General features: G+C 42.5%; 1 protein-coding gene and 1 long non-coding RNA gene across 2 annotated transcripts; both read left to right on the top strand.

Moving 5' to 3' along the window:
* The first annotated feature begins 3036 nt into the window (after window positions 1-3036).
* LOC121195357 (zinc finger BED domain-containing protein 4-like) lies at window positions 3037-5202 on the top strand. Its single transcript, XM_041058784.1, has 4 exons — window positions 3037-3065; window positions 3280-3419; window positions 3507-4572; window positions 4653-5202. Exons 2-4 carry the CDS (start codon window positions 3318-3320, stop codon window positions 4976-4978), a joined length of 1494 nt encoding a protein of 497 aa, XP_040914718.1. The 5' UTR covers window positions 3037-3065; window positions 3280-3317; the 3' UTR covers window positions 4979-5202.
* An 18579-nt stretch (window positions 5203-23781) lies between these two features.
* On the top strand, window positions 23782-24463 carry LOC121195374. Its single transcript, XR_005895469.1, has 3 exons — window positions 23782-23813; window positions 23926-24066; window positions 24401-24463. It is a non-coding gene; the product is annotated as an uncharacterized LOC121195374 (long non-coding RNA).
* Window positions 24464-72089: the final 47626 nt, after the last annotated feature.

Consider the following 72089-nt stretch of genomic DNA (forward strand, 5'->3'; position numbering starts at 1 on the left):
CTTCCCCAGGCAAAATTCCATCTCTAACCATGGACAAGCAACATGCCTCTAAATCTAACCTCGCTTTTTCAGACTGTTGGCGGATCCTTTCAACTTCGATCTGCTTTTTAATTTCCAACTCATGCTTAATTTTCTCCTGCTCCATCTGCAAAAGTAAAATCTCTCTCTGTTGCTCAAACGTTAATCCTTGCATAGGAAAAGACAAAGTCGCAGGACCGGAAGAATAATCCGGTTTTTCATCAGACATTTTACCAAGCTACATCAATTTTGACTTTATGGATGCTTTAATATTCTCCTTAACACGTTTATCACTCACAACCACTACTGAGTACTGCTCAGCAATAATGAGCAACTGCTGTTTTGTAAATGCATCCAAGGCCACCTGTGACAGTGCGGCCATAAACGCCTCAATCTCAGACATCTCAAATATTTACAAGAAGAACCAAAGCAAATAAAATCTTTATTCATACAGCACACGGCCAGACAGACACTGGATCTTTAGCCCTCCTCAGCGAGAAACAGAGCGTTTTCCGTAACGCCAGTGGCGGTTTTTGGCACAAGCTACTACTCACTGGCCTTGCTGTCATCAGTATCAATCATTCAATAGGGGAGCAGATTTCGTATAATGACATTATTGATGATTTTGCATCAAGGAAGGCCAGAAAGCTCGGGTTTTAGTTTTAGTTTTTTGTTTTTTGCTCTTAGTGCAATAGTGTTAGAATTAGATTTCCTGTAGTGTGTTTTCATTTCTGTGATGAAGGATTTGTGCGATTCAGAATGTTTATTCTATATTTTATTTGTATATTTTTCTTTTATTTTTTTTAATTATTCTAAAATAATGAAATTATATTGTTTTTATCTTATATCATTATTATCTGCTGTTGTTATGTATGATTGTGTATATTTTTGCCACTTTTATGTATATAGAGTATGTTTATTTAATTTCTGATAACTTTAATTTCGAGTAATTCAATGTGGAACCGCCACTGCGTAATGCTAACCCTCTTTCTCCACCGAAAGAGAAAGAGAGAGAAGAACTCTCTCTTTTTCTGCTTCTTTCTTTCTCAGCTTCTCTCTATCTCAGCTTCTCTCTTTCTCTTCCCTCCGCAGACAGTTATGCTCTCCTTCTCTTTCGCCACGAAAGAGGAGAGAAGAACTTTCTTTCTCTGCTTGTCTTTCTCTGCTTCTCTGCTCTTCTCTCTTCTCTCTTTCTCTTCCCTCCACAGAGAGAAATAACTCTCTCTACAGTCTTACTACAATATAAGGAATTCTGTAGAAGAGAACGTAGAACAGAATATTGTAGAATAGAATGTAGAACAGACTGCTGTAGAACAGAACATAGAACGGAATGCTGCAGAATAGAACGTAGAACGGAATGCTGTAGAATAGAACGTAGAACAGAATGCTGTAGAAGACAACACAGATCAGAATGCTATAGAATAGAACGCAGAATACTGTAAAATAGAACTTAGAAGAGAATACTGTATAATAGAACATAGAATACCGTAGAAGAGAACACAGAACAGAATACTGTAGAATAGAACGTAGAACGGAATGCTGTAGAAGAGAACGCAGAACGGAATGCTGTAGAAGAGAACGCAGAACGGAATGCTGTAGAAGAGAACACAGAACGGAATGCTGTAGAACAGAACGTAGAACGGAATGCTGTAGAAATGAACGCAGAACGGAATGCTGTAGAATAGAACGTAGAACGGAATGCTGTGGAATAGAACGTAAAACGGAATGCTGTGGAATAGAACGTAGAACGGAATACTGTAGAATAGAACGGAATACTGCGGAATAGAACGTAAAACGGAATGCTGTAGAATAGAACGTAGAACGGAATGCTGTAGAATAGAACGTAGAACGGAATACTGCAGAACAGAACGCAGAACAGAATGCTGCAGAGTAGAACGTAGAACGGAATACTGCAGAACAGAACGCAGAACAGAATGCTGCAGAGTAGAACGTAGAACAGAATACTGTAGAATAGAATGTAGAACGGAATCCTGCAGAACAGAACGCAGAACAGAATGCTGGAGAATAGAACGTAGAACAGAATTCTGTAGAATAGAACGTAGAACGGAATGCTGTAGAATACAGAACAGAATGCTGCAGAATAGAACGTAGAACAGAATACTGTAGAATAGAACAGAATACTGTAGAACCAAACGTAGAACAGAATAGTGATGGGACGAGCGACACTGGTGCATCAGCACTGTGCCGAGAGCTCAAGAGGGAAACCTCGTATCGGTGCGTGTATTGCTTTAAGAAAGAATCACGTGACCGATACAGGAACTGTATCGTTTGGATGTGCCGCGCCAAAGTGTGTTTATCAGGAAACAAACTGTATCAACATGTCGTGGGTTTGTCGGATAGAACAGAATACTGTAGAACCAAACGTAGAACAGAATAGTGATGGGACGAGCGACACTGGTGCATCAGCACTGTGCCGAGAGCTCAAGAGGGAAACCTCGTATCGGTGCGTGTATTGCTTTAAGAAAGAATCACGTGACCGATACAGGAACTGTATCGTTTGGATGTGCCGCGCCAAAGTGTGTTTATCAGGAAACAAACTGTATCAACATGTCGTGGGTTTGTCGGATGGAGTTTTGCTTGATCATGGATCGTTCTAGGAAGTTTTCCCCGGTGTGGAATAATTTTGATCTCGTGACGCCAAACAAGGTAAATCTTTTTCTCCTTTATATACTATTTTTTACGGTGGCGCATTGCACTCACTTTATCAGTTTATCAAGTGAATGACCTGTGATACATATGATAGTCAGTTAAAGAGCCTTAGAGTTGCTTTATTCATGTTATCATGTAATTATGAGATCCTGATCTCGTAATCATGAGAGGGTGTCTATTTTTTTAACAAGTGAATGCAATGTTCTGGTAAGAGGTTTGAATTGTTTTCAGATAAATTAACTTTTTATGTTATTGTAGGTGAAGTGTCGGCTCTGCTCTACAGAGCTATCTTATATCAATAAGAGCACTTCATCAATGCTGAGGCATTATAGAGCTCGGCAATGAAGAATTGGCAGATACTCGTGAGAGTACCCCAGGTATGTTGAAAGTCTCTCTAAAAATTGTGCTAAAAAAAACATGCATGCAAACAGACAGGCTCCAGGCCTGGTATCAAACCTCCAACCCTCTTGCTGTGAGGCGACAGTGCTAACCACTACACCACCACATCGTCTTATGTCTATTTGATATTGTTTGTAAAAATTACAGTCCTTTTATTAAGCTTTTGACAAAATAGTTCCTTTTGGCTTGCAGTTCCTAACAAGCAAGCAGTGGATGAGGCAGTGGTCAATATGATCATCAAAGACTGTCAGCCACTCAGCTTTGTTGAAAATGAGGGATTCAGGGAGCTCCTGAAGCTTATTCTACCCTCGTATGCTCTACCAAGCAGGAAGGTATGTTTAAGAATTTTTATTATATGTTTGTACTAACTATATAACTATATTTTATTGGTGTAACAGTATTTGTATGGTTATTTTCAGACCATCAAGGACTTGGTGAGCCAGAGATATGAGGAGGAAAAGGAAAAAACCAAAAAGGACCTCCAGAGTGCCGTTGCTGTTACTTTAACAGCTGATATGTGGACGTCTATGAATATGGAGGCATATCTAGCTGTTACTGGCCACTATGTGGACAAAGAAAGCCATGAACTCCATTCATCAGTCTTGGCAGTGCAGCATTTTCCTCAGAAACACACTGCAGAAAACATTGCCACGGTTAAAAGGAGCCTCATGGAGGAGTGGGGCATAGCAGGAAAGGTCAGGTGTCTTGTCACTGATGCAGCAGCAAACATGACTGCATGTGCTCGAATGCTGCAAATACGGCATACCATTTGTATAGCCCATTCCCTGAATTTAATTGTGAGAAAATCATGTGATCAAATCCCAACAATAACTGAAATACGCAACAAAACACGACACATTGTGACATACTTTCGATCGAGCGTGACTGCTAAAGAGAAGCTCACTCAAATACAGCAACAGCTGGGAACACCGGGCCATAAATTAATAAACGAGGTGCCAACACGATGGAACAGTACCTACCAAATGTTTGAAAGAATGACTGAGCAGAAGGAGGCAGTCTGGGTGTCACTGGCCTCATTAAAACCTGACATCACTCCACTGACTCCAGAAGAATGTCAGATCATTGAAGAGATGCTCAGGGTTCTTGCTCCTTTTGACCAAGCTACAAGAGAACTGTCTGAGGAAAAAAGGGTCTCTGGGTCTAAGGTCATTCCCATGATGAGAATGCTCCACATTGAGCTTCAACGTCAGGCCACAACAGTGACAAAAACAGCTGCTCAGCAACTGGCTGAAAACCTGAGGAAGCGGCTAACTGACGCTATTTGCGGCATGGAATCTCTCAGTGTGATGACTCTGGCAACTCTGTTAGATCCCAGATTTAAAAAGAATGGATTTGTTAGTCAGCAAAAGGCAAGTGAAGCGGTGAAGAGACTGCAGTCAGAATGTGCAGAAGAAATGAGGAGCCAAGAGCCTGACCCAAGAGAAGAAGAGCCTAGCTCTTCACATGGGTCAGAACCCAGTTCAGGTATGAAAATACATTTCTGTGGCACTTATATGATATGATATATCATGTGATAATAAAGTAATGAATAACTATTTTTTTAGGGCACAATCTCTGGAAAACTTTAGATATGGAGGTTGCAGAGACCCAGAAGACGAGGAACGCAACAGCTGACTCCATTATTGAAGTCCAACGCTACCTGGCAGAAACAAACACACCCAGAAACCAAGATCCTTTGCAATATTGGAAATGGAACCAGAAAATATACCCACATCTTCATCAACTTGCACTTAAAACTCTCTGCTCACCATCATCGTCTGTACCATGCGAAAGAGTATTTTCCAAGGCTGGGGAGCTGGTGTGTAAGAGGAGAAATCGCCTTGGAGCAAAGACACTCCAAAAACTTTTGTTTCTCAATAAAAATTCATGAACTAATCACTTTTTTGTCTTTTATTTCATATGATTTAACAGTTAAGTTGACAAATGTGCACATAAGTTAAAAAATTGTAACTCTGAATTTTTACTCTAATTTGCTATATTTTACATACCAACTCAGTTTTAGCATTTACACGAACAAGGAATTTCTTTACCTGCAATGATTTTATAACTACTGCAGGGGTCACTATTGGGTGACCAACACAGTATCAATACAGTGCCGACACAGTTTGTTTAGTGTGTCAATACACTCCTTGAGGTATCATCGTCCCATCACTAGAACAGAATACTGTAGAATAGAACACAGAACAGAATACTGTAGAACGTAGAACGAAATACTGCAGAACAGAACGCAGAACAGAATGCTGCAGAATAGAACGTAAAACAGAATTCTGTAGAATACAGAACAGAATGCTGCAGAATAGAACGTAGAACAGAATTCTGTAGAATAGAACGTAGAACAGAATACTGTAGAATAGAACAGAATACTGTAGAACCAAACGTAGAACAGAATACTGTAGAATAGAACACAGAACAGAATACTGTAGAACGTAGAACGAAATACTGCAGAACAGAACGCAGAACAGAATGCTGTAGAAGAGAACACAGAACAGAATGTTGTAGAACAGAACGTAGAACAGAATGCTGGAGAAAATTTACAACAACCCTTCAGAATATATCAGAGATATTAAAACCACTGTAGATCAACTGTTAATAAAGAACGCGTGTCAAATGTGACTCACTGAAAATTAGGAGCTAAGGCCTCTGGGGACGTGAGGAGCATTCAAGCTTCAACCTCAGCGTCCCTCATTTTATTGCTGACGTTCACTGTCCACACCTGAATCAAGGCATTCGATATGAAGAGCAGTTTTTACATGTTTAGACATTAAAATCAACCTAATGTAACAATTCACTCCAAACTATTTGAAGTGTTATTGGAATTTTAGTCTCACCAGCATCAGAAGAGGTTTGGAAACCTCCTCATCAAAATCTTCCAGTTCAAACTCCCAAAGTGGTCAAACAGAAACACAACAGAAGCTTTATCTTTACTCTTGCACTTTATTTCACTACAGACAGATCGGTGTGACATGAGCAGAGTTAAAGGTGTAGTGGTGGACTGTCTGAGTCTCAGTAACTCAGCGCTCTCTCAGCCAACATTTGCTCTCCTCCAAAATGAGCTTGATCATTTCTTCAGCAGTGACCTCAGCTGGGATCTGGTTCTTCTGCTGAAGGTTTAGGAGCTGCATCTGTAATGGTCATAAGAATGGTATGAAAGCAATGGCTAGAAATCTGTTATGAATGCAATGATGATAAAAACGCTTTAATTCATCTCCATCTGTGATAGAAAATATGTCAATTCATGATGATAACAAACCTATTTCATTTTAATTTCCTGTTAAAATTTTGTTAATTCATTGTTATTAAAAATAGGCTTGTAAAGAGTTAAAAATATACTTTGATTTGCAGATCGGGATTATTGTAATCCATTGCTCTGTGTTCGATTGTTAGAGTCTCGCTCGGCCAGTAGAGGGGGGCGCGCAGCTCGCGCTCATTACAATACGGAACTCGATAGAAGCTACATCTCTTCTGTGTCATTCCTATTATTCTCCCCTTTTACAGGTAAGAGTGTAGCTTTTAGCATGTATAAGGATGTACATACGCTATGAGGAATAGGTAGGCAGTAATGTGTACGACTGTGTAACGTTTTATGTATATTTTATCGGCTAAATGTAAATTATTGTTGTATTAGCCTGTTTGCTAGCAGTGTTAGCGCGGACCATGACACAATCGCGGCAGCACCTGATGCCCGCATTATATGTTGGTGTTTTTCTGTTTGAAATTAAGTGTGGTTGTTAAGGGGTTACACTTCTGTAAACATGTTAAAAAGATGTTTGTGGAAAATTCATTACAATACGATAGAAACTACATCGCTTCTGTGTCGTTCCTCTTATTCCCCCTTTTACAGGGGCGCAGCATATATAAATGGTTTATTCATGATTAGTTCAATATCTACTAATAGCTTATAAATGTCTTATAAATGATAGTTATTTTAAAGTGTTACCATTCTCTGTTTTGGAAGATGTCGGTTTCAAAGAGTTTGTGGCAAAGCAGGACCCCACATACACTCTACCAACAAGGAAGGCTCTGAAGGACATGGTAGTTGCCAAGTATGAGGAGGAAAAGGAGGAGGCCAAAGCTGAGATCCAGGGTGTTGAGACTGTGAGCCTCACATCAGATATGTGGACCTCCATCAACATGGACGCATATCTAGCTGTCACCTGCCATTTTATCAATCAAAATGACCAGCTGTCCACTCTTCTTATGGGGGCCAAGCCATTTCCGAAAACCCACACAGCAGCCCACACTGCTGCTGAAATTACATCACTGATGGCAGAGCGGGGCCTAGCAAACAGGGTTCGATGCACTGTGACTGATTCTGCAAGCAATTTGAATGCTGCAGCCAGCACTTTGAACTTGAGGCAACACAAATGCATTGCACACTGCCTAAATCTAGTCATCAAGAATTCCATTGAAGCAGCTGCTGGCCTTGATGAAGTGACTTATTTTAGGACAAGCAGAACTGCAAAAGAGAGACTGAGCCAAATGCAGCAGCAACTGCGGCCGCAAAGCAAAGGCACTTAAACTGGAGGTGGACACACGCTGGAACAGCACCCTGGACATGTTTCGACGCCTCTATGAGGAAAGAGATTCAGTGGCAGCAACTTTAGCATCACTCAACACAGACCTGACTCCTCTGAGCAACCAGCAATTTGAAAACACAGGAGAATGCATCAGGGTATGCATTAGAAAACCGGAGAAAAAAAAAAAAAAAACTCATCACTGAATGCAGACTGTCTATGTAGTTTATTGCACAGTCGTTGCAACTGAAACTGAACATTGAGATCAAGGTTGTGCATTTAGGCAATATCTACATTCCTGTTGTTTCAGCTGCTGGCTGCATTCCAGGTGGCGACTGTGGAGCTGTCAGAAGAGAAGTGAGTATCCGCATCAAAGGTCATCCCCCTCTACTGTGTGTTGCGACATACAACAGAACAACTCCATCCACAACTCACCACCCCCGTGGCACAACACCTGGCACATAACCTTATCAGATGCTTGGGAGGGAGATTGCATGATAAGGAAAAAGAGAGTTCACTGGCAGTCGCTACACTGTTGGATCCACGCTTCAAAACATTTGGATTCACCAGTCCAAGAGTGGCAGCTGGTGTCAAAGAGCGTCTGATATCAGAATGCACAAAAGTTATAAACATACACAACGCCCAGCAGCAGCCTCCACAGGTATTTCTTCTTTTTTTGATTATGAATAAGAAATGACTAATGACATTTCTGGTGATGATGATCTTCAATATTTTTTAGGAGTTGACTTGTGGAGACTCTTGGATCAGGATGCTAACAGAACCAGGCAAATGCAAAGTGCCACAGCTAACGCAATGGTGAAAGTGAACCGGTACCTAGCTGATCCTCTCCTGGAAAGAACTGAGGATCCCTTCACATACTGGGCCACCCACAAAACTGTGTACCCAAATCTTTATCAAGTAGCTAAGCATTTTCTGTGCACCCCAGCCTCATCTGTGCTGTGAGAACGGGTTTTTTCCAAGGCTGGGGAAATGGTTTGTAAAAGAAGAAACTGATTGAGTCTAAAAACTGTAATTTCTTAATAAAAACTCATAAACAGTTACACAAGCAAACCCACTGACCTGTTCTTCAAGCACACCCTCTTTACCCACGTACACATACAGTAAACCTCTCTACCAACGAAGCCCAAAACATACCATGATATAATCTGTATTTGCACCAGTACCATGTGAAAATTCCATCAGTCTGTATTTGTAGAGCACATCTCATGAATGTACCAGCACCGTTTCAATGTTTCTCAATGCAAAATATAAGTGAAGATTATGTAGGGTTACAATCAGCCATGCCAAATAACAAACATGGTCTTCTATTATTATTATTAGGAGGTTGTTAAAAGAACGAGACAGAGAGAGAAAAACCAAAGCTAATATCAGAGTGTGAAAGTACAAACATGGTGTGAAACTGTTTGGAGCTGCTCGTGTTTTCTTCTCTGACATGTCAGTTTTTTAGAACAGCCTGCTCCAGACAGACATCATTCACCATGTCAAACTCCTTCCATTTCATAGTGATTGGGTTAACTGTTCTTCAAGGGAAGTTCAGTGACTTGGAAATTCTCTTGTATCCAGCCACTGATTTCTGCTTTTCAATCCCATTTTCTCAGAGACACTCAGTGTTGTTCTGTCTTCATGGTGGAGAGTTTCTCTGCTCACTCACCAAAAGCTGGATCCTCCAGATGCAGGTGTATTTATACTACAATCACCTGAAAGCCCTTGGCTGCACACAGGTGATCTCCATTTATCTAATTATGTGACTTTTCAAACCAACTGGCTTCACCACTGATGATTTAGATGTGTCCTGAGAGTTTTCTGTTTTACATTATTAATGAATTCAGATCACATTATTGAGATCTGTTTAACTTTGTCATTAAAGGGACTTTTTTCTGTTTGCGAGTGTCAAAAGAAAATAAATTCCCTTTCATTCAATGTTATGTTGTACAACATTGAATCAAAGGGAATTTAATTTAATTTCCAAGCAGATGAAACACCTGCACTTTAAATCAACAGCTACACAATGACATAAACCTTTAACAGAAAAAAAGAAGAAGAAAAGTATTAATCCATTTAAATAAGAAACTGTAGATTTTAGTGACACTTTCCAAAGTAAGCGAGTTGTTCTCTCTCACACACTCCTTCTCTCTCTGTTCTGGCCTCTTAAATAAAGCTTGATAAGCAGTGGCAGTTATTTCTATGGTAATTCATCAAAGAAACACATCACACATACTTAGAAATTTGTTCTGTGACTCAAAATGTGTGTGTGTGTGTGTGTGTGTGTGTTTGTGTGTGCTTCACCTAAATTCACATTATACTGATATCTCATGGACTCAGTGGGGGATTATAAGACTTGTGATATCTCTAGGTGACACAGATTTGTCATGAAGCTGGAAATCAGATTTCTGGCCATGAACAGGACTCAGTAAACTAGACTTTATGTCTGGTTCAGTGTAGCTGCCTGACAAACTCTCCACTTGTTAAATGAAGTGATTCAGTTACACTGACATTAAACAGCTGTGAGCTTCAGCCAGTGGGATGTGAAGAGGAAGCAGCAGATGAAACACTGCTCTTAGGGCGAGTGACATACAGTGGCTACAGGAAGTATTCAGACCCCTTCAGTTTTTTCAGACTTCACTGTTGTAGATTTAATTTTAAATAGATAAAATCAGCATTTTGTTAATCAGTCAGTATAGAGTGAAAATGGGCCTGATTCACATTTGGTTAATTATCTATGACATTTATTTGCTTTTGTAATTTAACAATAGGATGAAAAAATACAGCACAGAAACTTCTCTCTTCTCCATCTTTTAGTGGAGAGCGTGGTACAAAGTCATGTTAGGAAACGACAGTCTCTCCCTCCTTCCTCGTGTTTCTGGGAGAACCTCCCTAGTGTTTCTTGTTTGTCCCCTGTTTGTCTGTGTTCTTGTCTGTGTGTGTATAGGTCTGGGTGTGGTTGACTTACTTTGGGTTTCCCTCCAGAGCTCCTGCTCACCTGTCTGCAATCACCTCATCAGCCACACCCTCAGCCTGCAGTGTATTAACACCACTTCTTCTCTCCACACCATGTTGTCAGTTCACAGTAGTGTTAATACTCCTGTTAATGATAATGTTTGATGTGTGCAGGTGGATAAAGCTCAGTGTTGATTAAACTGAAGAATGATAAACTGGCTATAAAACTAAGTGACTGACTAATAACCAGAGATTACAACATCCTGAAGAAATATTTCAGTGTGACAATGAAAACAAGAGCCATAGACATCGATATCTGCCTTTTTCCAAAGAACTCAGTCTTTACTACAACAGTGTGTCACAGAAACACACTCTGCTGCACAGCACAGTCTAATCCACTGCACTGCTTTCTCCAGCAGACAAACAGAGACTCTTCCAGCTGAGAGGTGACAGAAAGGAGGGAGCTGTTAAACCTGCTGAACTGTGACAGAGAACTGAACTGACCCTCCTCTTTGTCCACTACAATAAATCCATTCTGTTGGAGGAAAACCTTCATTCCACACATCAAATGTGTGTTTTCATCAAGAGACACAAACAAGTTCCTGTCCACACCTCCAATCTCTCAGCTGAGGAAAAACATTGCTGAAAGGATTTTGTCAAACACAGATTTGCCATCAAACAACTGAAGGCAAAAAGTGACTTTTAAATGTAGAATATTCATCAGGATTAATGTTGTGAGTGTTTTAATCCACTTTACAGTGTGAGCTTGATAAGAGACTTCTTTCACAGCTTCTGCTGTTAAACATTTTCTGATAATATCTTCAGTTAAAACACAATCACATGAGCTGCAGCCAAACCACAGGCTCCTATAACTGCACTTATCATCTCTCTGAATTTCTTCTTCCAACAGACGTTAAACTACATGATCAGGAAGTCAGTTTGGACGGAGTGGACAAAACACACACTTGGTGTTTGTTGAACTGACTTCAGGTTTCATGCTGTTCAAGTAGAAACATTGTGACTCTACAATATCCACATGCTGAGCAACACACTGCACTAACAACATGATACAACACTGTGTTTGTGGAAAACAGCATCATTGTCATTGAGCTGATGAGTGTCTGTCTCATTTATTTTCCTCTTATCTGTTTTGTCTTTGTCTCCATCTATCTGTCCTCTGTCTCTAACAACTCTTCATGTGTCTGTATGTGCATGTTCATTTTAAAGGCTCAAGATCGTTTCCGTGTGAACAGGCCTTTCTCTGGAGGAAATATTTGCCTACAGTGGTGGTCCTGCTGCTGTCTCCCTCCACTGCTCTGTGATCTGACTGGACTCCAGTCCAACTCATTCTTCTGTATTTACAGGTTTACAGTTACAGAGCAGCTGCTGCTGTATTTGATTGCTTCTTATCAGTCTCACCTCCTGCAGCAGGAGCCACATCCCATCTCTCAAATCTGATGCTGCTTGTCCACAGAAAGTCAACAAAGGGAAGTGATGACGCTCCGTGCTGAGACTGATATCTGTCTCTAAGGCTGAATGGGTTGACATTCAGCAGGAAAGTGTTTGAAAAGAAGTTACAGCCAAGAGTCTCAGGTTACTGTAATCCTTTAAATGACAGCAGTGTGTTCACATCCTGCCCGATGAATGAGACATTATCTCACCTTGTGAGAGACTGAAGAAATGATATTAGTAGAGTGTTTTAGAGGCTGTGTCTGTGTAGGAGACAAGTGAAGCACGCAGCACAAACTATACCATACTGACTAAACTATAAAAAAAGCTAATTAACAAAAGCAAATGAAGTTGTTGATCTGTGCTTCTACTAAAGCACTGCCAACTCACTGATAACTACAATCAATATTCCTACAACTTTTTCCCAGTTAAGCAGGAAAAGTTTGGTTTGCATTATCAGTAACATAACACAGCTCTGATATGGCTGTAATTGATCAGTAAACAGTGACATAAGGCTGATATCCCAAAATACAAACAAGAGCACAGGAGTGAGACTAAACTCCAAACTGTAGAGACTGAGGTAGAAGCTGCAAAAGTCCTGAGAGCTGAAAACAGAGAGACGTTTTAGAACAGAGCTTTCTCTCTAATCTTCAGCATAGATACACAAGTTTAGCTACTGAAGACACAGCTAAGGAGAGGAGAATGTTAAGAGTTGGCAATGGCCGGCTGTGTTACCAAGCCGGGTCACAGCAGCAGTGCAGCCATCCCCTACTACCCTGGAACATTGTGTTCCCAGAATGCAGGTTTACTTGTGGTACCTAAAGTCTCCAATAGAGAGAATGGGAGGCAGAGCCCTCAGATAAAACTTTCCCTTTTGATGAACCTTATAGTCAGAGCTGAGTAAGGCTTTCCTGAATGAGCCACTAGTTATGCTGCTATAGGTCTACACTGCTGGAAGACTTCACATGATGCACTGATTTCCTCTCTCCTCCTCTCCCTCTCCATCTGTACACATTCATATCCCATTAATGTATGTTACTAACTTGGCTTCTTCTCTCTCCCATGGTGTTGTGCTTTCTCGTCTCTGCAGTTACTTCCACCTCCAGAGCTGCAGAGTCTGGATCTGTGGCTGCAGGCAAACTACTGTTCCACATGCAAAGCACTGGTGGTTGATCTTCAACATAAATGATAAAAAAGACTTGGAGGACGCCTGTTTCAACTATATAAGTCAGACTGTTGAAGCCTCATGTTTGCTTCTTTTGAACTTTGAAGTTCCTTTTACACAGGACATGGACTGTGGATTTTATGCTCCATCATTTAGGAGGATCCAAAGCAACAACACAATTTACATTAAAGCGTGTGAATGTTTTTGAACATTTGAAGTTTAAAAGACAAACTTGAAAAAAAATAGGCACCTTTCCTTTAACACAAACCATAATGCTTTGAAGCAAAAAAAATGGAAACCTAAGTTGACAATAGGAAAATCTCACAGATACAATCAGCATAAATAAACTGAACATGTACTGAAACCTTTGGGCTGAAGTTCTTGTGTGATTAGACATCATGCTAATTTAACAAACATCCCACTGAACTGAAACACTGACATCAACTAAAAAAGGTTTTGACTTACTGAAAACCTTGGAGCTGATCTGGACTTTCCTGTGGTTTCCTCTTGTCCTTGTAACAGCAGTAGCTCCTCCCTTCCTTGTCAATAATTGTGCAGAAATATCTGAGGGCTTCTTTCTTCCTAAATCATGAGCAAGTCCTGTCCAGTCCAACTGTTTCTGCTCCTGTTTGACTTCTGAACTTGTCTCTGGCTGTGTGTCCACTTACTGCAGCCTGTGACATCAGGCTGTAGAATGTTGATACATCAAAGGCATCAAAGGACAAACACACACACACACACACACACACACACACACACACTCTCTCTCTATTTTCTTACTATAGTTGTGAGGACACATGTTGCCATAATGCATTCCCTTGCCCCTTAACCTAACCTAACCTTAACCATCATAACTGAAAGCCTAACATTAACCAAAACATAACCCATACTAATGATATTGAACTTTCTCAAAAATACCAAATGAATTACAACAATAAGCACTCAGGACCATTCAGCTGGGTTGGTGAATTCAGCACCAAGGACAGCAGCAGCTGAACTGTACACAACTACATGTACTAACACACAGCAAATTCACAAAGTACTAAAATCTGGAGTCGGGCAAAAAAAAAAAAAGTGTGAAAGAGTTACATTTCTGGAGTTTATTTTATAACTCTGACTACAGTTTGTGTTAACGTGTACACCCAGGCCGAGTTGAATTTTGGACTTTATTCCCTGGTGTTCAGGATCTGGTTTTAACTCTGTCCCTGGAGTTCACGATGCATTTTATCGCGGCATGAGCAGCACAAGGAACGTCGTCACAAGGCTGGTAAGAGCATGATTTTTATCAGAAAGTACTTTAAATGTGTGATATTTTGTCATTGTTCTCACTTTATCTACTTACATAGTACCGCTAATGACTGCGAACTTGATGTTGAACGTAACCCCATTGCTTTTACTCCATTATTTAGAGCAAGTAGCTCCCGCAGCATTAGTTAGCTAACTGTCCTTAGCTGCCATTGTGGAGCTGTTAGCTTTCACTCAAACGTTAATGTCGGCCATACTGTCTGTGGCGTGTGATGTGTCTGTATGACGGTAATGACAAACTGTTTGATAAGCTTCACAAATTAATGACGACGCGCATCTTGAAGGTAATTAATACTGTTTTGGAAATAACCATCCAACAATGCAACCGCATGTCGGTGTTTTAAGAGAATAATTTCCGGCTCAACGACGCGGACGCAGCTGAAAAGTCAGTTTTGGCTAGCATGCTAACAGTTGAGCTTATAAACTGTAGTCTTGCTGTTTTGAACAGCGGTGAGAAACGTGTATTTTAACAGTGTGTAGTTGGGATAAACTTTAACTTGAACATGTTATTCTCAGACATATGACATTTTCTTCCTTTATGTCAAACCAACATGTTGATCAAAGTACAACATGGAGGGAAGAAGAAGTACATTAAACTGGAAGAGGCTTGCTTCTCAGATTTTCTCAGTGCAGGCCAGTCAGATGTTTAGTATTAAATTAATAAAGATGTAAACATTTTGTAACGTGGAGTTGTTATGGTATAGTCCAGCAGAAGTTTCTTATCCCAGAGACTACAACACTGAAAGTCACAGATCAACAGGGAGCAGAGGTGGATGAGGATGTTTCAAAGATCTGTGTTTTTTCATCTACAGTGATGATGGTAGGACATTTAAAAATTCATATTTTGCTGCACTTATATTTTGAGAGATTTGTATCTTGACACAGACAAAAATATGTGATTGTGAGAAGTGGATGATAAGAATTCCAAAGTACAGTATTTAATCAGTTCATATTAAGCTGTATGTGTTGTCTGCATTTCAGACCTCCCATCTACTGAAGCATCTATGAACCTGGCTGATCGTTCAGACCTGACAGAATATGTGACCCTCACTACTTGTGGTAAGCAGAGTTATAGGTAATGGTAATGTTTTGTCTTGAGACAGGTAATATCCAGCCAGGTCTGTGATATAGTTTTAATGTGCTGGACTTTAGATTTTATTTGCCTTATACTTGTGTGTGTGTGTGTGGTCTTCAGATCTAAGTGTCCTGCAGCAAGGGTGTGAAGGCTCCTCCTCTCCAAGTCTGACAGATACACTGTCAGTCTCAAGCACTTTAAGCAGTGACACAAGTGATTCTGGATGCCAGCCTTTGATGGACAGTGTGCTTGCAGAATATGTAATTGTTTTCCAACTTATATACAACTAGATTTTAATCATTATTTATTAGACATAATTCTAGTAATATGTACAGGTATTAGATAAATGTATTTGCTTACAACATAGATCTAAGTGTAGTTGTAAATATGTTTATAATGTTTTCTTTTTTAGAATGTGGAGCAGATTCTTACTTCAAAACCAGCAGAGATGACTGTGATTAAAGAGTATGAAATATTCCACCACACGGTTACTGGTTAATATTATTGTTGCTCACATGCATGGAAAAGAAGGGTAAGAGGCTTCAACTTAATCCTATATCCTTTTATAAAAAAAAATATGTACATAAAAAAAATCCTGCTTGCAGGAGAGCTGTTAGTAAAGCAACAATAGAGTTCCATGCCCTTGGGATTGTTTCACTTTTCCCATCTTTGAAAGACCCATACTCCAAAAATGATATGTAAGTTTAACTCCCTCTTTTGCATATAAGCAACATACAGTATTTGTTCCTTCCTTCTATGATATTCAAAGCAACAAAGGCTTTTTTGAGTGGCGCATGAAGTTATGTGCCGTAATGTTTATATGTAATGTTTACAGTAAAGTCACAGATACTATTACACTCTGAATGAAATGGAAAAAGGGGCAAGGCCAGACATGCCCCTTGGTCTGAAACAGACCTACAATTTACAATATAATAAGTGATGCACAGATGGTAAACATCAGTTTTTTCTGCAGGAGAAACTCACTCTTCTGAACTCTGTTTTTGAGGAATAAAGCTTTCTGGATTCAGCTTCTCTGATCTCCTGTATTTGATTGACTTTGTGAATTTCTTCTCAGCAGAAGACTTGAATACTTGGAAGAAAAAGACTTAGAGAATGAAGAGTAAAAGAGTAAGGTGTGGTGCATCAATCCCCCTCTTCAGGTCAGCTCTAGCAGCGCTGTACCATGCCCTATCACCTGACCTGAAGGCGGAGTCAGGGACTCTGAGGAGTGACCGGATGTGGCTGTTCATCCAGGCTTTCTGATTGGAGAAGTCCCGGATGAGTCTTTTTGTTGTCACATGTTCCACAGAGAACCTGATGTAGTTCAGTACAGCTTCTGTGTGTTCAGCCAGGTCCTCGTGTTTGAAGAGCTCCCACTCTGTCTGTGAGAAGCAGTCTGAGAGCTGAGCGAGTGCTTCCTCAGGCCAACTCCAACACTGCTTCTCACAGACAGCGTGGGAGCTGCATGAACTCATCTTCAGGGGATTCCTCACCTGTTCAAGATACAAAAGAAGAAAATGGGACCTTTCTGTACCTGGAAATGAAAACAAATACCTGAAGGTAACTTAATCTTCCTCTCACCTTCTTTAAAGACTGATTAACACCAAAAAGTCAATCAAAGATCAAGAGAAGCTCAGTGGAATGAGGTTCATCAGGGTTTCTGACCAGTTGCAGCATCAGGAAATGTGACCTTACTGTACCTGGAAACCAAAACAGTACATGACACTGCAGCCAGCTGACGTCTATCTATCTATAAATCTAAATATAATAATATGGACAGACGCAGCAGAGCACTGGTTCAGCTATCCCATGTTCTGACATGAAGTCTCTCTACTCTTTCATCTGTTGAAGCTTTCCTACCAGCAGCCAGTAGGAACGTGGTTAATATACTGAGCATCCCCCACATCCATGTGATGCTGAATCAGGCTGGTGTGTGATGGTGTATCTGAGAAGAGAGACAAGAGAGAATTAAACAGCTTCACTGGATCTTTCCTCTGAGTGTGTGATAGATAATCTGACCGACCGTCTACGAGGTTCAGATGCTCAGAATAGTTGAGTCTCCCTGTTTAGGTGAAGATAAGACTCCAACGAGCTGAACAGGTTCAACTGTCTGTGGAAACTTCAGAGAAAAAGTGAGCACAGTGATGGATGAAAAAACAGAAGTGAATATTTCCACTAGACTCTGCTGAAGCTCTTTATTTAGATAATACTTTTCACATCTTCTGAAGTCAGTGATGTGTGTACTACAGCAGAAAAAGGATTTCAATGGAACAGTGTCTACAGAGCTTCTTACAGCTCTTTGCTTCTTCTACACAGTCATTATGACAAGTTCACCACAAAAAGAGATAAAAATATGGACTCAATGTGGAAAAAGAAGCCAAAAAATGCCACCTCTGTAAAACTGTTAATATATTTTACATTTTAGAAAAAAAATGTCATTATTTTGGCTGATAAAAGGATTTAGTCAAATGAAATTAACTAAACACATAAAGTCCAACTACTTCTCCGCCTATGAGGTGTAATAATTTGATCACATCTGACACAGCAGCTGCTACTGTTAAAAATCCAAACTCTTTATAACTGTTGCAGGTTTATAAGGTATTTAATATATGATTTATTTAGATTATTAATATGTTTTGTAGATCCTGTTTAATATTTAGCACTGCTGTTTCTGACACAACTACCAAAGTATTATTAAAGCTACTACTACTCCTACTGATGAATGAATGAATTGAGTTGTGTTGTAACATGTTCACCTCTGAACACTTTATAATATAACAGGTCTTTAGGAGGGTCTACCCCACCCTAACCCAAACCCTCTGACAATGTTCCATCCAAACTTATTCTTCCTACTCTTCATATTGAAATGTTCATTGTAATATTCATACATGTCATGTCATCACTTATCTGGGTCCAGGCCCAGGACACAGGGGCAGCCCGCCCAATTCACAATGCACCAAAGGCCTATGGCACCTCCACGGGTGGTGAGCCCATGGTGCCACCCGGAGTGGGATTCAAACCCACGACCCTGAGAAGTTGAGTCTCATGCTCTACCAACTGAACTAACCAGGCGGCTATTCATACATGTTGCATAGTTTATTCATCTGACAGCTAAATGAATGTGTGTTCCACTGGTTTCAGGCTCCAGAGCTCAGGAGATGTGAAAGTTTGGGTTGTAAATTACTCACATTAATTCAGACTGTGAGACTCAGAAACTGACATAATCAGAGCACTTTAAAACTGTGCACTCCTGACCTCTAGTGGCTGGAGTCAGTGTGACATGCTCTCACATAACCAAGGATCAAGGGATCAAGGAACTTTACTGTCATACCAGGACATTTGCATGTTATGGTACGAAATTGGTACTCAGGTCCCAGTTTTAAGCCATCAACAACACACCTCCTAATGCACGTTTGAACTTATTCATCAGTTAATAAATGTACGTTATAATTTTAAACATTAATTTAAAGGAAAATGGGAAATTTATCAAACAAAAAATTCTTTAGATAAACTAAAAATTAGGTCAGAAAAAACTAAAAAAATCATCCAAAAAAATAACATTTTACTTTTGATTGGTATTTTCTGTCATTATACTGACATATGAACTGTGAGAAGAACATGTTGGGATGGAATATTGTCTGTAGACCCTCCTAAAGCCTTTTACCTCTGTCATGGAAGTTATGCCAATTTGGTCTCAATCGACAGAATTATTCAATTTAGAAATGTTTTCAATGGTTGAAATACTTTGCTAAACACTTTGGGATTTATGTACTAAGATGCACTAAACCTATATACATAGTAAGGCTAACTTGTTTTTTCCTTTTTTTTTTTGACTGTAGAAGAAAAAGGTTGAAGGAAGGAGTTGGAAAAAGAGTCAGGGTGAAAACTTCCCATGACTTTTTTTATTAAGCATTAATAAATACAATTAAGAGTTAAAATGTATCTTACAAACAAAACAGACTAGAAACTTATCTAAATAGTAAAAAGAGTAAAAAGTCAAAACTTACTACTACATCTATGTACTAACATGCAATAAACATATATACTTTTTTTTAGGAAAGTGTAGAAGAAAATGAAAGTTTGAAGGAAGGAGTTGGGAAAAAGACTTAGCAATACTTTTTTCTCTTTTAAAAGGTTTTAAAGAAAGTGCTATTAAATACTATTGAGAGTTCAAACTTATCTAAATACTACAAAAAGTTAAACTTATCTTACACACTAAAGAGAGTAGAAGCGTATCTAAATACTAAAAAGAGTTGAAACTTTCTACATCTCTTTACTAAGATGCAATTTAGAGGGAAGGTCAGACTGGATCAGCTACACCCTTTAGACTGCTGCAGCAGAGTGGGACAGTGTGTGGTGACCACTGAGCTAGGATAAAATGCTTCTGACCAACACAAAGACAGGAGGCAGGTGAAAGCCAACACTCGTCTATACATTTAGAGCACTGACCTCCTGCTGGACACTGTCCAGTATGGCCTCAACAAAATAAATTTCATCTCCAGCCTTCAACCATCAGCAGCACTGACTAAGTGTAACTCTAATGCTGTCATTTTATTGGCTAAATTACAAATACACTGTATGAAACAATCCAGTGAATCTTCTAAGGTTGGTGGTAAAGTAATGTAGTGTTTGGAACACACACTGACTGAGTAACAAAAATATAAACACCACACAAGGGTTAATTGAAGGAACTATGACAATGTGTCTCCTCTGTCTGACACTGAAGCAGTCCTCATCTACTTTGACATCAGCAGACAAGAGACATGAGACAGCACTCTCAAGAAGGTGAATGTTAGGAAGCAGTGATGTGTTGGTCGAATGAAACGGCTCTTAGAGCAGAATCTGTGAAGTGAACGATCTGAGCCGACTCCTGCCTGAGAGCCAGAGATGCCAGGAGATGGGGATTTGTTTTTGTACTTAAAAATTATTTTTTGTAGCGCTCTGTTCCATGTTGAGTATAATAAGCCATATAAATTATAAAGTTTTGATATAATGTATGTTTTGTACATTAGTAATTCATTTTACACATAATTTTACATTATTATAGTAAAAATTTATTTAAGCAGCAAAAAAAAAAAAAAAAAAGAGTCGGCTCAGCTGCAGCTCCAGCTCTCTTAAAAGGGTCCCAGTCGTGCCACAGCTGGACACATCCCCCACACGTTTGAAAAGCTCGTTACGCCCCTGCGGTATTCCCATCACAGCATCCCACAGTTGCTGAAAATACTTTCACTTTCACTGACGTTTGTGGCGCAGATGATTTTCACTGTCTGAAGGTAAATGTCACTTTTAATGCTTTACTCGTCAACACTTCCTGTTGTTAACTGAATTATCTGATGGTCGAGTTTTTAGTGTTTTATTGTGTGTGTTTTTTAATACCGCGTTGTGGTGTTTAGTTGTGCAGACTCTTTGTCACTGTAAAGTCGGGATGATGCAGGAGGAGGACCGTTATTATCCTCCATGTTGTGTGGATATCTGCAGTAGAAGCGGTGGAGTCAGAGTAGAAGCAGAGTGAGCTGATGGTCAGTAGCTGAACACGGAGCCTTTGTTAGTCTGTGGCTCCACTTACTGCTGACTGAAGGCAGCTTTTCCTGCCTGAATCAGCCTGTGGAGGAGGCGGACCTGAGCCGCTGCTCTCCCGCAGTCTGAGCCGCTAAATGCGGTCTGAGCTCGGCCGGACAGCGGCTGGAGAACAGCTCTGACTTCCTCTGTCATTAGATGAACTCTACGGGACTGAGCTCAGAGGGACTGACAGGGTTTTTCAGACTCTATGTGATTTTCAGAGAGACAGTTAACACTCCATCCACAGAGTCAGAGGCGTCCTGGTTCTATCAGGACAAACTCTACCTGATGAATTAGATGATAAAGACCCAAATCCATAAATACTCTCACAATAAAGCATCTCAGCAGCTCTGATAGGTGATTATATCTCTGTGGCTGGTCACAGTACAAACAGAAAAACTGTCTGTCAGGACATATTTGCTGTTTTTATTGATGTCTATCTGTGTCTCTGCTGTTTGGTTTGGTTTTGGTTTGTTGTTGCTGCTTCATATAGTTCAGACTTTACTATTAGAAAAGGCAGGAAAGTGCCAGGGGCCCCAACTAAAAGGCCCCCTGGAATAATATTGAGGGGAAATGAACTGAGTCTCAGTTGTTTTGTGTGGAATAATCACCTGCAGCTTGTTTCATCAAGTCATTTTCTACAGAAACACTGCAGACAAACAGATTGTCAGATAAAATCAGTGGATCTCAGTCCATCTGTGTGTCAGTGAATGGAAATGGTCGTCTCTGAATCATTTGTGAAAGATATAAAAGGATTTTAACCACGTGACTCTGAATAAGACACTTCAAAACATTTACCAGTGTGTCTCCTGTCCAACCAGGTGGGAAAAGACACTGGACCTGTGCTATGGGTCGATACAGGGGGCCTATAAATCTCTTCCTCTCCCTCCTTTGGGCTCCTCTGATCATAGCTGTGTGCATTTGCTGCCCACATATAAAACTGTTGTAAAGAGGGAGAAATAACATGCTCATACATGGTCTTTTGCAGGGACATGATCATTTCCTGTAAGGGTGTTAAAGTATTTCCCAACAACAAACCATGATTTACCAAATCAGTCAAAGCAGGATTACAAATCAGAACTGGAAAACAAGATGGCAGCAAACAAACTTGGTTCAGCCTGGGCAAGTATGAAAACTACTGCAGGCCTTCAGAGCACAGAGCTCAGTACTCGTGTCTTTTTAGATGGTTGGAACTCGGACACAGAGCTGGCTAATGTTCTGAATTGTTAACATGTCCATAACCTCTGGAAAGATGCTGTGGTGTCCCGGTTCCAAAATCCAGCTGTCCCAAAACACTGAATGATTTTAGAGCAGTCGCCCTGATTTAAATTTGAATGAAAACTTTAGAGAAACTGGTCAGATCTGAGGTCCTGAAGCAAACTGAACATGCACTGGATCCTCTGCAGTTTGCATACAGGCCTCACAGAGGAGTGGAGGATGCTACAGTGACTCTGCTCAACATGCTTTTTAAACATCTGGATTTTAATGGGACACACACCAGGCTTTTATTTGTGGACTTCTCTTCTGCTTTTAATACAATCCAACCTCACATTTGAATTGAAAGGCTCCTACAACAGTTTGATTTAAATAATAATCTGGTGGGTTGGATTCTGGATGTTTTAACCAACAGGACACAGAGAGTGAGGGTCAACAGTACATTGTCTGACCAAAGGTGTTCTTCCACTGTTTCTCCTCAAGGGTGTGTCAGAGCAGACATGACAGCAGAAGCATCATAAAGTGCTGATGACTCAGTTATTGTTAGTCTCCTCCAGGACGGTGAGAGCAGGAGGAAACCCCACAGGCACCAAGTCACTGTAATTAAAGGTCAGACCACCTAGTATGGAACCACTGTTTAAGGAAACTTGTACATTTTCACATTGACTGAACCATAATGAGCATGTTCTCTCTCTTTTATAGAATCCATTTGATCATTTTCTTTAGTGTCATGGTTCAGTCAGACAACTTTAAAACAGAGGAAGTCCTCAGACCAAGTAGTTAAGTGGTCTAATCGTCTGCTTGGTGAGTCCCAGCCAAGCCCAGCGTCCCTGTACAGCAGACAGGTACAGAGGACAGCTACCTCCATTTTAAATGATGACTCCACCCTTTGCACTGCCACTTTCAGCTTCTTCCCTCAGGGCGGAGGTTTATTGTCCCAAGATGTAAAACCCAGTGATATAAAAACAGCTTTGTTCCTGCTGCTGTCACAGAGTTGAACAAGCTGCAGCGATACATTGCACATGCTTACTTATTTATGGATTTTTATTATTTTACCTTTTACCAGAGTTATTCTTTATTGACCCTTCTTTCTCTTTGATTTCCTGATTGGTGGAGCCTTTTCCACTTTTAGCACTTCCACAGTCAGCTGTGTTGGTTTTTTGTTAAATTTCTTTGTGTTCTGTGTATATGTGTCAAAAGGACATCATCATCTGATCATCTGACTGCAAAACAAATCCACCTACAGGTACAAATAAAGTAACATGAACCTTAACCTGAGGATGATTTTTGTTGATGTGCAGATGAATGATTTGTGTTTTCTCTCCAGATGAAGGTAGAAAGTGTGTGTGAGCTGATGTGGATGTGAATTCAGCATCATGAATCAGTGTGAGGACAGAGAGGAGGGAGCCCCTCCCCCTAAAAGCAGTCTGTGTGGGGACCATGAGATCCAGACCAAAGCTCAGAGGTGAGATGAGGATCTCTAACTGTCCATGACTCTTCTCCATGTCAGAGCTCAGCACTCACATCACTGCACCATCATTATTCACACTCAAAGCTCTGTGTGTGTTGTGTTGAAGGCCAGAGCAGCAGCACACACCAGACTCTGCTGGACCTGGACCTGAACATGAACCTGAGCCCAGCTGTGTGTCCATGAAGAGTGACAGGTCAAAGGGTCTCTTCAATGATTTCAAAGGACGGCCTCCCTCTGCTGCAAAGAAGTGAGTTGCAGCTGAGTTTAAAATGTATCAGACAGCTGTCCTGTATAACTGGTCTTCTATGAAGGATGAAGTGATTGTGTTTTTTCTCCAGGCTTCATGAATGACACAGTATATGAACATGATCAGGCTGAAACAGGCTTTAGAGACAAAGTTGATGTTTCTCTTTTCAAGAAAAGCATTTCTTATGATGAGAATGTCACAGCACAGTAGTGTTTGCTTTAATCAGGACAGTCACCACAGAACATAAAAGCAGCTGCTGTTTGTGTACAAATCATAAAACACTCACAAATGCTGCAAACATAATGTGAGCTAATTCTTCATGATTCCTCCACAGAGTGGACCAGGAGAGCTCAGAGGTTCCCAGTGCTCAGTCTGCCCAGCAGCATCAAACACACCTGGACTCCATATTTATGGTCTGTACATGGACAACAACTACTTTGACATCTATTGTGTTGACAATAATCTCCATGCTGCACTTTTTAGAGCAGTGGATTGTCAGTGTGTCCAACATGGATCTGATGTTTGGCTCCATGGTTTTACTTTGATTGTGTCATTCATATAGTTTTCTGTTCCAGCTGCTGGAGGAGAACATTGTCACTTTTGTGAAGAAGGAGCTGAAGAAGATCCAGAAGGTTGTGAGTCCAGATTACCCACAATGCTCAGAGAGTCAGAGGGAGGATGAGGAGGTGTTGGACGGTGAGGATGAAGAGCAGAGGAGGAGCAGCAGAGAGGCTTTTGTGAAGATCACAGTGAACTTCCTGAGGAGAATGAAGCAGGAGGAGCTGGTTGACTGTCTGCACAGCAGTAAGAGGATTTCTCGAAAGATTCAACATGATGGACAAATGGGACATTTACTAATGTCTCAAGACATGGAGGGACATATGTTCATGTGTGTTCTTTAGGGGGATGAACATGTCATGTTTTCTTTATGAATCAGTGATTGATGTTGTTTCTTGTTTGTTCATTCAGGACATGTTGCTCCAGTTTGTCAACGTAAACTTAAATCTACTCTGAAGAAGAAGTTCCAGTGTGTGTTTGAGGGGATCTCTAAAGCAGGAAACCCAACCCTTCTGAATCAGATCTACACAGAGCTCTACATCACAGAGGGAGGGACTGGAGAGGTCAATGATGAACATGAGGTCAGACAGATTGAAACAGCATCCAGGAAACCAGCCAGACCAGAAACAAGCATCAGACAAGAAGACATCTTTAAAGCCTCACCTGGAAGAGATGGACCAATCAGAACAGTGATGACAAAGGGAGTGGCTGGCATTGGGAAAACAGTCTTAGCACAGAAGTTGACTCTGGACTGGGCTGAAGACAAAGCCAACCAGGACATACACTTCACATTTCCATTCACGTTCAGAGAGCTGAATGTGCTGAAAGAGAAAAAGTTCAGCTTGGTGGAACTTGTTCATCACTTCTTTACTGAAACCAAAGAAGCAGGACTCTGCAGGTTTGAAGAGGTCCAGGTTCTGTTCATCTTTGACGGTCTGGATGAGTGTCGACTTCCTCTGGACTTCCACAACACTGAGATCCTGACTGATGTTACAGAGTCCACCTCAGTGGATGTGCTGCTGACAAACCTCATCAGGGGGAAACTGCTTCCCTCTGCTCGCCTCTGGATAACCACACGACCTGCAGCAGCCAATCAGATCCCTCCTGAATGTGTTGACATGGTGACAGAGGTCAGAGGGTTCACTGACCCACAGAAGGAGGAGTACTTCAGGAAGAGGTTCAGAGAGGAGGAGCAGGTCAGAAGGATCATCTCCCACATCAAGACTTCACGAAGCCTCCACATCATGTGCCACATCCCGGTCTTCTGCTGGATCACTGCTACAGTTCTGGAGGATGTGTTGGAAACCAGAGAGGGAGGAGGGCTGCCCAAGACCCTGACTGAGATGTACATCCACTTCCTGGTGGTTCAGTCCAAACTGAAGAACGTTAAGTATGATGGAGGAGCTGAGACAGATCCACACTGGAGTCCAGAGACCAGGAAGATGATTGAGTCTCTGGGAAAACTGGCTTTTGAGCAGCTGCAGAAAGGAAACCTGATCTTCTATGAATCAGACCTGACAGAGTGTGGCATCGATATCAGAGCAGCCTCAGTGTACTCAGGAGTGTTCACACAGGTCTTTAAAGAGGAGAGAGGACTGTACCAGGACAAGGTGTTCTGCTTCGTCCATCTGAGTCTTCAGGAGTTTCTGGCTGCTCTTCATGTCCATCTGACCTTCATCAACTCTGGAGTCAATCTGCTGTCAGAAGAACAATCAACCTCCCTGTGGTCTAAACTGTTCAGAGACAAACCTGATCCAACACAGCTCTACCAGAGGGCTGTGGACAAGGCCTTACAGAGTCCAAATGGACACCTGGACTTGTTTCTCCGCTTCCTCCTGGGTCTTTCACTGCAGACCAATCAGACTCTCCTACGAGGTCTGCTGACACAGACAGGAAGTGGCTCACAGACCAATCAGCAAACAGTCCAGTACATCAAGAAGAAGATTAAAGAGACTCCCTCTGCAGAGCAAAGCATCAACCTGTTCCACTGTCTGAATGAACTGAATGATCGTTCTCTAGTGGAGCAGATCCAACAGTCCCTGAGTTCAGGACATCTCTCCACAGATAAACTGTCTCCTGCTCAATGGTCAGCTCTGGTCTTCATCTTACTGTCATCAGAAAAAGATCTGGACGTGTTTGACCTGAAGAAATACTCTGCTTCAGAGGAGGCTCTTCTGAAGCTGCTGCCAGTTGTCAAAGCCTCTAACAAAGCTCTGTAAGTGTATAGATAGTTGGATTTATTCATCATTATATAAAGACTCTGTTATTTTATTCAGCAGGAGGGAAAATAAATTCCTCTCTGCTTTAATTCCTTATCATCATCTCTGAGCTCTGAGCTTCATCACATTGAATCCGAATTAAAATAATGGATCCTACATTAAAGAGCCAGGTCTTTTCCTCTTCATTTTCAACTGGGAGTTAAGTAACAGTAAGAATTTCCCTACGGGGATCAATAGGGTTATTCTGATTCTGATTCTGATTCTGAATTTGAGCATGTTGACATCAGTATAGAAATAACTATGTGGGAGTTCAGCCCTTTTAGTGGTTCAAAAGTAACTGGACAAATACACATGAAACAAACTCATCAGATTTAATATTTATTGTAAAATCCTTTGCAGTCATTGACTGTAGTATCCATTATTATATTTTAAAGTGAATGTGCTGAGATCCCAAATAACATATCATGTCTAACTGTCCAAATACTTACGGCCTTGACTGTACATGTCTGTTTATTACTGATTGTGTCATATTTAACTGTCATGTCTCCAACTTGTTGAGAATAAAACAGAAAGGATTTGAATCAGAGTCAATGAAAGATGATCATCAATGTAGAGACTCCTCATTGGTTAGCAGGTGGATAAAGAGCTGATATTTCTGCTTCACTCAACAAATCTGTGTTTGATGTTTGGCCCAGTTTTCAAATGCAGGTCTGTTAGTTTGCTGTGAGCTGCAGAGCAAACTGAGAGTTTTGTTCCTTTGATTGTTCTTTCAACACAAATGTTATTTGACTTTTTCTTCATCGTTTCCTCTTCAGACTGAGCAGCTGTAACCTCTCAGAGAGAAGCTGTGAAGCTCTGTCCTCAGTTCTCAGCTCCCAGTCCTCTAGTCTGAGACACCTGGACCTGAGTAACAACAAGCTACAGGATTCAGGGGTAAAGGTTCTGTCTGCTGGATTGAAGAGTCCACACTGTAGACTGGAGACTCTGAGGTCAGTTCACTGTCTGTTACTGTTGTAGATCTTATATCTTTAATCCACAACTGAACCTGATTTATCTTCATCCAGAACTTGAATCCATTCATTTTGAATGAATGAATGAATGAGATTTGAAATAGTTGTTGTTCCATATTGTGACTTTTCTCAGACTAAGAACTATTCCTTCAGTTTCACTTCATTTCAGTCAGTTGTCATGAATAATGTCTGTTGACTTCAATGAAACCTTCAGAACTCACACACTCGTATTTGTCACAGTCAGCAGACTAATGTTTTCTAAATGAAGTGTAGAAAATGTCCAGTGTGAGTTGTTCAAAGTCCATTTTTATCACAACAATATACAGAAGATCTTCACAACTGATATTTGTGCCAATCAATTGAAAAACACTTGAAGTTCATTCAGTGATTCAGTGTGTGTGTGTGTGTGTTTGTGCGCGCGTTTTGATATTTAACACAAGTGTGGTAAATTGTGGTCTTTTCTCATTGAGTTGAATTGACTTGTTAAACGTGTTAAGGAGCAAAGACTTAAAGGACCACACTGTTGGTTTATAGATAGATAGATAGATAGACTTTATTCATCCCTCAGGGGGAAATTGTTGTTACAGCAGCAAGTAAAACAGTCACAAAAAGAAAGGAAAGGACAAGTTGACAGCTAACTGGCAGCACTTAGCAACTCTACAAAATACAGTGTAACAAAGTATAAAGACATAAAGAGTGAATGTGTATATATATCATATATGTGTATATATGTCATATATATATATATGACAAGAAAAATAACAATAAGATTAATAATAAGATTAAAAATAACAGGGAGGAGAATAATATGTACAATAATATATACAATGTAAAAATATAACCTGTCAGGTGTGCAGTGTGTACATTTATAATAGAAAAATAGAGCCATGGTTCTCTAATGGTGATATGTACAGTTGTGCAGCAGTGTATAGTTATGTACACATAATATACATATACTAGGGGTGTGCGATATGACGATATTAGATCGTGAAGGATTAGAAAGTGTTGACGATCTGCCAGAGGAGAGAGATCGTATTATCGTCTATAGGACACATTCTATTAATTGCAGCTCTATGCTTGCGCACAGACGCACGAGAAGGTTTTTTTTTCCTTGGGCAACTAACAGCCCGCTTCACGTGAACATGACCAACCAATCATGGCGAAGTATGAGCAGTGCTGATTTTTTTCTTTTTACTAGCCTCGCTGTTTCAGTCAAGGTGTAGCGGGTAAAGTGAAAGCTTGGAGTTGGTCCCCAAAAAGAAGTCCACTTCAGTCGTATGGACAGTGTTGGGGAGTAACGGAGTACATATAACGGCGTTACGTATTCAAAATATGTAACGCCGTTTCTGTCTTGGCCAACACATTCCTGTCCCGGCTCTGTTTTACCGGCTGCGGCTCAAGCTCTCACTCCTGCTGCTCCTCGTCCGACTCCATTCTGACCGACTGATCAGGCGAATAGCTCGTTTATTTACGTTTGTTTTCGTGGAGCTGGGGCTTCTGGGAAATGTATCGGGTTGCCTTCGTTCATTTAGAGAATAAACATAAACTCGTGAAACAGAGAAGTATCGTCACGTAATCCATTGATTTCAACAATGTAACTGTATTCTGAATACTATCTATTTAAACTGTAACTGTAATGGAATACAGTTACTCATAATGTGTATTCTGAATACGTAACGCCGTTACATGTATTCCGTTACTCCCCAACACTGCGTATGGAACTGGTTTGGGTTTTCTCCAAACGACAAAGCGCAAACAACTGTCATTTGTAAAGTTTGCACAGAGAAGGTTCGAGCTTCGGATGGAAACACAACGAACCTGTTTAACCACCTGAAGAGGCAGCATCCGAAACAATTAGCTGAGAGCCAAGCAGCGAGGCCAACCACACATCAGCCAGTGGTAACGGCTAAAGACATTACACAGAAACAACCAACTATAACACAAGCCTTTGATAAAAGCACGCTGTGTGAGAGAAGTAGCAAACGGTGGAAAGAGGTGACTCTTTTATCTTTAGGGCTAAGTTTTTACATAGAGAATAGTTTGGTTCTAAATTAACTTCACTGTAAAAATGAACTGATAAAATCGTGATCGTGATTTTAACATTAACAAACCGTGATGTGATATTTTTGCCATATCACCCACCCCTAATTTCTCCTAAAGACAGATCACATCTCTCTGATCACATCATGTTGAAAAGAATTCAACCTTATTGGTTTGTTAATTGTGTTTGTGCTCGATCAGTTTTGTGTTGACGACGAATCATTATTCAGTCGTCTGCCACGCTCGTCTAAATATTTCATCCTTTCATATTTAAATATGTGCAGCTCTGATATTGTCAGCCCATTAGTTTCATTTGTACCTTTTGGTAAAAGTCAGCCCATGTTGCAGCTAATGGACGTGAAGCTAACAGCAGCAGGTAGCTCACAGAGAGAGATCATCTTTAGCAGCTGTCACTGTTCACTGAGCTCAACTGGAGAAAAATATCCTGGAGTCAGAGAAAAATCCTGGACAGTAAAAATGTTTTTCTAATGGAGACGGCCTCATGATAACTTAGTGGAGTCAGATCAGAGTTCTCACTTATTCCAAATGGTTTATTTAAAGGGCGACAGGAGCAGAGTCATGATGGGGACATGTTGGACAGGACAGTTTTTCAGCTTCCAGAGGTTGATGTTGTGGTCCATCAGTCAGTGAAGGTGAGGCTGTAGAGTGTGTGAGGGACATGAATTCTTCTGGAGCTTCTGGAGAGGAGAAAGGACTCTCTGTTGTAATGACTACAAAAAGAAGGCAGCTGAGACCAGTCACAGTGTTTGGGATTTAGAGCAGGTACACACTGGATATAGATGTGAAAAAGCTGCTGTTTCCTAACAAATCCCACTTTATTTAACAATCATCTGACTGTTGAATCTCTGAGAAATGAAACATGGAGTGAATGAAGAGATCTTTGGATGACAGAGTTTAGGAAAGTTTTCAAAGCTCTGTTATGAATGAAAACCACTTTGTGCTCAGTCTCTGTTGAGTTGAATGAATGTTTTCGTTGTGGATCCAGGAAATAGACTCTACACATGAGAGACATGATAGAATGTGTTGAACTGCTCCTTCCTCCACCAGCCTATGATACCAAACTGCAGTGAGGACAAGCTCAGCGGGAGTCTGTTCTCTGAGCAACTAATTCCAGTAAGAGCAGTTTCCAATGAGCAGATCTCACACACTGACAAACTACAGTCTCCATGACTGGAGCGTCTGGGGTCAAAGGTCAGAACCACCCTCAGGACTTATTACAGAAGACAGTGTAACAGTGATTCATCAGTGTACAGATACATGTCAGTAAATGTTTACCACACTCCATGAAGATCAAACTGCAGCAAAAGCTCAGATCTTCTGCTACAGCTGCTCATTTCTACCTGTCAACAGGTGCAGAGCTCTTCAACAAACAGGTTTTACACCTGGTTAAAGTCATAGAGGTGATGATGATGAACGACACCATCAGATCTGATGTTTGTAAAAAGGCTGGAAGCTGTTTCCAAACAGAGCTGTGAAGCTGAGAGTTGAAGGACGACACCAACAACTGCTTTAATCTGCATCTGACATCTGACTGTTGTTTTCAGATCCAGCTGTGAACATGTGGACTTCTCATTTTAACTGCACAAACCTACTGAGCTACTAAATATATTGATCCTCTAATGACAGACCTGACTGATATGAATGTGTTGACATGAACAGCTGTGTGAATGTTGTGGTGACATGTGGATGATGTGTGTAGAAGGCTGACATGATGATGATCGACAGCAACAGAAGGACACAGTCACTCTGCTCATGTTAGAGAGAAGCTCATTGATTTTCATCCACATGATTTATTCTTTATTCAGGTTGAGTTACTGCAGGTTGTCAGAGATCAGCTGTGCTTCTCTGGCCTCAGCTCTGAAGTCCAACCCCTCCCATCTGAGACACCTGGACCTGAGTGAAAACTGGGACCTGCAGGATTCAGGAGTGAAGGATCTGTGTGGTTTTCTGCAGAGTCCAGACTGTGGACTGGAGACTCTGAGGTCAGACTCCATTGTTTACTTGTGTGCTGAGATGAATATGATGTGAAAGTTGTGCTGACAGTAAAGTGCAGACATCACACTGATATTATACTGATCCACACTGAGGATCTTCATGGTAAAGTCTGTTTTCTTCTTCTGTGGTTTAGTCCACTGACTGTGGCAGAGCAATGTTGAGCTACAGATTTCAAAGCTTCATTTAACAAGAAAAAAGCTTCACTCTTTAAATCACATCCAAGTTTTTTCCACACTCACATCAACAAATATATATTCAGTATTTTCTTCTTCCAACACGACTAGAAAGTGATGAGACTAAAGTCAAAGTGACTCAGATACAGCTCTGGAAAAAATTGAGAGACCACTGCAAAGTCTTCTGAAATCAATATCTCTACAGGTATGACAGCCATTCCATTCCTGTGTATGTTGAATTCCAACACAAGCACAACTCAGTCTACTTAATGAGGTACTGATTGGGTGATCACCTGAACCAAATCCTGTTTAATGAGGAAAAGTATAAAAGCCACTGCTGTGGTCATCACTATGCTCTTGCAATAGGACTGGATGGATGGAACAAACAGTGCTGGTAGTACCTCAAAAGTAATAGCAATCAAAAAAATAACTATTGACCATGCCAAAACAGTTGAAAAGAAAAGTTTTGTTTGAGGAAAAGAGAGAAAAAAGAGGAAAATTCTGGCTTTACTGGCAGAGGGATACAGTGAGCGTCAGGTTGCTTCCATCCTTTAAATTTCTAAGATGGCTGTTCATAAGAACAAGGTCAAGCAGCAGACACTGGGGACAACAAAGCTACAGAGCTGAAGTCACTATGTCTTTATTGAAGCAGCAGCATGTTGTCATTAATATTAATGAGAGCTGTGTTTGACTTTTAGTATCTGACTGTTTTTAAGCTGCATCCTGTTGGTTCAGGTGTTTGGAGTTTCCATTTTCCAAACTTGTACATTCTCAACCTTCTTCAGCTCTGAACAGATGATGAAACACTCAACGCTTTCAAGCAGGAACTTTGTTTCCTAAACTCACATCTTTTATTCTTTATTCAGGTTGAGTTACTGCAGTTTGTCAGAGATCAGCTGTGCTTCTCTGGCCTCAGCTCTGAAGTCCAACTCCTCCCATCTGAGACACCTGGACCTGAGTGGAAACTTTAACCTGCAGGATTCAGGACTGAAGCATTTGTGTGGTTTTCTGCAGAGTCCAGACTGTGGACTGGAGACTCTGAGGTCAGACTCCATTGTTTACTTGTGTGCTGAGATGAATATGATGTGAAAGTTGTGCTTTATTCAGTATTTATTAGGTCAAATCTCCTTCAGAATTTCTAACATTCAAAGTGTGAAATGGTTGAAAGGAAGTTGTGAAAGTGCTGACTCTGATTTTCAAAGTGATTTTTAAAGCTTTGAAAATGATTTGGATTCTGACTCTTACAGTCCACATTGACAGTGTCAGCAGTTTGACTGAGTTGAGCTTGTGTTATTCACAAAGTCTCATTGAGATCAGGATGTTTGACAAGAACTGATCTGTACAACACGTGTGAGCAGGTCTGAAGGCACAAGTGTTCATAGCTGCTCCCAATGGCCTCACTCACAGGCACAGTGAAAAGCCTGCTGTCACAGAGAGGACACATGACCATGGTTTAAATACGGAGAGGACATTTTCACAGAGTGTCTCCTGAAGACATTCGTAGAGCTACACTCAGCTGCTGAGCTGAACAGGGACACAAATATTTGTGGAACCAATGAAAACAGAGCAGAGAGAGAAGTTCAAACCCTGGCTCCTTTCTCAGCTCCACACAGCCGACCAATCACTGAGCCCACTGGGTGTCAACGTCCCACTGTGTCTTTGTCACACTGACACAAACTGTGGGACACAGACCCCCCCTAAGCTGACAGCCACCAGGAAGGTGGGGCCAGGAATCCCAGAATGCAATGCTGGAACAGCAGATTCAAATGTGTGAGCAGAGAGTGTTGGATGAAGCTGAACTTGCTTTGGACCAAAGACACATGACTGGAATGTGATGAAATGTCTCATTCAACACACTGCACATGTGCTGAATGTCTGCAGCTTCTCAAACTCTCAACACAAACTTCAGTCACACTCAAAACATCAAAGGCTCAAACTATTATTTCACACAATATGAAAGATTTCATTTGAAACCTTAGTGAACACTTTGAAAACTTTCTTCCAAACTGTTAAACCTGAGTGTGAATGTGGGACTTTTTGAAGGAGATTTGAGCTCAGAGATTTGATGCTGATCCACACTGAGCATCTTGTTCAGCTTCATATTTCAAACTCATTGAATGAAGATTCAAAATCCAACACTTGCTAATTGACTCTTTACTTTGGAACAATTTCATCTTCACCTTCAGTTGACTTTTATATTTCTTCACATACAAAGCAAATATTCCACATTAAGACAGAAAGAAATGTTTCTTCACTCTTTATGATCTGTGATGTTTATAGTGACTGAAGTTAATGAGAGCTGTGTTTGACTTTTAGTATCTGACTGTTTTTAAGCTGCATCCTGTTGGTTCAGGTGTTTGGAGTTTCCATTTTCCAAACTTGTACATTCTCAACCTTCTTCAGCTCTGAACAGATGAAACACTCAACGCTTTCAAGCAGGAACTTTGTCTCCTAAACTCACATCTTTTATTCTTTATTCAGGTTGAGGGGCTGCAGGTTGTCAGAGATCAGCTGTGCTTCTCTGGCCTCAGCTCTGAAGTCCAACCCCTCCCATCTGAGACACCTGGACCTGAGTGGAAACAACCTGCAGGATTCAGGACTGAAGCATCTGTGTGGTTTTCTGCAGAGTCCAGACTGTGGACTGGAGACTCTGAGGTCAGACTGAGAGACAGAAAGAAATGTTTCTTCACTCTTTGCTTTATGATCTGTGATGTTTATAGTAACTGAAGTTAATGAGAGCTGTGTTTGACTTTTAGTATCTGACTGCTTTTAAGCTGCATCCTGTTGGTTCAGGTGTTTGGAGTTTCCATTTTCCAAACTTGTACATTCTCAACCTTCTTCAGCTCTGAACAGATGATGAAACACTCAACGCTTTCAAGCAGGAACTTTGTCTCCTAAACTCACATCTTTTATCCTTTATTCAGTTTGAGGCGCTGCCGGTTGTCAGAGATCAGCTGTGCTTCTCTGGCCTCAGCTCTGAAGTCCAACCCCTCCCATCTGAGAGACCTGGACCTGAGTGAAAACTGGAAACTGCAGGATTCAGGAGTGAAAGATCTGTGTGGTTTTCTGCAGAGTCCAGACTGTGGACTGGAGACTCTGAGGTCAGACTCCATTGTTTACTTGTGTGCTGAGATGAATATGATGTGAAAGTTGTGCTGACAGTAAAGTGCAGACATCACACTGATATTATACTGATCCACACTGAGGATCTTCATGGTAAAGTCTGTTTTCTTCTTCTGTGGTTTAGTCCACTGACTGTGGCAGAGCAGTGTTGAGCTACAGATTTCAAAGCTTCATTTAACAAGAAAAAAGCTTCACTCTTTAAATCACATCCAAGTTTTTTCCACACTCACATCAACAAATATATATTCAGTATTTTCTTCTTCCAACACGACTAGAAAGTGATGAGACTAAAGTCAAAGTGACTCAGATACAGCTCTGGAAAAAATTGAGAGACCACTGCAAACTCTTCTGAAATCAATATCTCTACAGGTATGACAGCCATTCCATTCCTGTGTATGTTGAATTCCAACACAAGCACACCTCAGTCTACTTAATGAGGTACTGATTAGGTGATCACCTGAACCAAATCCTATTTAATGAGGAAAAGTAGAAAAACCACTGCTGTGGTCATCACTATGCTCTTGCAATAGGACTGGATGGATGGCACAAACAGTGCTGGTAGTACCTCAAAAGTAATAGCAATCAAAAAAAAAAAACTATTGACCATGCTAAAACAGTTGAAAAGAAAAGTTTTGTTTGAGGAAAAGAGAGAAAAAAGAGGAAAATTCTGGCTTTACTGGCAGAGGGATACAGTGAGCGTCAGGTTGCTTCCATCCTTTAAATTTCTAAGATGGCTGTTCATAAGAACAAGGTCAAGCAGCAGACACTGGGGACAACAAAGCTGGCAGAGGGCGAAACCACTCTCCACTGACCAGGATGACCGTCAACTCATTCCAATGTCACTCAGCAACCGTAGGATGACATCAAGTAACCTACAAAAAGAATGGCAAATGGCAGCTGGGGTGAAGTGCACGGTGAGAATGGCTCGAAACAAGTTTCTAGGGGCAGGGCTCAAGTCGTGTAAAGCTAGAAATAAGACCTTCATCAACGAGAAGCAAAGAAGAACCACGCTGAAGTTTGCAAAAGACCATAAGGATTGGACCATAGAGGACTGGAGTAAGGTCATCTTCTCTGATGAGTCCAATTTTCAGCTTTGCCCAATACCTGGTCATCTAATGGTTAGACGGAGACCTGGAGAGGGCTACAAGCCACAGTGTCTCGCACCCACTGTGAAATTTGGTGGAGGATGGGTGATGTGCTTCAGCAAGGCTGTAATCAGGCAGATTCGTCTTTGCGAAGGACGCATGAATCAAGCTACGTACAAGGTTATCTTGGAAGAAAACTTGCTTCCTTCTGCTCTGACAATGTTCCCCAACTCTGAGGATTGTTTTTTTCCAGCTGGACAATGCTCCATGCCACACAACTTGGTCAATCAAGGTGTGGATGAAGGACCGCCAAATCAAGACCCTGTCATGGCCAGCCCAATCTCCAGACCTGAACCCAATTGAAAACCTCTGGAATGTGATCAAGAGGAGGATGGATGGTCACAAGCCATCAAATATACCTGAGCTGCTTGAATTTTTGCATCAGGAGTGGCATAAAGTCACACAACAGCAACGTGAAAGACTGGTGGAGAGCATGGCAAGATGCTTGAAAGCTGTGATTGAAAATCGGGATTATTCCACCAAATATTGATTTCTGAACTCTTCCTAACTTAAAACATTAGTATTGTGTTGTTTAAAAATGAATATGAACTTGTTTTCTTTACATTATGTGAGGTTTGAGAACACTGCATCTTTTTTGTTATTTTGACCATTTGTCATTTTCTGCAAATAAATGCTCTAAATGATAATATTTTTATTTGGAATTTGGGAGAAATGTTGTCAGTAGTTTATAGAATAAAGCAAAAATGTTCTTTTTACTCAAACACATACCTATAAATAGTAACAACGGAGAAACTGATCATTTTGCAGTGGTCTCTTAATTTTTTCCAGAGCTGTATTCAGAGCAAACTCAGCATGTTTGTTAAATGTCGTCACCGTTACATGAAGTGAAAATCTTTTCCATTTTGTCTCAATCATTTGTTGACTTTCCTCCAAACTTCAGCCTGACATGTTTGTTCTCTGTCAAAACTTTAGGATCTTTAGTAGAATCTGAAACAAATGTCAACAACATGAGTTTGTAGAGATGGAGCCACTGGTGGAGCTGGAAGAGTTTAAGAGCTGAAGTCACTATGTCTTTATTGAAGCAGCAGCATGTTGTCATTAATATTAATGAGAGCTGTGTTTGACTTTTAGTATCTGACTGTTTTTAAGCTGCATCCTGTTGGTTCAGGTGTTTGGAGTTTCCATTTTCCAAACTTGTACATTCTCAACCTTCTTCAGCTCTGAACAGATGATGAAACACTCAACGCTTTCAAGCAGGAACTTTGTCTCCTAAACTCACATCTTTTATTCTTTATTCAGTTTGAGTCACTGCAGGTTGTCAGAGATGAGCTGTGCTTCTCTGGCCTCAGCTCTGAAGTCCAACCCCTCCCATCTGAGACACCTGGACCTGAGTGGAAACAACCTGCAGGATTCAGGAGTGAAGCATCTGTGTGGTTTTCTGCAGAGTCCAGACTGTGGACTGGAGACTCTGAGGTCAGACTCCATCGTTTACTTTTGTGCTGAGATGAATATGATGTGAAAGTTTTGCTTTATTCAGTATTTATTAGGTCAAATCTCCTTCAGAATTTCTAACATTCAAAGTGTGAAATGGTTGAAAGGAAGTTGTGAAAGTGCTGACTCTGATTTTCAAAGTGATTTTTAAAGCTTTGAAAATGATTTGGATTCTGACTCTTACAGTCCACATTGACAGTGTCAGCAGTTTGACTGAGTTGAGCTTGTGTTATTCACAAAGTCTCATTGAGATCAGGATGTTTGACAAGAACTGATCTGTACAACACGTGTGAGCAGGTCTGAAGGCACAAGTGTTCATAGCTGCTCCCAATGGCCTCACTCACAGGCACAGTGAAAAGCCTGCTGTCACAGAGAGGACACGTGACCATGGTTTAAATACGGAGAGGACATTTTCACACAGTGTCTCCTGAAGACATTCATAGAGCTACACTCAGCTGCTGAGCTGAACAGGGACACAAATATTTGTGGAACCAATGAAAAAAGAGCAGAGAGAGAAGTTCAAACCCTGGCTCCTTTCTCAGCTCCACACAGCCGACCAATCACTGAGCCCACTGGGTGTCAACGTCCCACTGAGTCTTTGTCACAGGGACACAAACTGTGGAACACAGACCCCCCCCTAAGCTGACAGCCACCAGGAAGGTGGGGCCAGGAATCCCAGAATGCATTGCTGGAACAGCACATTCAAATGTGTGAGCAGACAGTGTTGAATGAAGCTGAACTTGCTTTGGACCAAAGACACATGACTGGAATGTGATGAAATGTCTCATTCAACACACTGCACATGTGCTGAATGTCTGCAGCTTCTCAAACTCTCAACACAAAATTCAGTCACACTCAAAACATCAAAGGCTCAAACTATTATTTCACACAATATGAAAGATTTCATTTGAAACCTTAGTGAACACTTTGAAAACTTTCTTCCAAACTGTTAAACCTGAGTGTGAATGTGGGACTTTTTGAAGGAGATTTGAGCTCAGAGATTTGATGCTGATCCACACTGAGCATCTTGTTCAGCTTCATATTTCAAACTCATTGAATGAAGATTCAAAATCCAACACTTGCTAATTGACTCTTTACTTTGGAACAATTTCATCTTCACCTTCAGTTGACTTTTATATTTCTTCACATACAAAGCAAATATTCCACATTAAGACAGAAAGAAATGTTTCTTCACTCTTTGCTTTATGATCTGTGATGTTTATAGTGACTGAAGTTAATGAGAGCTGTGTTTGACTTTTAGTATCTGACTGTTTTTAAGCTGCATCCTGTTGGTTCAGGTGTTTGGAGTTTCCATTTTCCAAACTTGTACATTCTCAACCTTCTTCAGCTCTGAACAGATGATGAAACACTCAACGCTTTCAAGCAGGAACTTTGTCTCCTAAACTCACATCTTTTATTCTTTATTCAGGTTGAATTTCTGCAGGTTGTCAGAGATCAGCTGTGCTTCTCTGGCCTCAGCTCTGAAGTCCAACCCCTCCCATCTGAGACACCTGGACCTGAGTAACAGCTACCTGCAGGATTCAGGAGTGAAGGATCTGTGTGGTTTTCTGCAGAGTCCAGACTGTGGACTGGAGACTCTGAGGTCAGACTTTTGTGCTGAGATGAATATGATGTGAAAGTTGTGCTGACAGTAAAGTGCAGATGTAAATGCCCATTCCATCCGTACCTGGAAAGGGGATGTTTAATGGAAAGATAAGCAGACGCGCTCTTTCCTCTGCTCACAACTCTAGAAGTTTAAGAGAGGGACCGATGCGCCTGCTCACCAAGCTCTGCAGCTCTAGACTCCCCTTGCTGGAGACCCCCGAGAAAAAGAGAAAAAAGAGGAAAATTCTGGCTTTACTGGCAGAGGGATACAGTGAGCGTCAGGTTGCTTCCATCCTTTAAATTTCTAAGATGGCTGTTCATAAGAACAAGGTCAAGCAGCAGACACTGGGGATAACAAAGCTGGCAGACTGGCAGAGGGCGAAATGACTCTCCACTGACCAGGATGACCGTCAACTCATTCCAATGTCACTCAGCAACCGTAGGATGACATCAAGTAACCTACAGAAAGAATGGCAAATGGCAGCTGGGGTGAAGTGCACGGTGAGAACGGCTCGAAACAAGCTTCTAGGGGCAGGGCTCAAGTCGTGTAAAGCTAGAAATAAGCCCTTCATCAATGAGAAGCAAAGAAGAGCCAGGCTGAAGTTTGCAAAAGATCATAAGGATTGGACCATAGAGGACTTGGGTAAGGTCATCTTCGCTGATGAGTCCAATTTTCAGCTTTGCCCAATACCTGGTCATCTAATGGTTAGACGGAGACCTGGAGAGGCCTACAAGCCACAGTGTCTCGCACCCTGTGTGAAATTTGGTGGAGGATGGGTGATGTGCTTCAGCTTCAGATATTTAGACCAAGATGGCGGCGCGTGTGCAACGTGAGGCTCAGCGTCTCCCCAGTTTTTGCAAAATTGCAGTAGTTTTCCTGCTCATCTCGGGTCTGTTCTTACGGAACAGCTTTTCTTTAACATCATACACCCGACAGGAGCTTTTGGATATCAACCTACGCTTCTCCAAAAGTTTTATCGCCGATCTTCGACTCATCCCCGAGATCTCCAGAACACCCGAGTCTACGCACACTAACCAGCCGGGCGGAAGAGCTCGCAGGCGGCGTCGAGATCGTAAACAGAGACGGGGAAAGCGCGGAGGGCTAAGAGCTGAGCTAAAAACAACACCGCACCGGCTCTCTCTACCCAGCGTTTTCCTTGCAAATGTACAGTCATTGGTGAACAAACTGAACGAGATACGACTCCGCATCAACAGCTGTAAGAGACTTCTGGACTGCAATGTCATGATTTTCACAGAAACATGGCTACACAGCAGCATACCCGACAATGCTATTGAGCTAAGCGGACGCCACACACTCCGGGCAGATAGAACGGCAGATGACTCCGGTAAGACCAGAGGCGGAGGACTGTGCATTTATGTAAACAATGCTTGGTGTACGAACTCTGTCATCGTTGGGAGACACTGCTCAGCTAACTTAGAGTTTCTCATGGTTAAGTGTAGACCTTTTTATCTGCCACGGGAGTTTACCTCCACCATTATCACTGCAGCCTACACTCCCCCAGATGCTAATGCCTAGCTTGCTATGAGGGAACATCATGCAGCCATTAGTAAACAGCAGACTGCTCACCCGGAGGCTGCATTTATTATGGCGAGTGATTTCAATCATTCTAATTAAAAGACTGTGCTCCCAAAATTTCACCAGCATGTTTCCTGCCCCACTAAAGGAGACAAAATTTTAGACCATGTTTATACAAACATTGCTGGAGCTTACACTGCCTCCCCCCTCCCCCACCTGGGACAGTCTGAGCACCTTTCTTTGTTCCTCATTCCTAAATATTCACCCCTCATCAACCGTGTGAAGCCAACAGTGAAGACCATCAAAGTGTGGCCAGCAGGGGCAGACTCTGTACTTCAGGACAGGTTTCTACACACAGACTGGAGTATGTTTGCTTCTCAGGCCACCTGTGGCTCCCATACGGACATTGACACCTATGCCTCCTCTGTACTGAATTATATCAACACCATCATTGACAGCATCACAACACAGAAACAGATCACCACATACCCTAATCAGAAGCCATGGATGAACAAGGAGGTGCGGCTCCTGCTGAAGGCCCGGGACACCGCCTTCAGATCAGGTGATGCACAAGCCTACAGTGAATCCAGAGCTAACCTGAAGAGGGCCATCAAAAAGGCCAAGCACTGCTACAAGCTAAACCCCCGACGCACGTGGCAGGGCATCCGGGCCATCAGTGACTACAAGCCCAGCAACGTCACACCGGCAGCTACAGATGTCTCCTTCCTCAACGAGCTAAATGACTTTTATGCTCGCTTTGACAGAGACAACAAGGAGATGGCCACCAAGACAACACCCTCAGCAGACCATCAGCCCCTCATGTTCACCTCCACAGACGTCTATACTGCACTGAGCTGGATCAACGCACGCAAGCCTGCTGGCCCAGACGGCATTCCTGGACGCGTGCTCAGGGCATGCGCGGAGCAGCTCGCAGGGGTCTTCATGGACATCTTCAACCTGTTCCTCACCCAAGCAGCTGTGCCAACATGCTTTAAGTCCACATCCATCATTCCAACACTCCTCCCCAGTGAGCCTGAACGACTATCGCCCTGTAGCACTCACACCTATAGTTATGAAGTGCTTTGAGTGACTGGTTCTGGCTCACCTCAAAAACTGCCTCCCACCCACACTGGACCCTTACCAATTTGCCTATCGCAGCAATAGGAGCATAGAAGATGCGGTATGCAGAACTCTGCACTCTGTACTCACACACCTGGACAACAACAACACCTACGCCCGAATGCTGTTTGTCAACTTCAGCTCGGCATTCAACACCGTCATCCCCTCCAAGTTGACCACTAAACTTGGAGAGCTGGGCATCGACACCTCCCTCTGTAACTGGATTACGGACTTTCTGACCAACAGACCTCAGCATGTCAGGTCAGGCCACATCTGCTCCAACACCACCACACTCAACACTGGCGTACCACAGGGCTGTGTGCTGAGCCCATTCCTCTACTCCCTCTTCACCCATGACTGCAGACCTGTAAATGGATCCAACACCATTATCAAGTTTGCAGATGACACCACGGTGATTGGCCTCATCAGCAACAACGATGAGACTGCCTACAGGGAGGAGGTACAGCACCTGGCCACGTGGTGCGGCAACAATAACTTGCTCTGAACACCAGCAAGACAAAGGAGCTTATTGTGGACTTCAGGAAGGTGAAAAGAGGCACGCACAGCCCCATTCACATCAATGGGATGGCTGTTGAACGTGTCTTCAGCTTCAAATTTCTGAGGACCCACATTACAGAGGACCTGTCCTGATCCACCAACACCTCCAGCCTGGTCAAGAAGGCTCACCAGCGCCTCTTCTTCCTGAGGACACTGAAGAAGAACCACCTGTCCTCAGCCATTTTGGTGAACTGCTACCGGTCTGTGATTGAGAGCATCCTGACCAGCTGTATCACAGTCTGGTATGGAAACTGTTCAGTTGCTGACCGAAAGGCACTGCAGCGGGTGGTGAAAACTGCCCAACGCATAACTGGGACTCCACTTCCCTCCATTGAGGAGGTACAGAGGAAACGCTGTCTGCGACGAGCTCGCAACATTCTCAAGGACTCCTCTCACCCTGCAAATGGTCTGTTTAACCTCCTGCCCTCCAGGAGACGCTTCAGGAGCCTCCGAACAAGAACCAGTAGACTCAGGAACAGCTTTTTCCCCACAGCTGTTTCCTTATTGAATTTAGCCCCCCTGTAACCCCCCACCTCCCACACCAACCCTGCCCCCCGACAACACCCCCCCTCCATTACCCACACACACCATCCATACTCCTCACACCACCCACTTTTCTTCTCTATATAGTGTGTATATATTCATAAACCTATCTGTATAATAAGTTTATATTACCTGTATGTCTGTACATACACTTAGATACATAATGCATCTGTATAGTATGATCATAATACTTATTTAACTGTACATACTGTTATAAAACACTCATCTGTACATCATGTTTATATATATTTATTTATATATGTATATATCTAATGTGAATACTGTATATATTGCACTTGTTTTTATTTTGGCCATATCCTGCACTTGCTGCTTTTGCACTTCTGGTTAAATGCTAAACTGCATTTCGTTACCCTGTCCCTGTACATGTGCAATGACAATAAAGTTGATCTACCAGTTATCTAATCTAATCTAATCAAGGCTGTAATCGGGCAGATTCGTCTTTGCGAAGGACGCATGAATCAAGCTACGTACAAGGTTATGGATGGTCACAAGCCATCAAATATACCTGAGCTGCTTGAAGTTTTGCATCAGGAGTGGCATAAAGTCACACAACAGCAACGTGAAAGACTGGTGGAGAGCATGGCAAGATGCTTGAAAGATGTGATTGAAAATCGGGATTATTCCACCAAATATTAATTTCTGAACTTTTCCTAACTTAAAACATTAGTATTGTGTTGTTTAAAAATGAATATGAACTTGTTTTCTTTGCATTATTTGAGGTTTGAGAACACTGCATCTTTTTTGTTATTTTGACCATTTGTCATTTTCTTGCTCTAAATGATAATATTTTTATTTGGAATTTGGGAGAAATGTTGTCAGTAGTTTATAGAATAAAACAAAAATGTTCTTTTTACTCAAACGCATACCTATAAATAGTAACAACTGAGAAACTGATCATTTTGCAGTGGTCTCTTAATTTTTTCCAGAGCTGTATTCAGAGAAAACTCAGCATGTTTGTTAAATGTCGTCACCGTTACATGAAGTGAAAATCTTTTCCATTTTGTCTCAATCATTTGTTGACTTTCCTCCAAACTTCAGCCTGACATGTTTGTTCTCTGTCAAAACCTTAGGATCTTTAGTAGAATCTGAAACAAATGTCAACAACATGAGTTTGTATAGGTGGAGCCACTGGTGGAGCTGGAAGAGTTTAAGAGCTGAAGTCACTACGTCTTTATTGAAGCAGCAGCATGTTGTCATTAATATTAATGAGAGCTGTGTTTGACTTTTAGTATCTGACTGTTTTTAAGCTGCATCCTGTTGGTTCAGGTGTTTGGAGTTTCCATTTTCCAAACTTGTACATTCTCAACCTTCTTCAGCTCTGAACAGAGGATGAAACACTCAACACTTTCAAGCAGGAACTTTGTCTCCTAAACTCACATCTTTTATTCTTTATTCAGATTGAGTTCCTGCTGGTTGTCAGAGATCAGCTGTGCTTCTCTGGCCTCAGCTCTGAAGTCCAACCCCTCCCATCTGAGACACCTGGACCTGAGTGAAAACTGGAACCTGCAGGATTCAGGAGTGATGCTGCTGTGTGGTTTTCTGCAGACTCCAAACTGTGGACTGGAGACTCTGAGGTCAGACTCCATTGTTTACTTGTGTGCTGAGATGAATATGATGTGAAAGTTGCGATCAGGTGATCACCTGAACCAAATCCTATTTAATGAGGAAAAGTATAAAAACCACTGCTGTGGTCATCACTATGCTCTTGCAATAGGACTGGATGGATGGCACAAACAGTGCTGGTAGTACCTCAAAAGTAATAGCAATCAAAAAAATAACTATTGACCATGCCAAAACAGTTGAAAAGAAAAGTTTTGTTTGAGGAAAAGAGAGAAAAAAGAGGAAAATTCTGGCTTTACTGGCAGAGGGATACAGTGAGCGTCAGGTTGCTTCCATCCTTTAAATTTCTAAGATGGCTGTTCATAAGAACAAGGTCAAGCAGCAGACACTGGGGACAACAAAGCTACAGGCTGGCAGAGGGCGAAACGACTCTCCACTGACCAGGATGACCGTCAACTCATTCCAATGTCACTCAGCAACCGTAGGATGACATCAAGTAACCTACAGAAAGAATGGCAAATGGCAGCTGGGGTGAAGTGCACGGTGAGAATGGCTTGAAACAAGCTCTAGGGGCAGGGCTCAAGTCATGTAAAGCTAGAAATAAGCCCTTCATCAATGAGAAGCAAAGAAGAGCCAGGCTGAAGTTTGCAAAAGACCATAAGGATTGGACCATAGAGGACTGGAGTAAGGTCATCTTCTCTGATGAGTCCAATTTTCAGCTTTGCCCAATACCTGGTCATCTAATGGTTAGACGGAGACCTGGAGAGGCCTACAAGCCACAGTGTCTCGCACCCACTGTGAAATTTGGTGGAGGATGGGTGATGTGCTTCAGCAAGGCTGTAATCAGGCAGATTCGTCTTTGCGAAGGAAACATTAGTATTGTGTTGTTTAAAAATGAATATGAACTTGTTTTCTTTGCATTATTTGAGGTTTGAGAACACTGCATCTTTTTTGTTATTTTGACCATTTGTCATTTTCTTGCTCTAAATGATAATATTTTTATTTGGAATTTGGGAGAAATGTTGTCAGTAGTTTATAGAATAAAACAAAAATGTTCTTTTTACTCAAACGCATACCTATAAATAGTGTAGCGACCTGGAACAATGAAGCTACGAAGCAACTGGTTTTACTGGACTTTATTCTCGAACTGGAACACAGGCTACTGTGGGCCGTAGCCAACGCCAAAACAATAAAACAGGCCAGTACAGCAACATATAACATTCCCCGTAAGCTCTCTCTCGGCTCTCGTAAAAACCCCACCTGAACACACCTCCCCCACGGGTCCTCAGCCAATCCCCGGTGGCTACTTCACGCCCCTCACCGCCATGGCAACTGCCATGATTGACAGGCTTCACAGCCTCTAACAACGCCACTCCCCCAAACGTCACCCCATCCACTGCAGCCTAACTTAATAGAACACAACTCACAGCCACGGTCCATACACAGTCCGTTACACTACCCCCCCTTTTCAAAGTCCCTCGCCCCCGAGGGGGCAAACAAAGTCTCTCAGATGGGAAGGGGGTCTGTGATTTCTCCGTGGCCGTGTCCGACCCAGGTTAGGAGAAGGAGGGCCTGGGAAAGGTCCTGGTGAAGGGAAAGGTTGTGAGGGCCCAGATGACACATTCGGGTCCCCAGAGGGGGCTTGTTGGGGGCTCTGGGCTGTGTCTGGGGGGTCTGGAGTCTTATTCCTCGGTCCCAGTGGAGCAGCTGTGCCCTGGTAGGGAGCCAGCCTGTCCCGATGTAGAGCAACTTTCCGCCCCCTTGGTGGCAATTGGACCCTGTACACGACCTCACCCAGTCTCTCTAGGACCCGGCAGGGCCCCACCCACACACTGTCCAGCTTAGGGCATCTGCCCTTCTTCCTTTGGGGGTTATATACCCACACTGATTCTCCAACCTCAAAATGGCGTCCTCTGGCACGCACGTCATAGTTCCTCTTCTGTCTCGCTCCTGCGCTCAGAAGCTGACCTCTGGCGAACTCATGGGCGGATTCAAGGCGGTCCTGTAGCTTCCTAGCATACTCTGGTCCCGGGGGAACCACAGGGGTGTCAGGTGGTTTTCCTACCATCATCTCTGCTGGAGTCCGGATCTCTTTGCCCAACATGAGGAGGGAAGGGGAGCAGGCAGTGGAGTCCTGGGCCGCAGTGCGATATGCCATTAACACCAGGGGGACGTGTGTATCCCAGTCGCGTTGGTGTTTAGCTGTCACGATGGCTAACTGCTGTGCTAGTGTGCGGTTAAACCTCTCCACGAGACCGTCGCTCTGAGGGTGGAGGGGTGTGGTTCGGGTCTTGTGGGAGCCAAGCTTTTCACACATAACTGCAAACACACGGGACTCAAAGTTCCTCCCCTGATCAGTGTGGATGACCTCTGGCACCCCAAATCTGCTGAACATCCCCTCTACCAGCGCGTCCACGATGGTCTCAGCCTCCTGGTCTGGCAGACTGTATGCCTCTGGCCACTTGGTGAAGTAGTCCATAGCAGTGAGAATGTAGCGGTTTCCCCTATCTGTACGGGGAAACGGCCCGAGAACATCAATTCCCACCCTTTCCATGGGGCATCCTGTTGGAAACTGCTGGAGCTGAGCATGAGATCTCTCTGTGGGGCCCTTCCGTGCAGTGCAACTGTCGCAGCGGCGGCAATAGTCTTCCACGTCTCGTCGATGCTGGCCCCAATAGAACCCCTGTCGGAGCCGGCGGAGAGTTTTAGCTACTCCAAAGTGGCCAGAACCAGGTGCACCGTGCACTGCCTGGAGCACCGCCTCCCGCAGGGCCTTCGGCACCACCACCTGCCACCGTGTCTCTCCTGTAGCTGGCTCCTTCCAGCCCCTCTGTAGCACTCCATCACACAAGCGCAGAGCTCCAAACATCGACCAAAGTCCCTTTGTGGCTCGTGAAAACATGGCAACATCTTCCCATGGAGGTTGACGCTGTGCCGCCAACCAAGAGAGTACAGGTCTGATGTCCACATCATCCCCCTGTTTGTGTGCCCACTCTGCTCTACTCACAGCTGTCAGTCTCTGGTCGGTGGTCGGCCCCTCTTCCCTCACAGCTGCACATCTCACATCAGGGTTTAGTTGCTCTCTCTCCAGCATCTCTCTTTTCTCACAGAACTGGCAGGAGTCAGCGCTGCAGGGCCGGCGAGAAAGTGCATCAGCGTTCCCATGCTGGGCCCCTGGCCTGTGGACCACAGTGAAGTCATAGGCTTGTAGCTCTTCGATCCAGCGTGCCAGCTGACCCTCTGGTTCTCTGAAAGACATGAGCCACTGCAAAGCGGAGTGATCAGTCCTGACCGTGAAGTGGAGGCCGCCCAGGTAATACTTGAAATGTCGTATGGCACTGACCACAGCGAGCAGCTCTCTTCTGGTGACACAGTAGCGACGTTCTGCCTTGTTGAATGTCCTGCTGTAGTATGCCACTACTCTCTCTCCTCCAGCCGTCACCTGAGCCAGCACAGCCCCTGAGCCCACGTTGCTGGCGTCTGTGTCCAGGATGAAAGGCAGGGTGAGGTCAGGTGGGGACAGAACCGGGGCCTCCCCAAGGGCTCTTTGTAGGGCCGTGAATGCTGCATGGCACTCCTCTGTCCATGTGAATGTCTCTCCTTTTTGCAGGAGACGGAACAGGGGCGCCGCTATGCAGGAGAACCCCCTCACGAACTTCCTGTAGTAGGAGGCCAGTCCCAGGAAACTCTTCAGGTCCTGCACAGAGTTAGGGGTGGGCCAATCCATCACAGTTTGCACCTTCTCATGCACGGTGCCGACCCCTCCTCCTCCCAACTTGTGGCCCAAGAAGGTGACCTCCCGCCTCAGGAAACAGCATTTCTGGGGATGTAGTTTTAGTCCTGCTGCCGCCACTCTCTCCAGCACCCGTCTGAGTGCCCTGAGAGCTGACTCAAAGGAATCACCATGGACCAGAATGTCGTCGAGGTACACAACACACTCTTGGCGGGGAATGTTAGCAAGTACCTTGTCCATCAGTCTCTCAAATGTGGCGGGGGCGTTGCAGAGGCCAAATGGGAGGACTTTAAACTGCCACAGGCCGCCGCTAGTGATGAAGGCAGTTTTGGGTCTGGCCTCAGGAGCAAGGGGAACCTGCCAGTACCCACTACGCAGGTCCAGAGAGGAGAACCAAGATGACCCTGCCACAGTGTCGAGGGCCTCGTCGATGCGTGGGAGGGGGTAGGGGTCTTTTTTGGTCACCTTGTTGAGGGGTCTGAAATCCACACAAAACCTCCAGTCCTCTTTCACCTTTTTGGGAACCATGACGACTGGAGAGGCCCAGGAGCTCGTGGAGGGCTCAATGAGTCCAGCCTGCTGCATCTCTCGGAGGGCTTTGTCTGCCGCAGTCTGCTTGGCTAGGGGAAGGCGTCGAGGTCTCATCCTGATGGGCTGTGCGTCTCCAGTATCAATGTTGTGCTGGATCAGGTCTGTCCGGCCCACATCCTCCTCAGACAAGGAGAAACACTCCTTGAACTCGAGCAGCAGCTGCCACAGCAGACTCCGTTCACTAGGGCTCAGACCATCACAGTTTTTCTGCCAAACCTCCCTCACGGCCAAGACTCTCTCACACCCATCTGCTAGTGAGAGAGAGGGTGGATGTGTGTGTGAAGCAGTGGTGGTCAGGGTGGAGGGTGGCAAGGGTGGTTCACTGGGGGATGTGCAGCGGACGACCGTGTTGTTTGTTGTCTCAGCTGCCCTAACTGTGACAGTGTGGGTCACAGAGCAGCCAGGTTGGGACGGCCGCTTGGACATCTGGATAACATGTCCATCTGGAAAGGTGAGTGTGCCTTTCCTGGTGTTAATGACACAGTCCAATGCTTCAAGAACATCCAGTCCCAGAATACAGTCCTCCAGGCTCGCGACCCACACTGGGCAGCGAACTGACTTCTTCCCCAACCCCAGAGTCACTACTGTTTCCCCCACCATTGGAGCTCGTTCCCCGGTGACAGTCTGCAATTTCACCACGGTGGGGAAAACCAAGATCTCAGCACTCAGCACACTGGGTTTTATCAGGGTGGCTGAGGAACCCGTGTCCACGAGTGCAGAGCAGCATGTTTCTCCAATAGTCACTGACGCGTACCAGCAGTCTCCAATCCAGGTTCGGCCCAGTACCACTAGCCGTTCCAGCTGTCCATCAAGATCCTCTGCTGGTCGCTCTGCTACTGTTTGGTTGGAGTGTTGCACTGTTGGAAGAGGTCGGGACACAGGTTTAAGGGTCCGCATTGTCCCGGTCATGCGGTCCCCGGTGCGTTTCCCTGATTCTGAGGTGTGCGGGGGCAGTCTCGGACTAGATGGCCTGGTTGTCCACATCCCCAGCAGAGCCTTGAACGTGGCCTCCCTCTCTGTTCCTCTCTCAGTGTGGCAGCCTGTACTAACTGTGTCAATTTGTCCATCCAGGCTGGTTCTGTTGCCTTTGAGTCAGTTACATTAGCAGCTCTCACCTTTGGTGATGTTCCGAGCGTGCCTGCCAGGGAACCAGCACACAGCATTTCTCTTTCTATAGCCAGCTCCAAAGCCTGTTGTAGAGACCTAGGATGAGCCAACAGTGTCTGGATACGCAGGTCGGCTGGCAGTAAGGCCTGGAGGAAATGGTCTCGGGCTAACTCGCTCTGGATGGCCGGAGGCATGTGAGCATAGGTGCGATGAACTAGACCTTCAACATCATTGGCCAGATCTCTCAGTGGCTCTCCTGGTCGCCGCTGGCGGCTGCACAGCTCAGATCGTAGCAGGCTGGCTGCCGAACATAGTCCAAACCGTCTCTTTAGAGCTCCGACTAAGGCATCATAGTCTCTCCTATCGTCCGGGCTTAATAGCAGCAGGCTTGACAAAGCGTCCCCAGTAAGGCACACTGCTAGCTGCAGTGCTTTCTCTTCAGTGGACCACCTGCTAGCTTGAGCTAACAGTTCAAATTGTGCATGAAAAGCTTCCCAGTCTGCTTGGCCATCATATCTGGGGGTTTTCATTGCAGGTGGGAGGGCGCCACCGTGTGGCCCTACCTGTCTGCTCATGTCCATGCTCCTGGCAGCTGCTGTTTTCCCGCCTTTAGCATCGCCCTCTCCGGGGCGGCGAGAAGAGCCCAAGCCAGCCTCTGTAGCCATCCTCACTGCCATCTCTCTCACCCGCTCTCTGTGTCCTGCCGCACTCTGAGCGGTGTCCCTGTCCTCATCAGATACCTCCTCCCGCTTGATCTTGAAAAGTTTCTGTGGCAACATGTTGCTCCCCCGCAGAACACTTAGCAGCAGTTAGCACCTCGTCAAGCTAGCGAGCGGCGTGGTAGCCCAGTTGGCGAAGTCCGGTCACTTCTGACACCAATTGTAGCGACCTGGAACAATGAAGCTACGAAGCAACTGGTTTTACTGGACTTTATTCTCGAACTGGAACACAGGCTACTGTGGGCCGTAGCCAACGCCAAAACAATAAAACAGGCCAGTACAGCAACATATAACATTCCCCGTAAGCTCTCTCTCGGCTCTCGTAAAAACCCCACCTGAACACACCTCCCCCACGGGTCCTCAGCCAATCCCCGGTGGCTACTTCACGCCCCTCACCGCCATGGCAACTGCCATGATTGACAGGCTTCACAGCCTCTAACAACGCCACTCCCCCAAACGTCACCCCATCCACTGCAGCCTAACTTAATAGAACACAACTCACAGCCACGGTCCATACACAGTCCGTTACAATAGTAACAACGGAGAAACTGATCATTTTGCAGTGGTCTCTTCATTTTTTCCAGAGCTGTATTCAGAACAAACTCAGCATGTTTGTTAAATGTCGTCACCGTTACATGAAGTGAAAATCTTTTCCATTTTGTCTCAATCATTTGTTGACTTTCCTCCAAACTTCAGCCTGACATGTTTGTTCTCTGTCAAAACTTTAGGATCTTTAGTAGAATCTGAAACAAATGTCAACAACATGAGTTTGTATAGATGGAGCCACTGGTGGAGCTGGAAGAGTTTAAGAGCTGAAGTCACTATGTCTTTATTGAAGCAGCAGCATGTTGTCATTAATATTAATGAGAGCTGTGTTTGACTTTTAGTATCTGACTGTTTTTAAGCTGCATCCTGTTGGTTCAGGTGTTTGGAGTTTCCATTTTCCAAACTTGTACATTCTCAACCTTCTTCAGCTCTGAACAGATGATGAAACACTCAACGCTTTCAAGCAGGAACTTTGTCTCCTAAACTCACATCTTTTATTCTTTATTCAGGTTGAGGCGCTGCAGTTTGTCAAAGATCAGCTGTGCTTCTCTGGCCTCAGCTCTGAAGTCCAACCCCTCCCATCTGAGAGACCTGGACCTGAGTGGAAACAACCTGCAGGATTCAGGAGTGAAGGATCTGTCTGATCTTGCGGAGAGTCCAGACTGTGGACTGGAGACTCTGAGGTCAGTAGAGGGTTGGAGTCAGTCCATGCTGCTTTCAGCTGTATTGTACTAAACACAGTCAGTATCAAAGCAAAGATCCAGTGTCTCCTTTAAACCTCCAACCTTCTCAGTGGCTGCTTTCCTCATTGAAGCTGTGAGAGGAGAACGGGCCTCAGGATGGGACAGAAAGACAGAGACGCAGAGGACAGTCAGCCAATCACAGCAGCCACAAGCTAATTGTGATCTGTTGTTGTTGTTGTGTTCATGTCAACAGGAAGTAGAGCTGGATCACAGCTGACAGCCTCACAGGATGTGTAGAGACAGTTGTCCTCATTGGTCCAACTGTCCTACCATCACATCTAATCTGAGACTGTTTGTTGTCTCATTTCAACAGTAAAGAATTGATGAGTTTGATCTTTGTCACAGCTCTGAGATCAGTCTGACTGCAGCCTGCAAATCACTGGCTCTGATTTCAGAGAAGCCTCCATGTTTATTTGTCAGCATATATTGCAGAAGCAGATCAGATGTTCATCAACACACAGAGACTCTTTCTTTAAATGGAACATGAGTTGACATGTAACAGCAGTGGATCCATCACTAAACTGTTTGTGCAGTAATGAAGCTTCATGACTCAGCAGTTTATTTCCACTGTGGACTTGAGTGAAATGTTCAGAGGAAACAGACTTGATGCTAAAAGTCTCTGCAGGTGTGTGAGCTTCCAGCTCAGTGTCTTCACTCCAATACGTTAACATGAGAGCTGAGAGGAAGCTGCTACACTACACAGCTGCTCCACATCTGCTCTGAACAGGACTGAAGTCCCTGCTGCTCTTTATACTGGATGTGCTGCATCAGTGACTGACAGCTGATGAAGTGAGTCTCTGTAAACACTGATTTATCACCTCTGTTGTCTGTCTTCTTCTCTCAACAGCTGGATGGTGTGATCTTTCTAAAGGACAGAGTGAAGAGGACGGTGTGTGTGTTGAGAGAGGACGAGCTGTGTCCTGATGATCCAGAGAGGTTGAAGCAGCAGCAGCTTGTGTGTAGAGAGGCTCTGATTGGTCCATGTTACTGGGAGGTAGAGTGGAGAGGAGAGCTTCATCCAGCAGTGACTGACAGAGGAACCAGAAGAAGTGGAGAAGACTCTCAGTGCTGCAGTCTGAACTGCTCTGAGAACAGCTCCACTGTCAAGTCCACCATCATCCCTGTGTGTTCCTCTGGATCTGAAAGAGAATCATCAGTGTATCTGGACTGCTCTGCTGCTGCTCTGTCCTTCTACACAGTCTCTGCAGACACACTGAGACTCCTCCACCTGGACTTTATTTGGTCTTTTTTTATTCATTCACAGATGCTGAACCCAAAGTGATAAATCAGATTAATCAGCTCCATCATGTGGTGTGATGGAGAATTGCAGCTAATTTCCACATTATTTTTTTCAATCTTAGTGCAGAGCCTGACAAGACATATATTATTATTCACCATACAAAATTCTGCTTATTCTACTTCTTCTGTACAGATTCCAGCTTCCTGCAGCTTTGAGAAAAAACAGGCAAACTACATCAAAAAGTACACTTTGACAGCCATATTGCTTTTTTATACATGTTTCTATCTGTTATATATACATTTCACTTAAAAACATGGTTGAAACCTAAAATAAGTCACAAGACTTCAGATTATACATGGTTATAATGCATCACTACCACTGGGTTTAAAGTGATACTCACATAATCGCAGATGAGTATTGAGTAGTTTTAACAAGTGAAAAGAATTATAGGTTAAGGTCCTTAAATGGTATAAATTCCCGGCTCAAACTGATAGAAACTGTCCTGGTGACTATGATGAACATTAATGTGGAGAAGAGAAACAGATTAATGTCACAATCTGAATTTAAACACTTCATTTTCTGCAGCTTCCACATAAAGAAAACTGTCTGTCAAGGATCAGACAAACAGAGAATTATCAGGATAAGACCAGACTTTCCTCTGAAGGAACAGAGAACTGAGACATGATGATTAACAGAGAACATGTCAAATTTAACAGCTGAACAAATGATTTTAATAAAGGATGATAATGTGACTATTTCATCCTTATGCTATAAAACATTCTGAACACTGGAGGAGTTGATATGAGACAGTAACATCACCAGTGGGGATCAGAGGACAGTCAACTATTTGAATTTGAACTAATCTCAAATCAACATGAGGCCAAAAAATGACAAGACAGTGACAAAGGAAAATGAATTTCTATAAAGTGAAGAGTTTGCACAGGTTTGCAGGCTGTTTGACAGGTTCATCATAGACTGAGACTTGACAAATATTCCAGCTGTTTCCAACCTGAGTAACTTCACTGAGGATTGTACTGCAGATCATTTCAGTAAAAGTCATTCATCCATCATTTCTGCCACCACTGCCCAGAAAGACAATAGTTATATGACAATTGTTCAGCTAAATGGCTCCTTACAGTGTTTCAACTGTGTCTTTGCAGTTTACAGCAACAAATCACATCACTGAAGTTCAAATTAAAGCCATTAAATCTTCTTAACACCGAGTCTAAAAACAAAATCCATTTGGCTCATAAACAGCCAAAAATCACTTATAAAAAACAAGAAGAAACTAAACTTAATTGCTCTTATTCTCCTTTACTGTTTAAAAGGGATAAAAAAAAAGAGAGAAGGAAGAATGAACTGAATACACCTGCTTCCCATTTGAAAACACTGGAAGAGAATTGCAGACTGTTGAATGCTGATCAGTTTGAGCTTCACAAACTGTTTTCAGTCGACAAAGTGATTGTTAAAAATCCAGTGGTTTAAGATATAAATATGCACTATCTGCACAAACAGAGCTCTCATCAAAGGCCTCATTGAGATTTTATCTATCAAAGTGCAAAAAATCTACTTCACAAAAAATCAATCCTCAGTCACTTTCTAAACAAACTAGAGACCATCTTCCATAGGATCACAGCAGCCTGACACCTATCGCTGTATTCAGACCCATGAGTACTCGCTCATGACTTCAATATTACAGAAGTAACCAGGACTTCTGATGCCCTTGTTGGACCACACCCATCTTCCAACTCGGCCTTTGTTTGGATCTCAGCTACACACCTGTAACATTTTGTGACTGTATCTTGGACAGTTGTGACACTATTGTGTTGACAAAGTATGTCCACACACAGACAGACAGACAGACAGACAGACTGTGGTAGATCCTGCTGCAGTGGGTGTTTCCAGGACCACTTTTTCCCATCATGACACACACATACACACAAAGACTCACAAGGTGAAAACAATACAACCACACTGATGCTGCTGGAAACAAAAACACTGGAACAGATTGGAAAATTATATTTGAGGTTATTGATGTTGAATAAAATGGAATTAAAATCAAATTACATCCAACTGTCACTAAAAGAAGCATTTAAACTGAAGAGTGACAAACTGGCTATAAAACTAAGTGACTGACTAATAACCAGAGATTACAACATCCTGAAGAAATATTTCAATGTGAGACATCAAGAGACACAAAAGAGTTACTGTCCACACCTCCAATCTCAACAACACAATCACATGAGCTGCAGCCAAACCACAGACTCCTATAACTGCACTTATCATCTCTCTGAATTTCTTCTTCCAACAGACGTTAAACTCCATGAAATGATCAGGAAGTCAGTTTGGACGGAGTGGACAAAACACACACTTGGTGTTTGTTGAACTGACTTCAGGTTTCATGCTGTTCAAGTAGAAACATTGTGACTCTACAATATCCACATGCTGAGCAACACACTGCACTAACAACATGATACAAGACTGTGTTTGTGGAAAACAGCATCATTGTCATTGAGCTGATGAGTGTCTGTCTCATTTATTTTCCTCTTATCTGTTTTGTCTTTGTCTCCATCTATCTGTCCTCTGTCTCTAACAACTCTTCATGTGTCTGTATGTGCATGTTCATTTTAAAGGCTCAGGATGGTTTCCATGTGAACAGGCCTTTCTCTGGAGGAAATATTTACCTACAGTGGTGGTCCTGCTGCTGTCTCCCCCCACTGCTCTGTGATCTGACTGGACTCCAGTCCAACTCATTCTTCTGTCTTTACAGGTTTACAGTTACAGAGCAGCTGCTGCTGTATTTTATCGCTTCTTATCAGTCTCACCTCCTGCAGCAGGAGCCACATCCCATCTCTCAAATCTGATGCTGCTTGTCCACAGAAAGTCAACAATGAGAATACTGAAGATACAGCTGCCTTCCAGGAACAATATGAAAACTTCAGTAGTATAAATTATAGAGCAACACAAGAGAAATGAAGAGATGAAAACCAACACCAACAGCAATCACATCTACAAATGTTAGAAACATTCATTTTCATGAGTTAGTGATTTTCCCTCCATCTCCATCTAAACCTCCACCTGAACATCACATACAAAGGAACATTAGTCAGTTTGTGTCTCTTCTGTATCATTTTCAGCAGGTAACCAGCCAGCATTACATCACCTTGATCTATGACAGGATCCTGTCACATTTATTGCCTCAGTGTCACTGTAAATATTTTCCTTATTGAACTTCATATGCAGTGTGTATATTTGAACATGTCTGTGCTCAGAGATTCACTTTGAGTTATGAGGTTTGGTCTCAACTGCAGAAGTAAACTGGCAGAACAGTGAGACCTTAAGTGAGATTAGTTTCTTTGTGAGCTCATTATCAAGTCTGTCGAGGGCACAGGATGAAGCAGGATGAACGCTTTGTATTTTTAGGTAAGACGTTTTTGGCCACAATCCCAGTTTTCATTTAAAGCACAGACTCATCACTCTGCCTCCACAAAGGCTCTAATCTAGTCACACACTGCTTCACAGTCAAAGAGAGAGAAACAAATAAATAAAACAATAAGAACAGCAGATACAATACAAGAGAGGAGCAGATATAGAACACAAGTGTAAACATAAAATACTACGTTACCTAAAAACCTGTCTGAACAGATGGATTTGTATCTGCTTTGTGAAAGAGTCCACAGAGTCCACACACCTCAGACTTACTGGGAGATTATTCCAAAGTTTAGAGGCTGCAAACTGGAAAGCACAATCTTCCTGAGTCTTAAAACATGTCCGAGGTACATTTAGAAAGTCCTGACCTAAGAGATCAGCTCATGGTGTGGGGGTGCAGAAGGTCCATGGTATACTGTGGAGCCTGGACATGTAACAGTCACTTCTGCACAATGAACTTCAGTGATGGTTTTGGATTGAAATTTTTTGAAGTCAGCACATTATGCAGGGACAGTGATACACCTGGATGTGTTTCATCCAAAATAAAAATACTACCTTCTTCAACTAATACTGTATGTCAGCTTTCAGGGAGTCTGAAGACACCAGCCACCAACAGTGTGAGCTGCACACTGAATGTGATATTTCAGTGTTCTTTGAATTAAACATTGTGATTTTTGAAGTCCTCATATTAAAATGTGAAGTTGAAGGAGCTGGAAAAGTAAAACACAAAAGTGTAATACAAACCCATTCAAATAGGATTTTCCATTGTGTTGGTTGTAGTCACATCAAGTCATGATATGAATGGTCACTAACACTCAAACTGTGCTGGAGCAGTGAAAAAAGGGTTTTTCCACTTTACTGCACAGCAAATGAAGTTGTTGATCTGAGCTTCTACTAAAGCACTGCCAATTCACTGATAACTACAATCAATATTCCTACAACTTTTTTCAAGTTAAGCAGGAAAAGTTTGGTTTGCATTATCAGTAACATAACACAGCTCTGATATGGCTGTAACTGATCAGTAAACAGTGACATAAGGCTGATATCCCAAAGTACAAACAAGAGCACAGGAGTGAGACTAAACTCCAAACTGTAGAGACTGAGGTAGAAGCTGCAAAAGTCCTGAGAGCTGAAAACAGAGAGACATTTTAGAACAGAGCTTTCTCTCTAATCTTCAGCATAGATACACAAGTTTAGCTACTGAAGACACAGCTAAGGAGAGGAGAATGTTAAGAGTTGGCAATGGCCGGCTGTGTTACCAAGCCGGGTCACAGCAGCAGTGCAGCCATCCCCTGCTACCCTGGAACATTGTGTTCCCAGAACGCAGGTTTACTTGTGGTTCCTAAAGTCTCCAATAGAGAGAATGGGAGGCAGAGCCCTCAGATATCAGGCTCCTCTACTGTGGAACCATCTACTAGTTTGGCTCTTGGAGGCAGACGCCCTCTCCATGTTTAAGAGGAGGCTTCAAACTTTCCCTTTTGATGAACCTTATAGTCAGAGCTGAGTAAGGCTTTCCTGAATGAGCCACTAGTTATGCTGCTATAGGTCTACACTGCTGGAAGACTTCACATGATGCACTGATTTCCTCTCTCCTCCTCTCCCTCTCCATCTGTACACATTCATATCCCATTAATGTATGTTACTAACTTGGCTTCTTCTCTCTCCCATGGTGTTGTGCTTTCTCGTCTCTGCAGTTACTTCCACCTCCAGAGCTGCAGAGTCTGGATCTGTGGCTGCAGGCAAACTACTGTTCCACATGCAAAGCACTGGTGGTTGATCTTCAACATAAATGATAAAAAAGACTTGGAGGACGCCTGTTTCAACTATATAAGTCAGACTGCTGAAGCCTCATGTTTGCTTCTTTTGAACTTTGGAAGTCCCTTTTACACAGGACATGGACTGTGGATTTTATGCTCCACCATTTAGGAGGATCCAAAGCAACAACCACAAATGATTTCAATTTACATAAAAGCATGTGAATGTTTTTGATCATTTGAAGTTTAAAAGACAAACTTGAAAAAAATAGGCACTTTTCCTTTAACACAAACCTTAATGTTTTGAAGACAAAAATGGAAACCTACGGTGACAATATGAAAATCTCACAGATACAATCAGCATAAATAAACTGAACATGTACTGAAACCTTTGGGCTGAAGTTCTTGTGTGATTAGACATCATGTTAATTTAACAAACATCCCACTGAACTGAAACACTGACATCAACTAAAAAAGGTTTTGAATTACTGAAAACCTTGGAGCTGATCTGGACTTTCCTGTAGTTTCCTCTTGTCCTTGTAACAGCAGTAGCTCCTCCCTTCATTGTCAATAATTGTGCAGAAATATCTGAGTGCTTCTTTCTTCCTAAATCATGAGCAAGTCCTGTCCAGTCCAACTGTTTCTGCTCCTGTTTGACTTCTGAACTTGTCTCTGGCTGTGTGTCCACTTACTGCAGCCTGTGACATCAGACTGTAGAATGTTGATACATCAAAGGCATCAAAGGACAAACACTCTCTCTCTCTCTCTCTCTCTCTCTCTCTCTCACACACACACACACACACATTGTTGTCTTAATATAGTTATGAGGACACATCATAACTGAAAGCCTAACATTAACCAAAACATAACCCATACTAATGATATTGAACCTTCTCCAAAATACCAAATGAATTACAACAATAAGCACTCAGGACCATTCAGCTGGGTTGGTGAATTCAGCACCAAGGACAGCAGCAGCTGAACTGTACACAACTACATGTACTAACACACAGCAAATTCACAAAGTACTAAAATCTGGAGTCAGGCAAAAAAGTGTGAAAGAGTTACATTTCTGGAGTTTATTTTATAACTCTGACTACAGTGTGTGTTAAGGTGTACACCCAGGCCGAGCTGAATTTTGGACTTTATTCCCTGGTGTTCAGGATCTGGTTTTAACTCTGTCCCTGGAGTTCACGACGCATTTTATCGCGGCATGAGCAGCACAAGGAACGTCGTCACAAGGCTGGTAAGAGCATGATTTTTATCAGAAAGTACTTTAAATGTGTGATATTTTGTCATTGTTCTCACTTTATCTACTTACATAGTACCGCTAATGACTGCGAACTTGATGTTGAACGTAACCCCATTGCTTTTACTCCATTATTTAGAGCAAGTAGCTCCCGCAGCATTAGTTAGCTAACTGTCCTTAGCTGCCATTGTGGAGCTGTTAGCTTTCAGTCAAACGTTAATGTCGGCCATACTGTCTGTGGCGTGTGATGTGTCTGTATGACGGTAATGACAAACTGTTTGATAAGCTTCACAAATTAATGACGACGCGCATCTTGAAGGTAATTAATACTGTTTTGGAAATAACCATCCAACAATGCAACCGCATGTCGGTGTTTTAAGAGAATAATTTCTGGCTCAACGGCGCAGACGCAGCTGAAAAGTCAGTTTAGGCTAGCATGCTAACAGTTGAGCTTATAAACTGTAGCCTTGCTGTTTTGAACAGCGGTGAGAAACGTGTATTTTAACAGTGTGTAGTTGGGATAAACTTTAACTTGAACATGTTATTCTCAGACATATGACATTTTCTTCCTTTATGTCAAACCAACATGTTGATCAAAGTACAACATGGAGGGAAGAAGAAGTACATTAAACTGGAAGAGGCTTGCTTCTCAGATTTTCTCAGTGCAGGTCAGTCAGATGTTTAGTATTAAATGAATAAAGATGTAAACATGTTGTAATGTGGAGTTGTTATGGTATAGTCCAGCAGAAGTTTCTTATCCCAGAGACTACAACACTGAAAGTCACAGATCAACAGGGAGCAGAGGTGGATGAGGATGTTTCAAAGATCTGTGTTTCTTCATCTACAGTGATGATGGTAGGACATTTAAACATTCATATTTTGCTGCACTTATATTTTGAGAGATTTGTATCTTGACACAGACAAAAATATGTGATTGTGAGAAGTGGATGATAAGAATTCCAAAGTACAGTATTTAATCAGTTCATATTAAGCTGTATGTGTTGTCTGCATTTCAGACCTCCCATCTACTGAAGCATCTATGAACCTGGCTGATCGTTCAGACCTGACAGAATATGTGACCCTCACTACTTGTGGTAAGCAGAGTTATAGGTAATGGTAATGTTTTGTCTTGAGACAGGTAATATCCAGCCAGGTATGTGATATAGTTTTAATGTGCTGGACTTTAGATTTTATTTGCCTTATACTTGTGTGTGTGTGATCTTCAGATCTAAGTGTCCTGCAGCAAGGGTGTGAAGGCTCCTCCTCTCCAAGTCTGACAGATACACTGTCAGTCTCAAGCACTTTAAGCAGAGACACAAGTGATTCTGGATGCCAGCCTTTGATGGACAGTGTGCTTGCAGCTTGTATACAACTAGATTTTAATCATTATTTATTAGAAATAATTCCTAAAAAATGTAAGTAATATGTACAGGTATTAGATGAATGTATTTGCTTACAACATAGAAATAAGTGTAGTTGTAAATATGTTTCTAATGTTTTCTTTTTGAGAATGTGGAGCAAATTCTTACTTCAAAACCAGCAGAGATGACTGTGATTAAAGAGTATGAAGAGACTGGAAGTTTGAAATATTCCACCACACGGTTACTGGTTAATATTATTGTCGCTCACATGCATGGAAAAGAAGGGTAAGAGACTTCAACTTAATCCTGTATCCTTTTATAAAAAAATGTTTTAAAAAATGGTGAGAGATTTTTTCCCGCTTGCAGGAGAGCGGAAATCCAAAAGCACCTCTTCATCCCAGAGTAGAGTGGAGCTAAAAGGAGGTCCCACATCATCCAGAACATATGATAATCAGCCAATCAGAGATGAATGCATGGAAGCCATATCTCTCCTTCATCACACAGCTGATCCTGACTTAGTGTTTCAGAAGATGAGAGAAACCTTCTACTACCATCAGCAGATTACTTTGTGTTTTGTGTCGTACAGAGTTGTACCGTAATGTTTGTATGAAATATTTACAGTAAAGTCACAGATACTATTACACTCTGATCTTAATGACTCCTGGAGCTCCAGGTTCTCCTGTTGTTGGTCTGTGTCTGTGACTCCACCAACAGTGGACTGACACTGGACCTCAAGCTGATTGTGTGAAACCCTATGGGAGAAAAACCCCAAATAATCGAAAGAAAAGAAAAAGGAGAAAAAGAAAACTCCAAAAGCAAGGACCAAATCTCAATCCTCTAACCTTACTCTTGTGAGAAGGCAATTTTGTCTTATTATGAACCAGTGTTTGGCTCTGCTCCGATTTTGTGATATAAACATCACGAAACGGGAAATGTTGTGTCAGGTTTTGTGCAATGTGTTAATCTTTCTATGCCTCACTCATCCTCACCCATCTATGCTTCACCCATCTATGTAATTCCTCAATGAGGGTGATTCCATTAGTATTTACATATCCAGCACCTGTTGCTGTCTTGTGTGCTGCTCTGTCTGTAACTGCTGTATTACAAAGATGTTCACATCCATGTGTTTGTCTGAGTATACAACCTTAGAAAAGGGATTAGTGTGGAAATTGTGGTACATGTGAGACAAGAAGAGACTCCATTAGAGATCAGGCTTGAAAAATACCAGGAAAAAAAGATCTGATGTAGAATTTAAAACAAGTGAAAACACACCAACCAAACAAAGGCAAATAGAAAGGGACATGCCCAGTTACACCCAGACCTGTCCCAGAACCTGGTCAACAGTCTGCCACTGGTCATGTGTAAAGGCCACGTGATGTACATTTTTCATACATGATGGGAAGGGCTACATTTTAGATACAAGTAGAATCATCCCAAAAATAACCAATGAAAGGGAAAAAGGGCCAAGGTCATTTCCCTTGGTCTGTAACACACCTACAATTTACAATATAAAAAGTGATGCACAGATGGTAAAAGTCATCAGTTTTTTCTGCAGAAGAAACTCACGCTTTTGAACTCTGTTTTTGAGGAATAAAGCTTTCTGGATTCAGGTTCTCTGATCTCCTGTATTTGATTGACTTTGCGATTTTTTTCTCAGCAGAAGACTTGAACACTTAGAAGTTTTTAGAAGAAAAAGACTTAGAAAATGAAGACTAAAAGAGTAAGGTGTCGGGACTCGGCCAGACTTGGACTCAGCTTCAACTGGCCCTTGGTGGGGTCCACAGCCTGGCCAGAAAAATCTGCATCAATCCCCCTCTTCAGGTCAGCTCTAGCAGCGCTGTATCATGCCCTATCACCTGACCTGAAGGTGGAGTCAGGGACTCTGAGGAATGACCGGATGTGGCTGTTCATCCAGGCTTTCTGATTGGAGAAGTCCTGGATGAGTCTTTTTGTTGTCACATTTTCCACACAGAACCTGATGTAGTTCAGTACAGCTTCTGTGTGTTCAGCCAGGTCCCCGTGTTTGAAGAGCTCCCACGCTGTCTGTGAGAAGCAGTCTGAGAGCTGAGTTCATTCATTCATTCATCCTCAGGCCAGCTCCAACACTGCTTCTCACAGACAGCGTGGGAGCTGCATGAACTCATCTTCAGGGGATTCCTCACCTGTTCAAGATACTAAAGAAGAAAATGGGACCTTTCTGTACCTGGAAATGAAAACAAATACCTGAAGGTAACTTAACCTTCCTCTCACCTCCTTTAAAGACTGATTAACACCAAAAAGTCAATCAAAGATCAAGAGAAGCTCAGTGGAATGAGGTTCATCAGGGTTTCTGACCAGTTGCAGCATCAGGAAATGTGACCTTACTGTACCTGGAAACCAAAACAGTACATGACACTGCAGCCAGCTGACGTCTATCTATCTATAAATCTAAATATAATAATATGGACAGACGCAGCAGAGCACTGGTTCAGCTATCCCATGTTCTGACACGTAGTCTCTCTCCTCTTCCATCTGTTGACTCTTTCCTACCAGCAGCCAGTAGGAACGTGGTTAATATACTGAGCATCCCCCACATCCATGTGATGCTGAATCAGGCTGGTGTGTGATGGTGTATCTGAGAAGAGAGACAAGAGAGAATTAAACAGCTTCACTGGATCTTTCCTCTGAGTGTGTGATAGATAATCTGACCGACTGTCTACGAGGTTTAGATGCTCAGAATAGTTGAGTCTCCCTGTTTAGGTGAAGATAAGACTCCAACGAGCTGAACAGGTTCAACTGTCTGTGGAAACTTCAGAGAAAAAGTGAGCACAGTGATGGATGAAAAAACAGAAGTGAATATTTTCACTAGACTCTGCTGAAGCTCTTTATTTAGATAATACTTTTCACATCTTCTGAAGTCAGTGATGTGTTCACTACAGCAGAAAAAGGATTTCAATGGAACAATGTCTACAGAGCCTCTTACAGCTCTTTGCTTCTTCTACACAGTCATTATGACAAGTTCACCACAGAAAGAGATAAAAATATGGACTCAATGTAGAAAAAGAAGCCAAACAATGCCACCTCTGTAAGATTGTTAATACATTTTAAATCACTCACATTAATTCAGACTGTGAGACTCAGAAACTGACATAATCAGAGCCCTTTAAAATGGTGCACTCCTGACCTCTAGTGGCTGGAGTCAGTGTGACATGCTCTCACATAACACACCTAATGCATGTTTGGACTTATTCATCAGTTAATAAATGTACATTATAATTTTAAACATTAATTTAAAGGAAAATGGGAAATTTATCAAACAAAACATTCTTTAGATAAACTAAAAATTAGATCAGAAAAAACAAACAAATCATCCAAAAAAATAACATTTTACTTTTGATTGGTATTTTCTGTTGTGTATGTTCTGTCATTATACTGACATATGAACTGTGGGAAGAACATGTTGGGATGGAATATTGTTTGTAGACCCTCCTAAAGCCTCTTACCCCTGTCATGGAAGTTATGCCAATTTGGTCTCAATAGACAGAATTATTACATTTAGAAATGTTTTCAATGGTTGAAATACTTTGCTAAATACTTTGGGACTTATGTACTAAGATGCACTAAACCTATATACATAGCAAGGCTAATTTGTTTTTTCCTTTTTTTTACTGTAGAAGAAAAAAAGTTTGAAGGAAGGAGTTGGAAAAAGTGTCAGGGTGAAAACTTCACATTACTTTTTTTTATTAAGCGTTATTAAATACAATTAAGAGTTAAAATGTATCTTACACACAAAAAAGACTAGAAACTTATCTAAATAGTAAAAAGAGTAAAAAGTCAAAACTTACTACTACATCTATGTACTAACATGCAATAAACATATATACTTTTTTTATGAAAGTGTAGAGGAAAATAAAACTTTGAAAGAAGGAGTTGGGAAAAAAACCTACCATTACTTTTAAATACTAAAACAGTTAGATCTAAATACTGAAGAGAGTAAAAATTTATCTACGTGTGTGTGTGTGTGTGTGTGTGTGGTACTCTCTGGCCTGTTTCTTGCTGGAGGCTCACATCTCTGCGCTGTATGGAGAGTCGGATATCCAGGACATGAAAAACTTCAGTGCATCAAAAGCAGAGGGACAGTGAGCACCAGGCTGGGGGACGGGCCAGAGGGACAAGTGCATGACGTCATCCTGCTGAACATCAGCCACAGGCTGTGGGAGGACTCTGGGCTGGATCATTTTACAGAGACAGAGAGTGGAGGAGAAGGAAGGTCAGACTGCATCAGCTACACCCTTTAGCCTGCTGCAGCAGAGTGGGACAAATGTGTGTGGTGACCACTGAGCCAGGATAAAATGCTTCTGACCAACACAAAGACAGGAGGCAGATGAAAACCAACACTCGTCTATACATTTAGAGCACTGACCTCCTGCTGGACACTGTCCAGTATGGCCTCATCAAAATAAATTTCATCTCCAGCCTTCAACCATCAGCAGCACTAAGTGTAATTCTAATGCCGTCATTTTATTGGCTAAATTTCAAATACACTGTATGAAACAATCCAGTGAATCTTCTAAGGTTGGTGGTAAAGTAATGTTTGGAACACACACTGGCTGAGTAACAAAAATATAAACACCACACAAGGGTTAATTGAAGGAACTATGACAATGTGTGTCCTCTGTCCTACACTGACACTGATGCAGTCCTCATCTACTTTGACATCAGCAGACAAGAAACATGAGACAGCGCTCTTCAGAAGGTGAGTGTTAGGAAGCAGTGATGTGTTGGTCGAATGAAACGGCTCTTAGAGCAGAATCTTTGAAGTGAACAAGCTGAGCCGACTCCTGTCTGGGAGCCGGAGATGCCAGGAGATGGGGATTTGTTTTTGTACTTAAAATGTATTTTTTGTAGCGCTCTGTTCCATGTTGAGTATAATAAGCCATATGAATAATAAACTTTTGATATAATGTGTGTTTTGTACATTAGTAATTCATTTTACATTATTATAGTAATACATTTATTTAAGCAGCAAAAAAAAAAAAAGACAAAAACAAAACTTGGAGAGGAAAGAGTCGGCTCAGCTGCAGCTCCAGTTCTCTTAAAAGGGTCCCAGTGGTGCCACAGCTGGACACATCCCCCACACGTTTGAAAAGCTTGTTACGCCCCTGCGGAATTCCCATCACTGTATCCCACGGTTGCTGCAACTTTACTTTCACTTTCACTGACGTTTGTGGCGCAGATGATTTTCTCTGTCTGAAGGTAATTGTCACTTTTAATGTTTTACTCGTCAACACTTCCTGTAGTTAACTGAATTATCTGATGTTCGAGTTTTTTGTGTTTTATTGTGTGTTTTTTTAATACTGCGTTGTGGTGTTTAGTTGTGTAGACTCTGAATTGTCACTGTAAAGTCGGGATGAGGCAGGAGGAGGACCGTCATTCATACATGGCGGCGCGAAGAGACGCAGCGGTTTGTGTTTCTTCATTCATTCATTATCCTCCATGTTGTGTGGATATCTGCAGTAGAAGCGGTGGAGTCAGAGTAGAAGCAGAGTGAGCTGATGGTCAGTATGTGGCTCCACTTACTGCTGACTGAAGGCAGCTTTTCCTGCCCGAATCAGCCTGTGGAGGAGGCGGACCTGAGCCGCTGCTCTCCCGCAGTCTGAGCCGCTAAATGCGGTCTGAGCTCGGCCGGACAGCGGCTGGAGAACAGCTCTGCCTTCCTCTGTCATTATGTGGTGGGGAATACTCCCCTAATCGAGGTGGAGCTGCTTCCTTCTTTAATCTGTTTTGTTTGAATTTTTTTAACCAGCTGCGTTACGTTGTATTTTTTCTTTGTGATTTGATTATTATTGCTTATTGGGTTACATTACATTTTTTTGCTATTATCATTGTTTATTTGATTGTGATTTAATTTTGTTTTGAGATCCTTTTCTTTCTAGGCGGAGTGCTACTGTGGAGAGGCTATAGGCTCCTGTGGTGAGGGCCCTTCACTTAACTGCATGTGAGTTAATACACAGGGACACTATAGACTGCACCATTTGCTGTGAGGTTGCCGTGAGTTTGATTTGCTGCACCAAGGGTGAGTAGTGGTAGCACTCCTGGCACTCCTTCCTGTAGTCTGCCTCTCTGCATGCAGCCTCTGCCTAGTGTTTTATCTTGAATTTTAAAACCTGAAATTTGTTGTCCTTTTTTATTTCATGTTGAGTTCTTCCTCTTTTTAGTATATAAATTATAATAAAGTACATTTTAACTATTTCATTCAGTTGCAAATATTCTTTTCATCTGCTTTTAACCTTTTTCTTTCTTTTTCAGCAGTTCCAGTCCCTGCTTGTTTTTTTGATTATTAAATACATTTATAAATCTTTCAACTCACGTCTCTGCCTCAGTGATGTACTTGTGTGTCTTGTACTTTCACTTAGTATTTATGCTAGGTATTTCTTGAGGTGCAAGTCCCCAGATGACACTGTCAGTAATCTCAGTCCTCCTCTTAGTGTCCCTCGCCACAATTAGATGAACTCTACGGGACTGAGCTCAGAGGGACTGACAGGGTTTTTCAGGCTCTATGTGATTTTCAGAGAGACAGTTAACACTCCATCCACAGAGTCAGAGGCCTCCTGGTCCTATCAGGACAAACTCTTAGATGATAAAGACCCAAATCCATAAATACTGTCACAATAAAGCATCTCAGCAGCTCTGATAGGTGATTATATCTCTGTGGCTGGTCACAGTACAAACAGAAAAACTGTCTTTCAGGACATATTTGCTGTTTTTATTGATGTCTATCTGTGTATCTGCTGTTTGGTTTGTTGTTGCTGCTTCATATAGTTGGAATAATACTGAGGAGAAATGAACTGAGTCTCAGTTGTATTGTCTTGAATAATCACCTGCAGCTTGTTTCATCAAGTCATTTTCTACAGAAACACTGCAGACAAACAGATTGTCAGATAAAATCAGTGGATCTCAGTCCATCTGTGTGTCAGTGAATGGAAATGGTCGTCTCTGAATCATGTGTGAAAGATATGAAAGAGGAAAGAAGAGCCAATCAGTGGAGGAGCAGCTGATATTTCTACAGGACAAATGATGGAGAAAAGATTAGGGACATAAAGGTTTGGACAGATGAGTCAGTGCTCTGTGTCCAGGGATGTTTTCACACAGTCCTGTGGGGATGATGGACATAACATGCTCCTACATGGTCTTTTCCTAGAAAACAAGATGGCAGCAAACAAACTTGGTTCAGTCTGGGCAAGCATGAAAACTACTGCAGGCCTTCAGAGCACAGAGCTCAGTACTCGTGTCTTTTTAGATGGTTGGAACTCGGACACAGAGCTGGATAATGCTCTGAATTGTTTTTATTGTCGTTTTGATTCCTTTGATTTTAGCACAGAAACTCAGGAACTGAAACAAACATAAAGACACTATGCACTTTAACATTTAGCTGTGTGATGTCAAAAAGATGTTCTGTGCGGTCAAAGTGAACAAAAGTCACAGCCTCAATAATATATGTGGGCGTTTAGTGACGTCCTGTGCACATGAACTGAGTCCTGTGTTTAAGTATATTTTTAATAAGTCCTTACAGACACAACATGTCCCTAAGCTCTGGAAAGATGCTGTGGTTGCTGTCCCAAAACACTGAATGATGTTAGAACAGTCTCTCTGACTTTAATTTAAATGAAAACTTTTGAGAAACTGTTCAGATCTGAGGTCCTGAAGCAAACTGAACATGCACTGGATCCTCTGCAGTTTGCATACAGGCCTCACAGAGGAGTGGAGGATGCTACAGTGACTCTGCTCAACATGCTTTTTAAACATCTGGATTTTAATGGGACACACACCAGGCTTTTATTTGTGGACTTCTCTTCTACTTTTAATACAATCCAACCTCACATTTGAATTGAAAGGCTCCTACAACAGTTTGATTTAAATAATAATCTGGTGGGTTGGATTCTGGATGTTTTAACCAACAGGACACAGAGAGTGAGGGTCAACAGTACACTGTCTGACCAAAGGTGTTCTTCCTCTGTTTCTCCTCAAGGGTGTGTGTTGTCACCACTATTGTTCATTTTATACACAAACATGTGTCAGAGCAGACATGACAGCAGAAGCATCATAAAGTGCTGATGACTCAGTTATTGTTAGTCTCCTCCAGGACGGTGAGAGCAGCCATGGACCAGTCATTGATGATTTAGTTCAGTGGTGTGAGGAATCCTACCTGCAGCTAAATGCTACAACAACCAAAGATATGCTCATTGATTTTAGGAGGAAACCCCACAGGCACCAAGTCACTGTAATTAAAGGTCAGATCATTGAGTATGTGCAGTCTTACAAATATCTTGGGACTATCATTGACAGCAAATTGACTTTTGAAGAAAATTGTGAAGTGGTTTGTTAAAAAGGCTCAGCAACGTTTACACTGTTTAAGGAAACTTGTACATTTTCACATTGACTGAACCATAATGAGCATGTTCTCTCTCTTTTATAGAATCAATTTTATCATTTTCTTTAGTGTCATGGTTCAGTCAGACAACTTTAAAACAGAGGAAGTCCTCAGACCAAATAGTTCAGTGGTCTAGTCGTCTGCTTGGTGAGTCCCAGCCAAGCCCAGCGTCCCTGTACAGCAGACAGGTACAGAGGACAGCTACCTCCATTTTAAATGATGACTCCACCCTTTGCACTGCCACTTTCAGCTTCTTCCCTCCGGTCGGAGGTTTATTGTCCCAAGATGTAAAACGCAGTGATATAAAAACAGCTTTGTTCCTGCTGCTGTCACAGAGATGAACAAGATGCAGTGATACATTTTACGTACTTATGGATTTATTTCAGATTTATTTATTATGTGGGTTTAAATATTTTTTATTGGGTGTAACTTCTTTCTCTTTTTCAACTTCTTTTAAACTAAAGGTTTTTATTATTTTACCTTTTTCCAGAGTTATTCTTAACTGAGCTGCCCGGTTTGCTCACTTGGTAGAGCATGAGACTCAATCTCTCGGGGTTGTGGGTTTGAGCCCCACTCCAGTCGGCACCACCTCCATGGGCCCACCACCTATTGGAGGTGCTGTAGGACTTTGGTGCATTGTGGACTGGGTGGGAGTTGCCCCCGCGCCCTGGGCCTGGACGTAGATAAGCGGCAGATGATGACATGACATGACATGGCATTCTTTATTGAACCTTCTCTCTCTCTGATCCTGATTGGTGGAGCCTTGTGCACTTTTACTTTTCTCATCATGTTTATAGTCAGCTGTGTTGGTTTTGTGTTACATTTCTTTGTGCTCTGTGGGGGTCCATGTGGGGTCCAACGTCCATGTGGGGGTGGACGACGCAATTATATATCTACTGCAAAGGGCCTACTCCTCCCTGGACAGACCTAACACCACTGTTCAGATTATGTTCTTCGACTTTTCATCCGCCTTCAATACCATCCAACCAAGACTGTTGAAGGAAAAAGAGCATGGATGTGGACCCTTCCCTCATCACGTGGATTACCAACTATCTGACGGGCAGACCTCAGTTTGTGAGGTTGCAGAGCTGTGTGTCTGACCGTCTGATCAGTAACATCGGGGCCCCCCAGGGCACTGTGCTTTCTCCCTTCCTCTTCACCACCTACACTGCAGATTTTAAGTACTGTTCCGAGGCGTGTCATCTGCAAAAATATTCTGATGACACGGCTATAGTGGGCTGTGTGGAAAGGGGATGGGAAGAGGAGTACAAAGGACTGGTGGATGACTTTGTCAGGTGGTGTGGGGAGAACCATCTACAGCTCAATGTGGATAAAACAAAGGAGATGGTGGTTGATTTCAGCTGTAAGAAGGCTAAGCCACTGCCAATTTCCATCGCGGGATCAGATGTGGAGATTGTAACATCATACAAATACCTCTGAGTTCATTTGGACTACAAACTGGAGTGGTCCACAAACACCGAGGTGCTCTATAAAAAAGGCCTGAGTCGACTTTATTTCCTTAGAAGGCTCAGGTCCTTCAATGTCTGCAATAAAATGCTCCACATGTTCTACCAGTCGGTAGTGGCCAGTACCATCTTCTTTGCGGTGGTGTGTTGGGGAGCAGGAATCAGAACAAAATATGCAAACAGACTAAATAAACTCATTAAAAAGGCTGAGTCAGTTGTTGGTACCAGTCTGGCTCCATTAGAGGTGGTGATGAGAGACAGAATGCTTGGAAAGATCAGAGCAATTTTGGACAATGTCTCTCACCCCCTTTACAGCATCTTGGACAGTCTGAGGAGCTCCCACAGCAACAGACTGCTGCATCCCAGATGTTCAAAGGAGCGCTATAGCAAGTCCTTTCTACCTGAGGCCATCAGACTGTATAATACACATGTAGCCTCCAAAACTGTGCTCTGAATTTCATGAGAATCTCACTTAGATTAATCTATTTATAACTATACAGTATTTGTTGTGTATGTGTGCTGCTGGGACAAACTAATTTCCCTCTGGGATTAAAAAAGTCTATCTATTTATCTATCATCTGATCATCTGACTGCAAAACAAATCTACCTACAGGTACAAATAAAGCAACATGACACTGAACCTGAACCTGAGGATGATTTCAGTTGATGTGCTGATGAATGATTTGTGTTTTCTCTCCAGATGAAGGTAGAAAGTGTGTGTGAGCTGATGTGGATGTGAATTCAGCATCATGAATCAGTGTGAGGACAGAGAGGAGGGAGCCCCTCCCCCTAAAAGCAGTCTGTGTGGGGACCATGAGATCCAGACCAAAGCTCAGAGGTGAGATGAGGATCTCTAACTGTCCATGACTCTTCTCCATGTCAGAGCTCAGCACTCACATCACTGCACCATCATTATTCACACTCAAAGCTCTGTGTGTGTTGTGTTGAAGGCCAGAGCAGCAGCACACACCAGACTCTGCTGGACCTGGAGCTGAA

This window comes from Toxotes jaculatrix, chromosome 16 (genome assembly GCF_017976425.1).
Source record: "Toxotes jaculatrix isolate fToxJac2 chromosome 16, fToxJac2.pri, whole genome shotgun sequence".
Lineage (NCBI taxonomy): Eukaryota > Metazoa > Chordata > Actinopteri > Toxotidae > Toxotes > Toxotes jaculatrix.

Bases quoted from the DNA above. Each gene is read 5' to 3' on its own strand.
- LOC121195357 (XM_041058784.1), top strand. From the start codon at position 3,318: ATGATCATCAAAGACTGTCAGCCACTCAGCTTTGTTGAAAATGAGGGA. The intron at 3,420-3,506 runs GTATGTTTAAGA...GGTTATTTTCAG, and splicing joins ATGCTCTACCAAGCAGGAAG to ACCATCAAGGACTTGGTGAG. The intron at 4,573-4,652 runs GTATGAAAATAC...CTATTTTTTTAG, and splicing joins TGGGTCAGAACCCAGTTCAG to GGCACAATCTCTGGAAAACT.